Source organism: Ptychodera flava (assembly GCF_041260155.1).
Source record: "Ptychodera flava strain L36383 chromosome 3 unlocalized genomic scaffold, AS_Pfla_20210202 Scaffold_27__1_contigs__length_13241970_pilon, whole genome shotgun sequence".
Classification (NCBI taxonomy): domain Eukaryota; kingdom Metazoa; phylum Hemichordata; class Enteropneusta; family Ptychoderidae; genus Ptychodera; species Ptychodera flava.
Genome location: NW_027248281.1, coordinates 9,016,951 through 9,089,039, shown reverse-complemented (window position 1 = coordinate 9,089,039; position 72,089 = coordinate 9,016,951). Strand labels below are relative to the sequence as shown.

Genomic DNA, 72,089 nt, shown 5'->3' with positions numbered 1-72,089 from the left:
TCATCGACAACATGGTTATTGACCACTACCAGAAATCCGCTCAAAAATCACCAAACTATCGCCGTTTTCCAGCTTTTTCCGACATGACTACTCGCAGACCGTTCTTTTTCTGGCGTACAAGCGATTGACGAGGCTCAGTGCAGCCCGTCACTAAAGTCACGTCAGCGGTGACCTCGCAACATCGAAACACAAACTGACATCACCGATGATGTCGGCCACTACGTTAAGAAGCCTGTGAGAATTTTTAGCAGCACTGTGAATTTTTTAAACCAGTCACCGTAATTACACGTAATTACGTTCCATCATCAGCTGATCAGTGATAACCATACGTCGCGTACGTGTGAACATACGTTCGGAACGGCAAACAACACCTCTACACATACAAAATGTGGTCACAATTACGTGTAGTATTTTTTAGATATTCTTGATTATTTCCGCGAATTTAGACAAGAAACCTTGTAAACTATCATGGAAAACATCTTTGATATCATAATATTTCGTAGAGTTTGCACCAGCGTAAGAAGTACTTGCTATATGATTTCCTTACATGGACGAAATGTTGTTGTCTCATTCCACTTGTTATCTGACGCCGCCCCAAAGAGTTCTCCAAACCATATAAAAAACTGTATCAAAGAAAATCGGCTGATTTAATTCGAGGATACGAGCTAGAATATTCCTCATATAAAAATTAATGTTTCTTAAAACCATGTTAAAACTTAAACGAATTTCCAATGTTTGTGAGAAAAATACAGCAAAATTATTATTAAGGCAGACCACCGTCCCTCCACCCACGGACAGTGGGCAGACAAAACCTTAGCAACACCACCCGATTGAGAGAACCACGTACACGAACTTTGACCCTATTCAAAATCAGACTTGTCCCTGGGAAATATGTTTACAAGTTTGCCCACATATAAACAACGTAAAGGTCAAAGGTTTCAACTTCCGACTTCCTGCTTTACGGACGTCCTCATGCCATGAACTGCAGGCAAGGCACTGGCAGGGTTTGCACTGTTCGCGACCATTTAAACGTTTGAAATTAGAGTAGCTGACTCTCATCGGCCATCGAAATACATTGGCTGCAGTAGATTGTGAATAAATTGTCATGACTGGTCGCAATTTGGTAATTTCTGGACACATTTCAGGAGAGCTTCTTACCTTCCCGTTTTAGTAACCATTCCTATCTTTCGCGATGTTGACCAACCCGTAGATCCCTGATAAGTCCACGGATTAGCATAATTAGTTGTGTTGACTAATTAATTACAGCATGTGTGTATGAGAGATATATATCCTTGTAATGGAGTGTAAAATAAATAAAGAGTCACAGAGGCTAGGTTAGGTTATATAAACCATTTATTTTATTTATTCCGATCATTCAGAGCATGAAGAAAAAGAGAAAATGATAGAGAAAACAGTGTGAAAACTAGAACTTATGGGTCGCCTATGGTTGAACTTGATTTTACAGTGAGGTACGGCCATCTGTAAATTTAGTTCTATAGCCAAGTGGTCAAACTACAACATTTACCATCATACGTTTCATGAAAATAATAAGGGAAAATAGATACTTTGGTCTACTTTCCTCAGGTGTAAGAGTAAGCAACACTTAAGTATACTGCAGCGTTATCACAAGTAAAAATGTGTTCACAGTTGTCCGTTTCAGCATGTTCTACCACTACAGTAAAATGAAATAAATATTCAATGATATCAACACCTGGTCAAAGCTTGCCCAAAATATTTCACCATACTAAACCCACCCCGGCAAAGTGGGGCAAATTAGATATTTTTTACACAGTGGTGTAGCAGTGTATTTCACAGTCCTTTGATAACCTGCGCACACAAAGGAAAAAAATTCGTTGTTTATCACTTAGCTAAATAAACACATACGCACACATTTGCCCCCATTAAAAACCATGATATCATTAGGCTGTTATAACAAGGGAAATATCACCGCCTGTAACTTTACAATGTCATATTGTCAAGTATTAAAAATGATAGACTTATTGTGGCTCGTGAAAGTTCGGACTTGACTTTACTTTGCAGTAGTGAGAAAGAATGTGTAAATAGTCTACTTTGTACAATTGACACCCCACTGACTTTGTCCTTCTGCAAGGGGTGTGAATGTACTACAGTCTTTTCCAAAGGTAAAACATGGTCAAAGTTAATAGTTTTTGCATGTTATGTACCAGCTATAAAATGACAGAAATAGACAGTACTGTGTTTACCAGGTCAAAGTTTGCCCCCAATATTTTACCCTACTTTACCCACCCCGGCAAAGAGCGGCAAATTAGCCGCTTTCTACATAGTGATAATGCAGTGCATTTATCAATCCTTTGATAACCAGAATAAACAATGGGGATACGTTTATTGTTTGACACTACGATGTATGCTCAAATACGCACGCCTTTATCACCCGTATAACTATAACATAACAAGTCACCTTTAACAACGGAAAACAGAGCCGAATTTTACCCTGCAATACCTTACCGTTAAGGCTTTACAAATTAAAGCCTTTTTCGCCTAGGAAATTTTTAACTGAGCAATACTTTAAAGGGATGAGAAATTATGTGTAAAGTGACTGCTTTTACACTAGTGTCAAACTACTGCCTTTGTCATACTGTAAGGCTCATGAATAATAAAGTCAAAGGTGCTACTTTCCTTGCCTGCGACCCCGGGTCGAAAGCCAGGCAAAATTGCATGTACTACACTGTCATCACAAGGTAAAACATGGTCAAAGTTACTAGTTTTTGCATGTTATGTACCAGCTATAAAATGATAGAAATAGACAGTACTGTGTTTACCCGGTCAAAGTTTGCCCCCAATATTTTACCCTACTTTACCCACCCCGGCAAAGAGCGGCAAATTAGCCACTTTCTACATAGTGATAATGCAGTGCATTTATCAATCCTTTGATAACCAGAATAAACAATGGGGAAACTTTATTGTTTGACACTACGATGTATGATCAAATACGCACGCCTTTATCACCCGTATAAACTATAACATAACAAGTCACTTTTAACAACGGAAAACAGAGCCGAATTTTACTCTGCAATACCTTACCGTTAAAGGATTTACAAATTAAAGCCTTTTTTCGGCTAGGAAATTTTTAACTGAGCAATACTTTGAAGGGATGAGAAATTATGTGTAAACTGACTGCTTTTACACTAGTGTCAAACTACTGCCTTTGTCATACTGCATTGCCAATGAAGTATTTAGACAAAGGTGGTACTTTAGTTGCCTGTGCCCCCGGATCAAAAGCCAGGCAAAATTGCATGTATTACACTGTCAATACAAGGTAAAACATGGTTAATGATACTAGTTTTTTTCATGTTATGATACCGCAGTGAAATGATAGAAGTAGACAGTACTATGTTTACCCGGTCATAGTTTGCCCCCAATATTTCACCCTACTTTACCCACCCCGGCAAAGAGAGGCAAATTAGCTTTTTGGTACAGTGCATGTGTTTATAATAATGTACTTCACCTTTTTTCTTAAACAGAGCTTTGGTTCACAAAAGTAAACAACTACGAGCTGGGTATCAAAGACTGACCCATAACCTTGAAGCATTAAATGGTAAGTAAAATTCAACCTTAGGATTCCTAAATGAATAGTACTCTCAGTGAGTCTCTGCAACTCGAGCTTGGCTTAAAGAGGGAGTTTTCCAGGGTGATATTTACATATGTTCTCGCTTGAAGGTCAATTATTCCGGAAAAGTCATTTATAACTTGCGCAGATTTTTACAAATAAGATAAACTCTGTGGCAGAAGTTGCATTATAGGGCTTCATCATGGGAAAAGCTGCCAAGATTGGTGCTTTCATCAGGTCATATGGCAGGGACCATCTTCCAATGGGTGTGGCATTGTCAGTAACGTTTACACCAGGCTTTGTGTATTTACATAACTATTGTGTACTTTTTTATTTGAAATTGTGACTCACCCCACTATACGATTATTTTTAATTATTTGTTATTATTTGTATATTGGGGTGAGTCACAACTTTTAACCCCTAAAATTGCATTTCTCTGGCTGCATCATTTGTATGACTGATCCTCATTACCAAAAAGTCAATTCCTAAGTTGACGGCTTCTGTGCAAGTCCCTGCTGGGTCACTTTTCATTTCATTTACCACATTTACTATTCAAATACTCACAGCCTTGCATGAATGTGAGAGAGTGGACAATGCCATACCAATCAGAAGATGCACCCTGCCATATCATTTGATGAAAGCGCCAAGCTTGGTCTATTTTTCTCATCATTCAAAATAAATTTAGTTGATGAAGCCCAAAAATGCAACTTCTGCCACTATTTTTATCCATTTTTGTAAACATTATCAAGTTCTAAATGGCAAAAATGGCAATTCTTGAAATAGTGACCAAAACAAATATTAAAAATCTCTTTGGTGAACTCGCCTTTAATACAAAAACCTACCTTTTCCTATGCTGCGTTCCAATTTGACTTGAGAACGTTCATGTACATATGCAATGAAGTGTACTCAAACCAAATGAGTGGACGTTACATAGTAGACTGTATATATATTTTAATTGAATTATACCAATAAACATTTACTTCGCTTGAACCTTAAATTTGCAAATCATACAATATTGACTCATGAAGTTTAAATGAGGTAATAACATACTTGGATAAAATGTTCTGGCATATATACTTTAAGATCAAGTACAGATCAATTTTTATGGCAACGTTTCTGTCTTATTCTGTACATGAATAACTTTAAAGATTCATTGACTTAATAAAGAGGGACATTAACATTTTTCCCGCGGGATAAATCATCTGAAAAAATACATTTTGTTTTATGTCATTGATTCTACTGTCTATAGATATACTAGTTTGAAGGTATTTGCAATATGAACAGATTTATACTTGTACAACAAATCACATTGGATCATTCGCAAATTGAGGATATATAATAGTTTCTTTATTTTCTGACTACATGCAAATTTCATTCTTCAATGTTTAATAGCTGTTGAAAGAGTCAAAATTGTCAGCTTTTAGCAATTCTAACATTTTACATATTTTTGTTATAAACTTAATAAGCTTTATATCTTACTTGATGTTTTTTATTTTTTCCAGCTTATGCATAGGACAACCTCAAGATGACAGTCAAGCAATAACTGAAACCATAACAGACAATCACAGCTTACACTTTTAAACAGAGCTCATGGTCATGGCAATATGAAGTTCTTGACTTTATGGACACTTGAACATTTTTTCAACTTAACAGTTTGATGTTGATTATGTTGATCGGCTTTTAAAGTCTGGTGGATTAAATTTAATCCTACCAAATTTTTAGCTCTCGCATTATTTTTGTTTGTGCAGAAGAGTGTTCTGAAGTGGTAAGGTGATGGCAGTTTCTCAGCAGCAGTGATAAAAAAGTTTCAAGTTGTTGGGGTGACTATAGTTCAGAGTGCAGAAGGTAGGTTGATTTTATAAAGCACAGCATTAGGAAATCTACCCAGCAGAGAGGCAGCTAATTGCCAGGCCGAGTGGCAGCTTACCTGTTAATCTTTCCAGAAGAGATCCAGAAAATCTAATCCTGGGCTCTCCGGGAAAGATTTTCCAGGAGCTCTTGTGCCCTTGAGGGACCTTCATGGAAGAGGATAGATTGATTGCCAACATGTCAGAGAGGTGTTGGTTCATGTGACAAACATGTTGCATTGAACAGCACAGATTTTGGGTGTAGCTGCCTGGATTTCAAGCCATACATGCTTCTAACATGTATTGTTCATGTTGTCAATACATAACGAAAAGTTAAAATCAATATGGTCAGACACATGTTTTGAAACCTGTAGGTAGCATGTATATGACACATGTTTCTTACAAGTAAGAAACACAATGTAAATGGGTGTCATTTTGGTAAGGGAATTTTATAGTAAAAGAACATTCACAGGTACAGATTGTGTTACAGAATTTCTAAAGGATATTCGAAATTGTATTATTGGAAAATAAAACCGATGAATGATAGATCTAATTACAACGATCCAGACTGTATTGCATGTGGAGATCAAGCCGGATACCGAATAGTGAAGGATAAAGATACTTTTTATTGTGAAAAGTGCCGCCCGTCGAAAACCATTCCTATATACTTTCACAACCTCAAGGGATACGATGGTTCTTTTATTTTACAAAAAATACATGAAATCAGGGATGTTGACGAACCAGAGCCAAAAATCATAGCTAAGACGGGCAATGGAGGAATTATGTGTCTTATGAAAACATTTATTTTTAGTGCCTCAATTGTTGTTGATGGAGAGAGGGAGACAAAGAAACGTTTCTTTTCTATAAAGTTTATGGACAGTGCTCAGTTGATGTCTGGGTCGCTCGCGAAGTTGGCAAAGACTGTGCCAGAGGATGGATGGACGGCAGTACCACTTTCGTACCCGGACATTCAGCGGGCGAAAGGTTTCTTCCCGTACGAATATTTAGATTCTCCCGAGCGATTGGAAGAGGACCAGCTCCTGGAGAGACACAAATTTTATAGCGAATTAACGGAAGAAGGGATTTCTGAGTCTGATCAGGAACATGCATTGTGAGTATGGGACGAAGTTGGATGTAAACATGATGTAGACAATTCGTGATTATATGGAATTCTATTGTGAGACTGATGTTCTACTTCTTGCGAATATATTCGAAAATTTCCGCAACACATGTTTAGAAGCATATAAGCTGGATCCAGCCCACTATATGTCAGCGCCCGGCTTGACATGGGATGCTATGTTACTTTATACAGGTAATAAATTTAAACTCATTCAAGATGCTGAGCAGATGAATTTCATTCAGAGGGGAATTCGAGGTGGTATCAGTCAGTGTAATATTCATTACTTACAGACAAATCATCCAGCTTACGCGACAGAAGAGCCTGCGGAGCTGGCTGGAATTACGATCCATTGAAGCCGCTGTCCGAAATAAAATATCTTGATGCTAATAATCTGTACGGATGGGCAATGAGTCAACCAATGCCAATGGGCGGACTTCATTGGATGACGATGGAAGAATTGTTAGAATGGTCTGCTCAGAATGGTGGAGCAGGCTTGGATTTGGGACCCAGCACTAGATTTCCGCCAAGTTTTCTAGAAGTAGACTTAGAATACCCTACCGAATTACATGAAGAACATTCCGATCTACCTCTCGCGCCGCATCACTACGAATTTCCGAGGCAGGGAGCTACCGCCGGAGGGAGTCGACTGATTACAAGTCTAATGGACAGAGAGAGATACGTCTTACATTATAAGTTGCTTGAATTCTATCTTCGGATGGGAATGCGACTGAAAAAGATGCATCGGGCGCTTGCCTTCGAAGAGGCACCGTGTCTCGCGAAATTTTTGCCTTTAACACTAATATGAGGACAAAGGGAAAGACAGATTTTGAAAAGAATTTCTATAAGCTTATGAATAATGCAATGTTCGGCAAGACAATAGAAGACGTTCGAAAGTACAGAGACTTTAAATTTGTTTCGGGCAGTACCGATAGTGGTCGTAAAAAGATTCAGAAGTATAATCCAAAGATGAAACATATAACTCTCATAACTTCCAAAGAGGATGGTGATTCCTGCGACAGTGTCCTACTGGAACTGAAAAGGGATCAATATGAATATAAAAAGCCAGTTTTCATTGGCGCGGCAGTGCTTGAACTTTCTAAGCTGCTTATGTATGAGACGCATTACAATTACTTTCGAAAGCAGTTCAAAGGAATACGATTAGCCTACATAGATACTGACAGTTTTGTTTACAGTGTACCTCTTCCTTCCCTGGACGTAACTTTCAATGATATAGTTCGGGAAGATGTGGAAAAGAATGGTAAGGAAACGATATATGATACTAGTGGGATGAAAGACGGAGTTCCCAAGATTAATAAAAAGGTGATAGGTAAATTTAATGATGAGTTGAATGGTGAACCTATTCTTGATTTTGTCGGCATACGCTCGAAAGTGTATGCTTTTCGGACTCCAACTTCGGAGATGAAAAAAAATAAAGGGATAAAAGATGTTTGTGTTAGAAAACAGTTGAACTTTGAAGACTATAAGGATCTGTTTGAAAATGGGAAACCGAGCGGGCACAATTTGTACAGTTTGTACGGAAAAAACCTGGAGAAATCCATAGTGAAAAGCGTAGTAAAATCATGATGGCACCAAATGATATCAAACGTGTGCAGTTATACAATCCAGACACGGGCGAATGGTTGATAGAAACATGGCCGATAGGACGGAGTTCCCCTTCGGAATAGAAACGGAGTTCTCAACGGAGTTAACTTTCATATCCATTTAATCCATAATGTCGCATGTATCGTTCTAGCGGTGGACTAAATCCTTCTTGTTTTTGAATTTCTTGTGCCTGATGAAATATGGTCTGAATAAGTTCTGAGGCCACAGTTTCTTTTGTTGCGCCTTTTTCTTGTATTTGTGTAAGCAGCTGTTTATATTGAACGTAATAATGTTTATATTTCTCTCGCCTTTTTGATACTCCTGTTTTTCCTTGTATTACATCAATAATAACACCTGGTATAGGAGTTAAAGCTAAAAGAACTGGAACTGTCGGAATTGCTGCTATGACAGCTGAACTTACAAGAATTCCCTTAGTCACATTAAGAGCCATATCAATTCGACCCATTAATTAATAACTGCGGCGATATGCAGCGCTATTTCTTTCGATATAGTCGGCCAATTGTTCAACACTTTCAACAACTGAGACGTGCATTTTTCTACTGTATATGTAAGGGATGATAAAAAATAATTGTAGTAATATAGAGAGACAATATGGCAGAAGGAGGAGAAGATATACCACTCCAGGATTTCGATGATGCAAATTTAAATGACGATGATGCTACTGCTGAAACAAATTTTTTCTATGATGATACCTTTGCAAACCCCGACCCTTTAGTGGATAGCCCACAGGTGGATCGTTTAACTAAACAGAGAGTAGAACTTGTAAAGCAAATGGCTGAACAATTCTTAGACGAGAATAATATTACTGATGAAGCAGCCCGAATTGAATTGATTAATAATGCAGAGATTAGGGATGGAAGGCTGTATTATAAAAATCTCAGGCTATCAAAAACTACAGGACGTGGATTTAGATCGCTCGAGACAGTAAAAAGAGAAGAAGGAGGATATGAATTTGTAACTAAAGTATACAGTCGGAGGGGGGACAGCTATCGCTCTAGCGCAGAGCCTGACTATGTAAGTTCTACATTGTATTCTGAAGATGTGAAAAATGATAAAATACCGGCTGAGAAGATGACACCAGAAGACATGGGTATATACAAAGATGAACTGACATTCTTACAGCAAGATGCTAGCCGTAATGCAGATAAAATACAAGCTTTTGAAAATTAGATTGATGAATGGAATAATCTAAACCCAGAATATAGAGCTATTAATGATGAATTAAGGATTGCGAATATGCGTCTTGATGAGCTTAACAATGAAAAAAAGAAAATAACGCTAGAGAAAAAAGAAGTTGAAAAACAGTTAAAGGATCCTGAAACGGACACCAAGGAAAAGAAAAAGCCGAAAAACTACTAGCTGAACTCATAACAAGCGAAGCTAAAATTGACAATCGAATTAAATATGAACATGATAAGATCAGTGAGGCACATGAAAGTCTGGCTACTACTAAATCTCTTCGTGATGTAATTTCTGATCCAGATTTGTCACTCAGGGTGAAGCTGACAGAATTATTTAAACGAAATGGTATTACAATCGCTGCATTACTTACTGCCCTTGGAATGACAATATCAACAATTGCCTTGGCTGTGACTAAAGGAGGACGAGGAGCAGGGGGGGGGGGGCAGCAGGAACTGGAGCAAACAATGGTTCAGGCCGCCCAGTGAAAGAAATTGTAAAGCAATTTTGCGAATGGTTAAAAACATTAGCCGCAAAAAGTGCTGCTGCAATACCAGGTTTAATAGGCTCCCTTGTCAGTTTTCTATTAAAAACAGCAGGATCGGTGGTCGGATTTGTTGGAGAACAGCTATGGATATTTTTGACAGGTTTAACATTAGTCATAATAAATAAAATTATGTATTGATATATGGAAGCATGTTTGGTGAAAAGAATATTACAAAGTTTCTTTCTAAAAATAAAGACCTGTTTGGTTTCTCTGTCGAATTGGAATGGTGCAAACTCCGACGAGTAAATCGACATATCCTTCGAGCAAATCCAGGCGTCCTGACTCAAAGATGATAATCTATATCATAACATATAGCTTTCATTAAGGAATGTCAAAAGACTAACTTCTTTAAGCGACTAGAATTCATAAACGTATTCCAAGAGGTTGACAATGATGAAATGGAAGTCCAACATTTACAAGAATATTGGGTTCTTCGATTGATTCGCGACACAGAATCAACCACGGTTATCAATGAAAATATAAATGTACCACGACGTAGCATGAGAGGTATTGTTATACTCTTCACTAAAAATCAGAATCAGTCAGAACTTAATAGCGAACTTTTCTTTAATCCATCCATTGAATCTGTGTCTGTAATGATTGAGGGCATTGCAAATAAAATATACGCTCAGAAGATGTTACTAAGAACATTTTGGAAAGAAACATGACGGTATTTTGCTGAAGATAAAGATTGGTGTGAAATTGATATAGATGAAGTCGATTATTTGAAGAATAAATTCTGTCTGTTTATCGATCTGCGTAGTTTTAAAGATATTGAATTTCATGGAAATGGACTAAGAGTAATGAACACAAAAGATGGTATACAACTTGAAATCCTGAAAAAAGATACTTCAGTTAAGGGTGTCAACACTCGCGATGATAATAAAATCGACGCTCGCAATGATAATATATTTGCTCATGTTTATGTTATCAGTGATGCAATGGTCTCTGTTGAAAATAGTAGATTAAAGTCTATACTATTTTAATGGACTCTTGAGTTCAGAAAAAACTACCGGAACCTTACCGATAGGGATTCTGTAGAATTTTTTTCATGAAAACTGTAGAATGTCACATCTCAGTTATGATATCACAGGCTGCTAAGCAACACTCGAAGCCTATCGGAAAGTCCTACTGGAAAGCCCCTTTATATAGACTAGTTGATGGTGAATTTCCCACGGAATTCCCCGTACATGTCTATACATGTCGTGTCAATTACAATACGTTGTTTGGAAACAGAACCATTCCGGCAGGGAGTTTCTACATGTCACGGAATTTTTAGATCACTACCCGCATCAGTGGCCGTTGCTATGGTTACTGTACTGACACCTATCGGAATGTGTAGCGACATGTTCTGTGTCATCTGTAAAAGGAGTGACGTCAGTGCCAGCTGTCGCAGTGTCCTGTATATGAACTCACATATGTCATTTAAACTACCAAGGATTTCCCTCATGTAGCTAAAATGATAAAATGGTCAAATATATATTACTGCTTATGTATATATATATATATATATATATATATATATATATATATATATACAATATATATATATATATATTATATATATACTCAGAAAAGAAGATAAAAAACTTGTCTTTTGTTACAATACCGCTAAGTGTCATTGATCACAACGCTGTGCCATCAACATTCTAATCAACCTTTATCAAAATTGATGAAGAATGCTAAAGCAATTAGAGCTCAACAGTTGTACCAAGTTTCATGAAATATGATGGACCATTTTTTGACATATCGCCCTAATTACGATAATTCATTGGATTGTAGAGCAAACAAATCAACGGCCATACGAACGACATAAGGAGCACTCCACATACCAAATTTAGATGAAATCGTTCAGGGCATCTCAAAGAAATTTGCCTGAATTGACACGCACATAGACTGACGCACAGACATGACCGATCCTATAATTCCCATGGACACTGTCCGTGGGGACTACAACGCCCAAAGAGTATCTGTCAACATGCTAACACTCACACTCAAAGTCAACAAATTAGAGTTCGACAAGAAGTTCTGTCAACATATTTTCAATGTTTTTTGGCTTTCCATTATCCCCGGAAACTGCCAACACTACATTCTACGACAAAATACGAAAATTATCCAACTCAATAGACACGAATAACTCTCTGGTTATGATTCAGAAATGTCATATTTAGTGTCTTCATTGAAACAAAACATGAAGTCAATGATTTGCTAAAATCAGCTAGCTAGCTGCAACTAACATTCGAATTTTCATCTCGAAGTTCGCCGCAAGAAGTAAATTTTTCATTATCATGAAGTTCAAAACATTTATAAAATTTTGCATTTAACTCTGTAATTCTAAGAGTATATGATATTTCATTTCAGTGAGTAATTATGATGAGAATATAAAATTTACCTTTAGGTCTGTTATTTCCTTACCAGTCATCTTGGCATTCTTTATCGCAGCTGTGCAATGTCCTGAACTTTTCAATTGCAACATCATACGCTTTTTTGTGCTTTGCTTGAAGTTCTATTTCATTGCAAGGTAGATTGACTTCTTCCTCCATCAACTTTTTGTATGCATCTTCTGCATCTTTAATTTCGTTCACAATCTGCGCTTCTAGACACAGAAAAATTACGAAAATGTCAAGTATTTCTATTAGTTTACCTAAAAATGGAAAAGTTGCTGATTATTATTGCTTGTTTTGGATACATTATCTCATAAATTCAGAATTCTGAAATTCTGATGTAATTTGGATTTTTTCTTTAGATTGGACGATATTGCCACATTTAAAGTGAAAGCTAAATTGTATACTTTACAGAAAATTCAATTTTTGGCGATTTACATAAATGTACATGTTTACAGTCATGAAAATATAGTAAACACCTGACCCATTGTTATGTAGGTCTTTTCCCCACACTCATGAACTGTGTTTAGTTAGTCTAGAATATTCACAAGGTCACTGTCCTTCACGACCTCACAACCTTGAATTCACTCAGTCATGTTTTGAATGTTCTGAAAATGCAATCAGTTGTGTAAGAGAGACAATTTAAAAGCATTAATTAGCATGTCAATAACGGTTCTACATTGTTCTTATATGCTCTTATATAACCACATGAGTAAATATAGCGGAATGACTCAGCTTGCGGTCAGACATTTTGGATCATGTCTCTTGCGTGTTTCTTCAAGTCTTTGGAAACTCTGGCAGATTAATTTAAAGATTTTTCAAGACCTTCACTGCTACGCTGGATTTATACTGAGAACTTTGTGCAACTTCAAGCCTGCAAGCATTATATCCCTGACTAAGCAATAAGTTTTATTTTTCGTAATAGATTTCGTTTTGTACGGAAACTGCTGCATTCACCCTTCTGTTCGTTTCTTTCATGTAACAAAATTGGGAGCTCGTCCAGGAGACGAACATTTTGAAGCCCTTGAAAACATTCTTCCTAATTATTACATATGGACCACAGATTACTTGCATCGAAGAGCGCGGTACTACCGGTATTTGCACTGCAGTGCAATACCAAAAACATTATGCCATACCTTTATGTTAATGAGTATTTACAAACTTTGACCCGGAACTATTTTTGTTTGTAAACACAAAAAATGCCGTCTACAAGATTTCATTTCACTTTGGTTCGATGCTAGTTATAGTAAAGTGCATGGCATTACCGATCAAAAACTACAACAAAGAAAATTGTCTGTACTTATTATAGTGTGAGGATGATTTTTATTATCCGGAAGAGCAGTTTGTTTGTCAGCGAAGCAAAAACATGGACAACTGGCGACGTCCGTTTCTAGTTCCATGGATACACGGTGGCCGCCGTACCACGGGGGCCATCATACATCGAAACACATAACTGCGGACGCAGCGGAGCCAATTTAACAAACAGTTAACATTTTCAGAGAAGTTTTTGCCAGTAGTTTTCTCACCGGACATTCCCTGTTTACAATATCACTTTTGCATGCAGTTACTCTGTGCTTTTGTGTCCTACACACTAATGATAACAGTGATCTCTGTGCAAGGTAGCCTAAACACTGAAATTTGATCGTTCGACAAGTTACGTTTGCCGTATCTTAAATTTCCCGTAAAAGTCTTCGACTGTTATTTGTATCGATCATTTAGAAGAATTTCAAGCTCAAAATGTGAAAAAATCAAAAGCGTTCCATATTCAAAGTTCTCTTCGTTTGGCTATCTGTGGCTACATATGTATGTGTGAGCGATCGCAAGCAGAGTTACGAGCCCTCCAACGTTCCTCTTACGTCATCCTTGATAAACAAGTAAACAATAGTTTAGCCAATCAAAATAGAGGGTGTGGCGGCGCTGACCAATGAAAATTGAAAGCTGATTCGATGCCTCATTACAGTGATGTCAATGTTATATAACTCCGCAGGGTCGCCCTGAAGCTTTGACAGACAAGTAGTACGCACGACTAATCGTCGATTTTCTCGATAAATGATGCAAATAAAAGATAGAACATATGTAATAATAACAGAACCCCATGGCCGGTGAGTGCAAGCGCGCCGTACTAGCGGTATTTGCACTCGTGCTGCGGTGTATTCGGCTGTCCTTTTACTCGCTTCGCTCGTGAAAGGACTGCCGCCGAATACACCGCAGCACTCATGCAAATACCGCTAGTACGGCGCGCTTGCACTCACAGGCCATGGGGTTCTGTCATACTATTGTATATTGTGAACTCAGCGAAATTAATCATGGCTGAATTAAAATCAGACAAATTTATTCAGGACCTTGATCAGGACGCATTTGAATCCCTCAGAAAAGACCACCTCATTGCACTGGCCAATTTCCTTTAAGTAGAAGTTAAAAGGATCTATGAGCAAGAGAGAAATACAGAACAGGATTGCAAGGGCATTACGTTTATTCAGGCCAATTCATGGACTCCGTCTTGAAAAATTAGGAGCCTGAGTCTTCCTTCGAACTCAGAAAATAAGAATTAGAAATACGGCAGAATTGGCATGTAAATATAAGAATGGAGAAAAAGAGAGAGAAAGAATTACAAATGGAAGAGAGGCAAAGAGAGAAGAAAGATAAAAGAAAGAAAAGGAACGAAAATTAGAAGAACATCGACTACAGGTAGAAATGAAACGTTGGGAGTTTGGACAATCAGGAAAACCTTCCCTTCAGGCAATTTTGACATCACTAAGCATTTATAGGTAGTTCTTCCCCTTCCAAGAAAAGGATGTTGACAAATGTCTCCTACATTTTTGAGAAAATTGCTTAGAATCTGAATTGTCCTAGGGAGTCCAGGTCTATGATTTTGCGGAGTGCTTTGGTGGGTGGAGCCAGAAAATTTACATTCAGTTATTTGTAGAGCAGCTTCAGATTATGATTCTAGTGAAGGATTGGTGCCTGAAGCTTATCGTCAGAAATTTAAGCGAAGGCGAAGGCAAAGGATAAAAGTTATGTTGAATTTGCTCGAACAAAATAACAACTATTTGATCGCTGGTTTTCTTCTGAAAATTGTCAGGGTCGATGAGAAATAACGTCAACTTATTTGGTTCAGGAATTTAAAAGTTGCATTCCGAGCGACATCAAGACATTTATCAATTAACAAAAGGCAAATACATTAGAGGTGGCTCCACGTTTGGCGGATGACTATTGATTGACCCATAAAACTTCATTTCTCAGCAAACCAACCCAGTCCTTTTCATATCGAAATAATGCAGGGAAAATCAACTCTGCCTTTCATCCAGGAATTTCTCAAAGGAGAATAGAAAATAAAATGACAACAGTTTGCAGAGATCAAGGAACACTTCCAAATTATTAGATCTCAGTCTCAATCTCCTTCTGCGAACAGTTTGGTATGCTTTCTTGTATAGTTAAGGTCATTAATGTCAGATTGTTTCAAATTGAAAAAAAAAACGTGAAGGCCAAAGTGGTCAAAGTGGATCCAAGCCCACAAGCTTTATTTCTTCATGATATCAATTAGAGTCTAATAATGTGTGTAACACATTTTCTAAGGTTAAATCCCTCTTTCCCCAATTAATGAGGTCAAGGTCAATTCTTCTCAAGATAGCATTATGGGTATTTTCGAACCATTTATTCATGATGGTTTTATATCACTTTCTAGTGATTTTTCTTCCGCTACCCCTGTCAAAATTTTAAGAGATACCGGGGCTTCCCAGTCTCTTTTGTTGGCAGATACCCTGCCGTTTTCTGAAAAGTCATTTTCAGGTTCTAAAGTTCTTTTTAAAGGGATAGATTGTAAACCTATATTCTGTTCCTCTCCATAATGTTTATTTGTCTTCGACTTTGTTTTTCGACCCGTGACTTTAGGTATTAGGCCTTTTTGCCTTTTGGAGGGATTCACCTTTCCTTGGAAACGACCTTGCTGGGGACAAGGTCGTCTACTAATCCACTTGTGACTGATAACCTAGTGTAGATCAGGATCCAGAGCAAATAGAGGGAGAAGTTCCTGTTTATATCCCTCATGAGCTATTACTCGAGCCATGTCAAAGAAAACTTCGAGAATCAAAATACTCTCAAAAATGATGTCACAGATGTTGACTTAAATGACGCCTTTCTCAGTCAGGTGTATACAGATCTTCCATTATACCTCGTGGATTTGAAACTTTCAGTAAATTTCTGCTGACCAAGGTCAAACATTTTCCTGATCAAAATTATTGCAGAACAACACAAAGACCCAGATATTTTGTATTTGTTTGACGTGGTAGATGTGAAGTTGAAACTTCAATAGCTGTTTGTGTTATTATACAAATCTGTTATTCTCATGCGTAAATGGAGACCTCCAGATGTCATGGTTGATGACGATTGGGCAATAAAACATCAAATTGTGGTTCCGAACTCCCTATCGTGCTGAAATATTGCACCTGGCCTATGGAACCCCCCCCCTGGGCTGGTCATTTAGGTGTAAGGAAAACTTATCATAAATTCTAAGGCATTCTTATTGACCTAATCTAGGGCAGGATGTAGCACATTTCTGTAAAACTTGTCACACATGCCAAATGGTAGGAAAGCCATATCAAACCATCTAAAGGCCCCTTTACAGCCAATTCCTGCACTTAAGAACCATTTAGTAGGATACTTATGGACTGTTGGGCCCCTACCAAAACAAGATCAGGAAATGAGTACATGTTGACAATTACGTGTACATCAACTTGGTTCCCAGAAGCAATACCACTGAGAAATATAAAGACAAAGACTGTAGTAAAGCTTAAGTCAAATTTTTCACTTTAGTTGGCCTCCCTAAATGTGTCTCTCCGATCAAGGCTCAACTTTATGTCTTGTATTTTTCAACAAGTAATGGATCAGCTAGGCATTAAACAGTAAAGGTCATCCGCCTACCACCCAGAAAGTCCGGGTGCTCTCAAGCAATTTCACTCAAACTTTTAAAATATGATTAGGACCTACTGTTTTGACACAGAGAAGCAGTGAGATGAAGACATTCATTTTCTGCTCTTTGCTATTAAAGAGTCAATTCAAGAGTCTTTTGCTTTCAGTACATTTGAGCTTGTATTTGGACATACAGTCCGTGGCCCACTTAAACTCTTTAAAGGGAAATTCCTAACAGACAGTAATGCACGGCCTTAATAATAGGTCGTATGGAGAATATGGTTGGAGGAATGAAACGCGTAACAAACAATTTACTTCCGGGTATATCGCGGACGCCATCTTTGATTTTGTTTGTGCCACTGTGACTCCCGAAGTTGATATCACTGTATAGTTCAATCGAAATCTACCATATTAGGAAGTATACCTTCCATATATGACCTCTCTACGGGTTCGGGTAACTTCGGAGATACCCTGGATTGCATGTTTTACCGATGTAGACATGGAGCTATCGAGCGAAGCCTCGGATTGCGTGGTCGAAGCGGCGATCAGGTTAGCGATTTTCAGGCAAGATAACGTTGAAATTTTACCTCTCACTGTACTTTGACATCGTATATCTTGATAAATTAAAATTCACAAGTCTCAAAAATAATTATGAAGAGTCTTCCAAATGTTGTTTTCTGATTGCTATATGTTATTTGCCGTCGCACCCATAGTTTTCCGTCGCAATTGTGTAAACTCTGACCCGCGTCGTGCCATAGCAACCGGACTGTTTACGCTTTTGTTTACATCTAAGGGCGCCAAATTCTAAACTTGCCTGAAGTCTTACGACTACACCTTGGCATTTTGCGCAATCACAGCCGAATTTGTGCAGGTAAATTAGTCGGAACAAGGTATAGCTGTTCTCAGTTTTCCAAACCATTGAGCGAATTTTGCAATGTATCAATCGAGAAAGACGAGAATGATGTGCATCCATCTAATTTTTGCAAAAACTGTAAGCGGACTCTTGACAGAGATATGAAGGCGGCGGCAAATAACACAAGGCACTGTGTGAGAGAGGTGGATGTTGAATGGAAAAGGCACGGTAGAACATTTTGTCCAACATGCGAACATTTTAGCAAGAGGGGAAAGAAAGTTAGCCTTGCAAAGTATAGGAAGATAGAGACTTTCAGCACCAGTGATGTTCCAGCAGCTGATAAAGTGGTAAATACCTCCGAAACAAGATCAGAGGTAACAGTACAACTTTGGAGCTGACCACCAGAAAAGCTGGGCCGGTGTACAGAACTGCTGTTCCCCTCCACCCAGATAGATTTATTTCTCCTTGTGAAGAGTACATATGCCAGATATGTAAGGAGGTATTGAGTGAGTCAGTACAATTGCTGTCACTGCATAAAAACCCTATAATACTTACTGTATTAACATGGATTATTGCCTGTATTTTAGCTGGAGAGTGCATATACAGATGAATACAGTCATGAATCCATTTTTGTATTCAGCAAGCCTGTATTCATGTGGATTCATGTGAATTCACGTGTATTATACTATAATACAGGCAACTCATTTAGTGAATTTATCTGAATTATTGGGTTTTCATGCAGTGTGTGTGAGGGAAACCACTTGTTCTGCTCAGGTTGTTTGAAGGAATGGCTTAGGACATCAAAATCTTGTCCTCTCTGCAGAGTTGAAGTCACAGAAATGTCTGTCACAAAAGTTCCAGTAACCCTAAATAACATCATGGGTGAATTACAATTAACTTGTGATTTTCACTGGAAAGGTTGCAGAGAAGTCTGCACTTTGAACAACCTGGCAGTTCATGTGGTTTCATGTACATATGGAGATATCCCCCCGCCGGTTCTTGTCGAACATAACTATGCTTTGCCAGCAAACATGGAGGCTTCACTTGTCAGTTCCCCCACTGTATCCACACTACCAACTTCACGGCAAAAACCTGTTACACCAGTCCAGGCAGTTGGTGTTCTGCTTGATCATGAAGAGATAGAACACGTGCCAGGATTTGAAGACCTTGCAACCAAAGTTGTGAAACGAAAGATACAGTTAAGCAATGAAAACAGAGAGGATTTAATCAGGTTCAAAACAAAAGGCCAGGTGAGTTAATGTAAATTGTTTTTTTAATATATTTTTTGTGAAAAAGACTCAGTTTGAATCAGTGAACACAGAGTATACAATTATTAAGTTGATGAATTTATTTTGACTTATTTAGTGTATTTTGTTGAGTATATTTTCTTAAATAATTACATAATGCTGTTTTAGAGTGAGTTATTGTGATGTATATTTTATTGACTTCTCTTTGCTCTTTTATTTGACAATATGGTCACAAGTTGCACGTAATGATAATAACAAAAATTAATCTATTTATTTCATTTCCTTTTTAGCCCTTTCACATGAAGACTATAAGGGCTCCTAGAAAAGACAACACTGAGGTGTCACAGAAAACACTGCAACTGAGGGCACATATAATGAACAAGACACGTTCCCAAGTAGTTGGCTCCAGCACCATGGTGGCACCACAGTTGCAAGCAGAGCTGAAGTCTTTGGAAAGGAAAAGAGAAAATCTGTGTTGGCGCCATACCTACCTGAAATTCCAGAGGATGCTGGTCTCTGTCTGAAAACTGAAATTGGTTTGTCTTGGAGCAGTTTAAGAAAATTGAGGAGGTACTTTTTCAAGTGCAGACTAACCATTTATCTTTATTTTTTAACAGGACAACTGAAACTGATTTCAAGTTTTTATCTCCAGTTTTTATAGGAACATTGTTGCTCAACTCATGTTCCCTAATTGACTGGATATAACAGCTATATTTATTTCACAGATGGTTCAAAGAATGGAAAATCAGGCTGCAGAGTGAAGCCAAGGATAGAGAGAAAGCAAAGGGAAGGCAGTACAACTTGGTAGCACAGAATTTACCATTTCATTTTGCAGTCAAGGGCCCTGATGGCAAACACTGTTCAGAGATTAGGCTAGCTCCTTGTGTTGCTATTGATGATGTTGCTGCTGCTGTCCTAGATAGACTCAACCATCTTGAAAGGTAATTTATGGTTAAAAGGCTGCATGGCATAGTTTGTTCAAAGGCCATCATTGTAATTCAATGTATCCTTTGATTTCCCCACAAGTATAAAAGTTACACTTTCCTTGCATGATAAGACCTCTTCTTCACCTGATGATGATGCTTTTCGGGAGTGGAGATTTAGCCGACTGGTTCTGTCTCTGGCCTCTCAGCTAGGCGACTGATGCTGTATGTTGTGGGTTCGAATCCGATTGAAAACTATCCGTATTTTCTATCCTGGGTTGGTAACACTGCTGGTGGACAGAATTGTCCCCGAGGTTATCGTTCGCCCAGTTAAAGCGATGAAATTCGTTTTCTTCGCTTCGATGTAGTGTGTATGTGCGATGTATGATAGTGAGCATGCGTGCGTGAGTGCTTCACGAACTCTACAACGTGTTGAGCGGTCTCAGTCAGAAAAATGTAACAACTTAGCCGGCTATTGAACCACTCTTTTTTGGGAGTGGAGATTTAGCCGACTGGTTCTGTCTCTGGCCTCTCAGCTAGGCGACTGATGCTGTATGTTGTGGGTTCGAATCCGATTGAAAACTATCCGTATTTTCTATCCTGGGTTGGTAACACTGCTGGTGGACAGAATTGTCCCCGAGGTTATCGTTCGCCCAGTTAAAGCGATGAAATTCGTTTCTTCGCTTCGATGTAGTGTGTATGTGCGATGTATGATAGTGAGCATGCGTGCGTGAGTGCTTCATGAACTCTACAACGTGTTGAGCGGTCTCAGTCAGAAAAATGTAACACATAGCCGGCTATTGAACCCACTCTTTTTTGGGAGTGGAGATTTAGCCGACTGGTTCTGTCTCTGGCCTCTCAGCTAGGCGACTGATGCCGTATGTTATGGGTTCGAATCCGATTGAAAACTATCCGTATATACTGTTGTTGTTCTTATTTATCAAATATTTCTATTTTTATTTCTGTTAATTGAGAATAATCTTTTTATCTCAAGGAAAGAGAAATTGAATTTTGTTCTTGCTAACAAGTATGTTGTTTTCAGACTAGACAAACTAGTGTTCTATCCAGCCTTGCCACAAGATCAAATACTGGTAAAATTTGGTGGGGATAAAGGGGGAGGAACCATGAAGTCAGTATTTCAGGTGTGTAACGTGGCTCACCCCAACTCAGTGGATAACACTGTTGTGTGGAACATTTTCTGTGCTGGTGACTCTGATACAAACACAAGATTAGCCTACAGAATCAATGGAGACCAGGTTAATGCACTAGATGGTTATGTGTGGAAGTAAGTTGACATAATTTCATTTCTGTTTGCAGATATGATGTACCCATGCAATGATGTTTACTACAAGTGTGTCTCTAAGAATTGTATGCATTTCTTTGAGTTGTCCTATAGGTTTACATGTAATAGGGCTATGACCTTTAGTCACCATAGATGAACTTTGGTTGATGGTGTGTCATATTGGCTTACAAGAACACTGAATGAAATACTGTTTCTTTATTTTTATGTGCAAATGCATTCATATTTTCACCTGTATTCTTTCTATCATGTTTATAGGGGCAAACAAATAGTGCTCAGTCTAGCTGGAGACTATGCCTTATCTCACCATGATGTATGGTTTGTCAGGTGCATCTGGTAAGACATATGCATAATTACATTTCAAAACTTACTAAGACACTGATTCTTAACACAATAATGTAGAAAAACATTACATTTCAGGAAATGACATAATTCACTAAAGCACCTTTATTTTTGTAGGAAAGTATTTCTGTTTATGGTGTTTGACCACCAAGAGTACAGCTTTATTGCCACCTGAAGAACAAGATGTACAACCAAGGACCTTAGACCAAATCAAGAAAGATCATAGTGACTATGTACAAGCTGGAAGCAGAAATCTACAGCATCACTGTACCATAATTGTATAGCCAAGCCATACATTAAAATGCTCCAGGTAACTAATTGTATCTATGAGTAGTTAATATGTCCTTACTTCTCTCCATAGGTAGCAATGCATCCCTCCTTAATATTACCTGTATACATGAGTTTGTGGCCTGAGTTCAGGAAGTCATTGCCTACATGAGAGGGCAAATCTGTCTCCTTTCACAGAAGCCCATAGACTCACATATACACAATGATATGTTTATTACATGGTTTGATATCCACAACTAGTAACTTTGACAAATAGTCCATATGATATGTTCACTGGCCCACTACATTCCTTGGTATTACCCATTCAAAACCAATGCACTAATTCTGCATTAACATCAAGGAATGTAATTAATGGCATTCAGTGATTTTTTTCCATTTCCAAAAACTATGTATACACTTTCCAAGTAGTTGTGTTTCTCTTTGATATCAATCATACTGGTGTCTTCTAAAGATTAATGTGAAGTTAAACAATTTAACTTGATGATGGATGGATGGATGATGGTGGATGGATGAATGGATGGATGGATGGATACTTTTTGAAATTTCACTCTACATACTGTAGGATTCTCAAAAGCTTGAAGCAGAGGCAGAAAGTATTGAAGAGAAAGCCAAAGTAAAAGAACAAGAGATACAGAGTGTATGCTCTGTTAGTGTTAACGACTCAGATGATTCAGATGATGATGATGTCCCTCTTTCCATGCTGCACTCTTTGGAGAAGGACAAACAACAGCTACTGGAGCTTGCAGATTCCAAGGTTTCATAGCTATTTCTTAAATCATCAGTCTTTCTCAATATGTTTGCTTACATAAGTAATTAATAGAAACATTCCTTCACAGGCCATTTCAAAATTCAGTGAAAACAGTCTAAAGTGTGGTGAACAGCAACTAGACAACATGTTTTTATTTGTATTTGATTCTGGGAACTATTTTTTAACAGTGTTTCAGGACTTTTGTTCAGAATACTTCAGCTTAGACCAATTTCACTGTGTAGAATTTAATAATCTATCATATTTGTATCAAATTCAGAAAGCAGAGGCTGCAAACTTGAGGAAGAATTTACCCATAAAAGCTAGACACACTGTCAGAGAACTAGACAAGACATTGAATAAAATTCATGTTTGCCGACAGCAATATCATGGAAAGTCTTTCGTAGGGAATCATGTTGACAAGTGTTGTCAGGTTCATACAAGTCAGCTTTCAATCAGTTGTTGTTGTTGCTGTTGTTGTTGTTGTTAAAACTAAGTTATCTTCCTTTGTGTTCATCAGTTTACAGGAAGTGTATCATTCTGATGGTTTGTTGATTATCATTATTCTGATGTCATGTTTGCTGAAGACATTATCAGTATTTTTTTCACACTAACCTCAGTTACAATTAATTTGTCTTTTTTTTTACTTCACCAGTATTCACTAAAAGTTACTCAGAATCAAGACTTCCAGGGTCTATCAAAACAACATGATGTGCATGCGTTTATCCAGCTGTATTGAGTAGCTAAGTATTGATAGTGATACAAAGCAAGCTAAACTATTGGCTTTTCAAACATTATTATTTCTCTAAATCATTTGCATGAGTTTTTTCTGTGCAAAGCAACAAAAAGGAATGGTCTGTTTGAGGTGTGTCTGAAGTGTGATAAAATTTACTACAATATGTTTCATAGATGAGAATCATTTCCTTTTTATAATTTGAGCAAATTTTGTGGTACCTCCATAGCAAGAATAGACTTCTTGAACAGGCTATGCTTATTGTGTGTTTTATTATCAATTACTGTACTGTGAAAGCATTTGTGTTTCACTGGGATTTAATTTCTCTATTTTCGCCCATGGATAAAATTGGCTAAATTAAAACCGTGCAACTATTAAATACAATAGAGCTCATTGTTTCACATCCAAATCCGTGAATGTAACAAGCAGTGAATGTGTCCCAAACATCAGAATAGCGAAATCAAGTCCCAGTGAATGTTAATGCTTTTATAGTATTGCAGCCCAGCATTCAGTTCTGTAAGTTAAATGCAGGTGAATATCGTGGGAAGTTAATATCATGTTTGATTACAAGAAAAGAATAAACAGCTGTTACGAAATAGCATAGGAAAGTGTATACAACACATGTGTCCTGACTTGAAGAAAGATGCAGAAGATGTGAGAGACCTGTATGAGCCTCTGCTGTCATTGTTTGCGGGTTGTCATAACCTATATTCAGTGTCACGGCAACTCACAGATGATGAGATTAAAATCCTTGGTGATTATATATTAAAATAATTTATAGGCATGCGTTGTAAAAATAGTCTGCAACAAATTATCCCTTATGAAAGGCAAGTTTTAAAATTGTATTTTACAACCAGTATTTTTATATTTTTTTAAAATGCCTGAATATGTTTGTATGGTTATTGACCTATTTTTGCCACAGTATATTTTTATATATTTTCATTAAGTAACATAACAGTAAAGCAGTCAAGACATACTGTGTCAAAAATACACACTGACACATCATTCACATAATATTTGTTATTTTGTTTGAACTAATACTTATTAAGTTTTTCTTCAATGTGTTAGGAAGCATGCAGTTCCACTTTTGTTGGGAAAAGTAAGTTATTATATTTCCTCAGGTTTTTCTTTTTTTTATTGTGCATGTATCAGTCCATTAGGTGTATGTTAGACTCTCACTGGATATACTATCTTCTCTTTCTTTTTCAGGGATAAAGATCAAAGGCTTATTAGAGTATTATAGATCCAATTTCCCAACAGCACCTGTCTTTCCAAAATTACACATTTTGGAATACCATGTAATGTCACAAGTCGCACGATGTAAGAGGGGTTTGGGGTTCTTTGAGGAGAATGGGATTGAAGCGATACATCACAAGTTGAACGTCAGGGGAAAAATTCTGTGGTATTCCTAACGAGCTTCAAAGATTACACTACATAGTGAAGGACCAACATCTGTGGTCACATCCAGAAAAGTAAATCAAAATGTAATTGTAAATAAGATGAGTATCATGTCATGTCAAAATTTGATAAATGATTTTAATAACAAATTGAACTGCATTAAATGGTCAAGTATCTTTTTTTTCTTTCCTGTCTGTACTACTTGGTCATCTATAACCTCAATTCTGTCATACCAAATCAGTTGTGTTATCTGGAAAACAAAGACTGATATGTGATACTCTTGATTGTAAAATGATTCTATTATGAGTTAATTTTTTGCAAAAATGAATCAAATCGGTCTGATGAAACCTTGTAATGCATTAACAATTGAAATTTACTTCCACTGGAAAAAATTTTGACAGAGTTGGTTATGATGGTTCAAGTGTTGTATATGTATTGTGTAATGTTTTTTAAAAGGACTGTCTTTTTATCACATTTACACTACAGAAATATGTAACTTTATAACATGACTTCTGTTGTACCTTTTAACTAAAAAAGTTAGTAATGTGTATTGAAGTAACAAACTCTGAAAAAAATCATATGATTTTGGTGCAAAGTATATCCATACTTATATATGCTTATAAAATTTCCATTATTCATATTTAATCCCTTTCACCCCTTCAAAATAATAGAATCGTCCTGGCAACCTAATCCCCCCCAAATTGTAGTTATATATCCCAAAGCAAACTGCCTGCAAAAAGCAACTCTGACCAATGCATTGATTCTTAAAAAGCGCCCTCTAGTGCCAGGTTCTGAAAATGCTAAAGATGTTTAGGGGTTAGTTGTTTCTCTACTCCAACCTTTCTTCTCCAAGCGTACAGTCGTGAATGATTGTCTGAATATTTTACAATATGTTTCAGATTTGCGTACAAAACTCTCTAAGGCGTGTGAATTAGCCAGAGAAAACCTTGAGTCATCTCAGCAGTCGATGAACACCAAATTACGGTGGCCCAAAACTACTGTTCTCCGCATTCAAGTCTGCGTCGCAATCAAATGTCTTTCTCTCACATATGTCTCTGCATTCAAAGTCTGCGTCGCAATCAAATGTTTTTTCTCTCACATATGTCTCCGCATTCAAAGTCTGCGTCGCAATCAATTGTTTTTCTCTCACATATGTCTCCGCATTCAAAGTCTGCGTCGCAATCAAATGTTTTTCTCTCACATACTTATGTCTCCGCATTCAAAGTCTGCGTCGCAATCAATTGTTTTTCTCTCACATATGTCTCCGCATTCAAAGTCTGCGTCGCAATCAAATGTTTTTTCTCTCACATAAGCTTATGTCTCCGCATTCAAAGTCTGCGTCGCAATCAAATGTTTTTCTCTCACATATGTCTCCGCATTCAAAGTCTGCGTCGCAATCAAATGTTTTTCTCTCACATATGTCTCCGCATTCCAAGTCTGCGTCGCATTCAATTGTTTTTCTCTCACATATGTCTCCGAGGTATGCCTCAGTGTACGTTATTCCGCGAAGCATAATTTCTATCGAACAGCGCTCTCAGACGCGTATTGACAACGACGAACATTGTATCAAGTTATTTTCAATAGATTATCGATCGAAAATTTGTTTGGACGGGCCGGGCGCTCGTGTGTTGAGGTCACGTCATAAACATTTCCACATAACCCATATATTGACTTATACACTTAAATATCAACATTGAAGGTATCCGTTGGTTTCCTGTACTGAAATTAAATCGACGACAATTTTTTAGTTTTGGTGATACTTTTACGTACGTTTCGGCACATTTTGGCGCACCTCGGCGTAGTTTGGCGCCATTGTGAACGGGGGGGGGGGGGGACTACACGCGAGTGAGCGAGACAACAATGTATCAATTTCGGACAAAAGGATATCGATCGATAACGTTCACTGCACGATTACAGTGGAGACTCTACGCCCGTTCGCCTCTGTTCTGTGTTATTCTTGCAGTTTACTGGGATTTTCATAGTTAATATTCGCCAAAATTTGTATAAATTACAACAACCTGACTGGTATTTGGTCTGTATAATTTAAGAGACGCTAACCGATTAAAATGGGTCAATATTAGACCCTGATTCTGCATATGCAAACGCTGTAAGATCGCCATTTTATTGAGGGCAGGAGCAAAAATTCAGCGATCGGAAAAATAAAATGCAACTAAAACAAGTTTCGTCGAGAAATTCAAAAAACTAAAACGACAGCAATTTTGTATATATATCAAGGAAACACCGTGCCACTTTTCACTATAATTGGTTCAGAATTGAGAAATTTGAACGAGCGATAGTTGTACGGTCTGTTCAGTACTTAAACGCAATTGTTTTCTATGGGAAATCGAGCAGAGTAGACACATCGTAAAATGAAAAATACATCTGAAAAAAACCGTTGGTTTAACTTTTTCATTTCGCTGTTATTTTTTATAATATTTGGTATGACACATATCATGAAGGGTAACTAAAACTCTATGGTTTTATTTTTTTTAGTTTCCCTCTTTTTTTATGAAATGACGAGTTGAAGATCGTTTTGCTGTTGACTGTGTTTTTACTTGATTTTGCATATGTCTCTTATCGCTTACGTATTTTGGAATTCCTTGTGAAATTCTTCCCAAAATATTATAATTGTAAGGGCAGCATATACGGGAAATAGGACCTGTTGCTCTTTCATTAATATTTAGATGTGCAGCAAGGAAATACGGCGAAATTTTCAACATGACGCGGGAGGTGAAATTGACTCTCCGAACGCGCACTCCACGTAGTGCTAGGCCCAAAGGCGCCCCATTTCGGGACGTATATACCGTACAAAATGGAGTCAGGTTGTTGTAATTTATACCAAATTTTGGCGAATATTAACTATGAAAATCCCAGTAAACTGCAAGAATAACACAGAACAGAGGCGAACGGGCGTAGAGTCTCCACTGTAATCGTGCAGTGAACGTTATCGATCGATATCCTTTTGTCCGAAATTGATACATTGTTGTCTCGCTCACTCGCGTGTAGTCACCCCCCCCCCCCGTTCACAATGGCGCCAAACTACGCCGAGGTGCGCCAAAATGTGCCGAAACGTACGTAAAAGTATCACCAAAACTAAAAAAATTGTCGTCGATTTAATTTCAGTACAGGAAACCAACGGATACCTTCAATGTTGATATTTAAGTGTATAAGTCAATATATGGGTTATTGTGGAAATGTTTATGACGTGACCTCAACACACGAGCGCCGTCCAAACAAATTTTCGATCGATAATCTATTGAAAATAACTTGATACAATGTTCGTCGTTGTCAATAGCGCTGTTCGATAGAAATTATGCTTCGCGGAATAACGTACACTGAGGCATACCTCGGAGACATATGTGAGAGAAAAACAATTGAATGCGACGCAGACTTGGAATGCGGAGACATATGTGAGAGAAAACATTTGATTGCGACGCAGACTTTGAATGCGGAGACATATGTGAGAGAAAAACATTTGATTGCGACGCAGACTTTGAATGCGGAGACATAAGCTTATGTGAGAGAAAAACATTTGATTGCGACGCAGACTTTGAATGCGGAGACATATGTGAGAGAAAAACAATTGAATGCGACGCAGACTTTGAATGCGGAGACATATGTGAGAGAAAAACATTTGATTGCGACGCAGACTTTGAATGCGGAGACATATGTGAGAGAAAAACATTTGATTGCGACGCAGACTTTGAATGCGGAGACATATGTGAGAGAAAAACAATTGATTGCGACGCAGACTTTGAATGCGGAGACATAAGCTTATGTGAGAGAAAAACATTTGATTGCGACGCAGACTTTGAATGCGGAGACATATGTGAGAGAAAAACAATTGATTGCGACGCAGACTTTGAATGCAGAGACATATGTGAGAAAAACATTTGATTGCGACGCAGACTTTGAATGCAGAGACATATGTGAGAGAAAAACATTTGATTGCGACGCAGACTTTGAATGCGGAGAACAGGTAGTTTTGGGCCACCATACCAAATGCAATGAAAACACCTCAAAACGGAAGTTCAAACCATGGCAAAAATTTTTTGTTCTTCTTCCGTTTCTTGACAAAGCACTACATGCTTGCTACTTTGGGCCATATCTAATCGATAAGAATTTGAGCTATTTAAATTACATAAAATAACACCTGACATGCAAAAACAAAAAACAGTTATGCCATATAAATATGTTTATGCAATATTTGGATAGGAATAATCCTACTGTAGCACAACCTGTCAGTGCAGTCAGTTCTAAACATTGTGAAGATAGTGATACTGAAACTGACTAGAGTGAAAATACTCTAAATCCAAAGCTTGGCTTGGTCAAACTTCAGAATTCAGAAACCCAGTAGAATCTTGAGTCAACAAAGTTGGCACACCTCCAGCCTTCACAACAGCAACAGGTCAAAGAACTGATCCAAGAATACAAACACCTGTTCCAAGATATTCCAACGAAGACATCTATCACAACGTTGATGTTTTCGACAGCAAGCCTGTGAAACAACATCCATACAGACTGAATCCAATGAAAGCAAATTATCTCAAGGAAGAAGTCAAATAATTGCTGGATAATACTTTATTGAACCCAGTAAAAGTAACCGATGTTCGCCATGCATAGTCAAGCCAAAATCAGATAATAATTATCGTATGTTCATGGACTATAGGAAAGTGAACGCTCTAACAAACACTTCCCAGACACTTTCCCAATCCCGAGGATTGATGATTTCATCGATCGAGTTGGAAAAGCCAAATATGTTACGAAATTTAATCTACTGAAGGGATTTTGGCAAGTCCCTCTGACAGATCGTTCTCGTGAAATATCTGCCTTTGTTTCAACAGACAGATTGTTCCAGTACAAGTTGATGCCATTCAGATGAAGAACTCTCTGGTTACAAAATAATCTAAAATGGAGGGAAGATATCCCTGAACTACTACACAACTATGATATGGCCAACGAAGACTGTGGAGATTACAGAAAAGAAGTTGTTGAAGAACGAGGACATTGGCAAACCATATGTCCAAAATATCAGACAATATGTGACCAAAGGATATGTTCACAAATACCAGAAGCTGAAGAGAACCAAAGCAAATGGTACCTCCCACACTTCGCAGTAGTACGCTGTTCCAATATCTTCTATTGTAAATTGATGCAGTTAGTGTATCTTTTCTTTTGCGTAACCAGGTGCACATTGTTTCGTATAATGAGTGTGTTTGAACCACCTTTAAGAGTATTTTATCAATACTGTCAGATTTTTCTCAATGGTTTACAGTCCGTTTTATCATCATTACAAGTTCGTTATGGGAGGATGTGGGTCGCACGCAAGTAGAAATCAGATATAATCGATAACTATTGTTATGCAAATAACGTACACGAACAGAGTACGCGCAAAATTAGAATGTTTTATCGGTGACTGACCCGAGGACTGCCATTTCCATAGCTCAATAAACAACGTTATTTCCGCTGAAACAACTAGAATCATAGAAGAATATTCCAGGTAAGTAACTAAATTTTGACTTCGGCTTTATTTTAATAGTTTTATGATCGAACTTTTACTAATTTCAACGAAAAATCCACATAGTACGATTGGATACGCGCTATGATTTCCCGCCGCTCGCATTTTATTGCGGTCATTATGCAGAACTTTCAGAAGGACCGCGATTTTTTACTCAAACGTTAATTAAACTTTTAATACATTCTTCAACAAACGAATTGTATCACCATTGGGAGGTTTTCTGCCGTCTTCTGATTGAAAAGTAATGGGTTTCGTTATTGACATGGTGGCATTACGGCGAGAGGCTAGAGGACCATAATCATGTTCGGCGGATTGTCAACCCCGACCTTCTCAAAGATTATGTCGGGAGCAAAGCAAACCTATCTGATAATTAAGCACTTTATAACACCGAATTAACCAAGGTTTTCCCCGAAGTTTTGACGGCACTGCGATTCCTGAATGATTTGACCTGTTGTTTGTTTACGGGTCAGTACAATGACCTCAACTCATGACCTCAATATGGCGTCGATCACAATGGACCTTGTTCACGTTCGTTGCCTACAGAAATGGAAAATCTGGACCCTTCAACTAGTCTGGCGTCGTCACAGACATCCAGTCCAGATCCAGAGTATGTTCCTGAGGAGTGTGACTCCCCTGATCGCGTTGGTACCTATTTCCAAGGAGTTTCTCGTTCGAGTTACACCCTTCGTCCTGACCTTCCCTTACAAAAATGTCTTTTAGTACTGCTTTAAGATTACTATAAGACCTTTAGCCAGCCTAAAGGACTGCTTTAGGACAAAATTGTCCTAAAAGACTGTCCTTTAGTAATACTAAAGGATAACATTTTCCTATAGGACATTTCTTTAGTAACATGAAAATAAAACTCTTGTCATATAATGTTATTGTTTTTTATTTGTAGCTGTTTTTTGAGAATTCTTAATTTATTTTCCCAAATTTATATTCCAAATTTTTTTCTTTGAAAGTTGTATTATGTTACGTACTCCCAGACAAGGATATTTAATATAAACTCATATAATCACCTAATTTCTAGTCACACATACATGCATTTAGTATTACTATAGAAATGTTTCATACAGGTATAAAGTATTCTTTAAGGAATACTAAAGAAAGAAATCAGAACTTCTATCCTTTACAAAAAAGTATAGAAAGTAGTCAGTGGACATACACTTCTCTTTTAATCTACACACAAAAAAATAGTTTAATATTTATTCGTTCTTTCCTGTTTCTCCACCATCTTTGCCATGAAGCTGTATTCTACACTTTTTAAGTCCTCTATAGGATGCTCTTTAAGCCCAGAATGCATTTGGGGCTCCAATGCATTATGGGTAGGCATCATCAAAACAATATGGCCGCCACTGAAAAGACACAAGGCAGTTGCAGCTCTAAAAATGACTGTGTAGCGACATAACCAGGTGTTTGACAGCTTTTATTCTCTGCATTATGGCAAGGTTAGGTAGGACAGATTATTATATGTCAATGTTTTGGTTTTGAAGACTGAAAAGTTACAGATACAGTCAGGTTCACAATGTTCCTTTGTCTACATGCCTGTTCAGTGTATAGCCACAGTGTAAATTGTAGCTTGTTGACCATGGCATAAACAGGAGTGCAGTTTAAAGCAAGGCAGTTATGTAGTTAGGGGTTTGATTGTATATACAAATTATCCACAATGCATTGACATTGAAGTGAGACCATTGAGGTAAACGAAAGACCTTTATGGTGAGACAAAGGAGCTATGAAACAAAGGGTTTCAACCATGTTACATAACAAAATAGGAAGTGGATATCTAATTAATTTTCTGCTCACATATTGCCCTCATGAAGCCTGAATTCTTTTTATGCTGGTCACTAAGACCTTGTTTGGCTATTGAATTGTAAAAAATCATGGTACTGAAAATTGAATGTTTTGTGTCATCAGTTTGGATACTTGATAATGCAGCATCTACTGAATTGATCACCCCTAACAAAGGTCAAGATATCAGTTTTACACAATTATAGCATGTGGTAGCAAGTCAAAAACATCCTGAAAGGTAGATCTTCATTTCAATGCATAGAATGCTTGTGCAGTTCCAGCTATAAGAGTCAATTTGAATTGTTACATACAGCTTTGCATAATATTTTGTATATCTCAGCAACTTGTCATTTTTTTGACTTCAGAAATAAAGTTTCTTTGTATAAAAATACTAGCTGAATGTATAAATATGACTTTTGTGTCCTTGAATGTTACAGAAAAAGTACATTAATGTATTCAGTGTTCTTTTAAGAAATTTTCAGGGTTGTAAATAGTATTCCTTAAAGAATACTTAAAAAATTCTAAAGTATTTTTTCAGGATACTATTTATTGTCTTTTAAGAAAACTTTTAAAGCCATAAGTATTCTTTAAAGAATTTTGTTGCCATTTAAATAGTATTCTTTAAAGAATACCTTAAGATTCAAAAATAATCTTTTAGTAATACTTTTCATATTCCTTAAAGATTCTTTTAGGAAGGGGCCAAAAAACTGAAGATTCTTATAAGAATATTCCTTTAAGATTACTTTAGATCCTAAAAGACATTTTGTTATTAAGCGTTCTAAAAGACATTTTTGTAAGGGTTACCCGTCAGTTGACCCGACGTGACTGCGATTTCGATGGTGAGTAGTGAGTTTGTGCAAGGTATCACACGGCATTGGCCATTATTTCATTATTGAGTCACATATATTGCGAACAAAATTGCATTTATTTATTATTAGAGTTTTATGCATGATTCAATTTTGCTTAAATTGTACTTTTGGTGGTAGGTTTTGCATGATTATGTTTATCAAGCGCGGACAAGCATTACTTCCGCGTTACAGTGTTTTGAACAATCACCTTTGTATGTGGGTGTTTTACGTTGAATTCTTGCTCCGTCTCCCCTTTCCTCTTTTTCTCGTGTAGTACTCTATAAAATATATTAACACTTGAATAATACAAATCATGAATTTCCTGAACCGGTGGCATTGTTCAGTATTAACTTGAAGCCCCAGTCAATTGTCAGATTTATGTAATCAAAATATTTATTCGATATGAATTTAAATGGAAAACAATAGAATGACAAACTGTTAATGGGCAGTTCACACATCCAGGACCAGGGATTGAGGCACTTTTAACTCAATAAATGGCCCCAGATTGATAAGATTACTGGTACAGAATAATATCTAATTTTTTTCCTTGTGTTCTCTTTTACAGATAATCGTAAGAGTAAGCGTCACACCTCTGATGTGTGTTCCATATGTGAACCTGTTCTAACACAGGCAGCTGTCAGTTTTTTTACCATCCAACACTGGGGTAATGTGTTAAAGAAACGACAGAGTGCTCATCAGGAACCTGTAAAGTGTTCGAATAGGCAGTGGAGGAACATTGTCGAAGAAAATAGATGGATCCGGGGAAACCTGTTTGACCCAGCGGGTAATTATTTATTTTGCCAGCAGTGTATCATTGCTGTTTTGGATGTGTCTCGTCAGCGGCTGGCCAGTCAGAGAGACATCAAACGACAAGAATTCCTGAATCCTGTAGTACTGTTAACCAAAAGACATGTGACAAACGAGAAACTGGAAAAATATGTCCTCATTCCAGACAATTCCCTGCAGTGGGATGAATGGTGGGCTAGTCTTTCCAGTGATGATGAAGTGGAAGTGAGGCAATTTGCAGCTCGTCATGGTCTGGAAGGAAAAGTCTCCAACAATAGCAAAAACGATGTAAAGGAACAGTTCCTTGAATTTGTTGATGCAAATACCTACCCAACAGGACGTTCAGAATACAGTGCCAGTGGTGGACCGTTATATTATTTTCTTCCTGTTTTTACACGTGTGTCTATCCCCAAAGTGTCAGAAAATAATTACAACACAAAACTGATACAGTCTGTTGTGGGCGTATTTAACCAAACTCAACAACAGTTAGGAAGAGAGACAGTGAGCAGCAGAGCAGCAGAGGGCTGGTTATCACAACACAGACCACGCCATTCAATTCAACCACACAAGTCTGACTATTGTAACACCTGCAAAGAGGTCAGTAAAGAAATCTTAACAAAATCCACAACAGTACAAAGAATGAGAGAATCTGGAGGTGCGGAAGACAGTGAACTGGAAAGAGTGAAACTAGTTGTGGAAAGTCTAAAGAAACATTTGGCAGAACACAAAAAAGAAGCATCAGCAGCACAGCACTTCTACAAGAAATCATGTCAGCATGCCTTTGATCACCAAAAGAAAATACAAGAATGTGAAGAGACAATGGGAACGCATGAAGAAGAAATTCAGCTGTTAGAGATGAAGACAGACTATATTGCTTGCTATAGCTTTGATTACAAAATGGTGATCACACTTCCACAGTGGCATTTAACACCCAACCAGCCATGTCAACTATAAAATGAAATTGTGTGTAGATGAAGCTGCTGTCATCCAGCATAACTCTGGCAAGGCCTACACATACATCTTTGATGAAAGATTTGGACCAAAGAACAGCAGTCATACTCTGTCAATTTTAAGTCACCACATCAACAACCTAGACACTTCCTGGATTCCAAAGTCATGGTATTCATGGACAATGCTCCAAGTACCAACAAGAACACATGGCTTGTGTTTGGATTAAAGAAATGATGCTCAAGTAAGTTACATGTACACATATTGAATTCACTGTTCATTGGTAAAACTCATTTTACAGGAGAGATTGACAAAAAAGTTAGATGACATTTGTGCGAAAACACCCACATTTAATAATCTAGATAATGCAGATGACTGTGATCATACTCACAAAGTAAAGGATAATAAAATACAGAATGTTTTGCTGAATGATAAAAAATACGCCAATATTTTTTTGAAACTTGAAGTTTTGTTCATTAGACTGAATATGTAAATTGCAATTGCGAAATTGCACCAAACTTTTCTTGTACATGAAATCTACCTTGGATACAAATTATTAGGAAATGTCTTGCTGATAAAGTTTACAGTCATGTTAAAGCTTTACCTCAAGATAGTTAAGTTTAATCATCAGTATAATCAATTAACCCATGGACTTTTTGGTTTCAGACATGAAACACTTCAGTATCTTCGGATTTGTTTCCTGCAAGCTGGACATTCTAAATCAATGCCAGATTAGGTGTTTGCCAGCATATCATCAACAATGAAGAAACAAGACATGTTCACCGTCAGAGATGTGCAAGATATATCTTCACCATATAGTGAAGCTAAGGTAACTTTGTCTGTATTACTGCATACATGCATATCTACCATGAGAAGCCTGGTCACTAATGATTTTAATCTTACTTGACAAATATACAAATTACAACTTAATCTTAATTCATGGCAGAGTAACTACATTGACCATTTTGGTCTACTTTTCCTTTCTGCTCCCATACCTCCAAGTCAAAGAGCATCAAAAGTCAAATACTGATTAAATTCCAAAATAAATGGTCTTCATAGCTGTTCTAGTGTGCTTTACTATAAATTTGTAAGATGCATCTAAATGAGCTTGCGATAACTCAACATATTATGAAGCCATTGTCTGACACACACAACTGGTGCATGATGATTTATTGTATGCAGAAAAGATGACGCACTTCCTCAAATCAGTCCCCAGCAGGCAATATTACTTTCAATGTCAATATTTCCACTATACTGTTTGGCACAATCTCAGCCAATCACAAGTTCAGAATTATTCGCGAGTTGTAATAAAATGATATCACTCACCTTGTATCAGGTCATCAAGTTCTTTCATTTTAATGACAACAGATTGTTTGTTTATTTTATTTCAATAATAGATTCTGTGTGATACTGATTTTAATGATTGGAGAAAGTTCCTGCGTGACAAGTATGGAAATGTGGTTGTACATGGTATTGGTACATACCATGACATCAGAGGAGAGAGACAGCATGGCCAAATAGTTGTCATGGCAAGGGAGGAGTTAGACAGTGGCACATGGCAGGATATCACACCAGAGGTATCAAAGCTTATGCATCTTAATTTCTCTTACGATGTCACAGTAACTCTGCCTTTATTAGACACTGTCTGTAACTTTGGCAAGTTGAACAAGAAAATTTTATGAAGGTGCAGAACAAAACTATTGAACAAATAGACAAAAGTTACAGGTAGTGCAGTTTTAAAGGAACAAAGTCACTCACTTATTACAATATTTGAGTCATTTTAGATGTTTTATAGATTATGTATGGTGTGCTCATTGAAATACTCTAAATCACCAGTTTTACTCAACATATATTGCCTGGTCATGAGGGCTATAGCCCCCATTTTTGTGAGTTACCTTAATCACATGCTATTTCCGGAGGCCGTAGGCCAAGGGAAATAGAATGTGATTTTGGTAACTCGAGAGCATGAAGGAGTAATGAATGGGTTCTTTAGCCAAAATATTGGCCAGGTAATATGTGTATTATGATAAACCTCATGCTTATGCTGTTGCAGTGTTGAAAAAGTTCCATATTCAGTTCATGCGAAGTTGACATCCATTGCATTGGCGACGGCATCATTGAGGCTAGCAATGACTGTGGCCTGGTATCTGTTCATTTGTTGATGAACTCCCTGGAAAGTGTACGGCTCATTTCTCTCGCCTTGTCTAACCAACTCCTCTCGCCTTGTCTAACCAACTCTACTAGAACTTCTCTTGCGGTTGGAAATGACAATGACAGAAGCTGCCATTTTGTCAGACGACACTGCAACAACATGACCTGCTGTGAACTCACGTTGGTCACATGACAAGGTATTAGTTGATGTGACTATTTCCCTAGGGAAATAGTCATTCTATTTTCCTATCATGTGACTGATTCTTGTAAACAGAGCATGAGCATGAGGTATATTATAAATTCAACTCTCGCTCTACACATGGCCATAGCATGTGAACGCTACCATTATACGGTCTTTTGGTACATATCAAAATTTAAATGATTGATGTAAACATGCATGCTTTATAGCCATGTACAGAGATTGATCCCTTTTCAGTAAGTGTGAATATTTCATAAGAAACTAAAATAACTGAAATAATATCAAACATAAACTAATTTGTCGAGGTTTGTTATTGCCTTTGCTGCTTGGGTTAGACAGAAAAACGTCCGACAAATAGGTGTATGATTCATAAGTTGTACATTGTGTTATGTCGTATCAGTGTTACTGCTCTGTCTTTTATTATCATGATAGCAGGTCACAACTTGCTAACGTGACAACCACGGTATGACTTGTGTAGGCTGGAAAGTGATCAGAAGTAATAATTGTTCATGTTACAGTGATCTCCCCAGAGCATTAGCATAGTGGCAGCCACCGCTCTGTAATTTTTGGTAAACAATAGAAACTCATTACCATAACAGTTATGTCTATTGTTATGCAAATTAGCAACTGCTCTACCAAAAAAAAAAATCCTGGGGAGAACACTGTAATATATTTCAATAGTTTTAATACACAAAGTGTCATCAAACCAGTTGCCAATATCTGTAGGACATTGTGCACATAATGTTTTGTCTAAGTTTGTATTTTTAAAAGAAATATTTTGTTTTTATCAATATGTAGGTAGTGTTTGAGCGAGCAGCTATTCAGAACATCACTCCAAGACTGATCAGTGCAGATAAGATGAAGCAGCTCAGAGAAATGTGTGATCGGTTTGTACCAAATGAACACTGCATTGACTTTCTTCCAACCTTACCAGAGAATACAGAGTGTGATATTTCACCAGCCATTACTGATCAGCATGGATCATCATCTGCTGCCATTGGAAAGCAACACATGAAGTCACTGAAAAAATCTCGGAGACATTAATCTGGACTCTTGTTTGACGAACAGAAAAATACATGTATATCTGTGAAATATGTACAAGCTTTAAATTTGAAAAATTATACTGTTTTTTTACCAGACAAATATTTTCGCTTTATTTTTTGGACTTTACAAGTGTGTTGTCCAAAAGCAAAAAGTTAAGTTGGTGTTTTCATATTTGAGCTAGTGTAATATGTACCTTCTTTGGTTCATAGTGCTTGTATGGACAAATATCACAAGGTAAATAAGATTGCTGGTGAATGTTTTGTGGCTTTTCATGTTTCGAAATCTTTAGGAATTATGCAGGTATTGTTTTTCATACTAGTGACATTTTCAGCAACTAAGCAAATTTCCTGTTCATTGTTATTTATTAGCTAACAAATCCAAATATAGGTAATACTTTCTGTAATGTATCTTTCCACGAAAAATAACACCAGTGAACCACCAATTTTCATAAGAATTTTAAAGGGCAAAGGTCATTGAAAAAGTGTCAGAATTTGTACAATTTTGTACAGCTAATGAAAATTTACATAATGATATGGAGATGTAATTAGTATGGTGTTTATCTCTCCCATATATTTTACATTCATCTTCATTTGTCCTATTGGTCTTACAAACGTTTGAACAATACTTGAATGCTGGTCTACAAAATGAGCACTTCACTTCACAAAGTATCATTTTCAACATCTGTGGTAAGATTTGATGTCCAAAATATACTTTGATTCAGATTTAAAAAGGTTTGTTAAGGGAATGGAGACTGTATACAGTGCAAGATCTGAGGTAAATGAATATTCACCATTGATAATGACTCATTATTATCAGATTTTAATATTTTAACAATGCTCATTAAAGGGGAAGTTCACCAGGATGATTTTACATATATGCTAGCTTTGTGGTCACTTACCCCGGAAAAGCTATTTTCGCCATTTATAACTTGCACGATTTTTACAAAAACCTATAGAAATAGTACAGGAAGTTGTCCATGTAATTTGAATCATGGGAAAAAAGCGCCAAGCTTGGAGCTTGCATCATGTGATATGGAAGGCACCATTTTCCCATGGGTATGGCATTGTCCACTCACTCATGCTTAAACCAGGCTGTGCGTATTTACATAACTTTTGTTTATACTGAGTATCCTTGCATAAACGGTGAATCACTTATAATAACTGTCCACTGTCAGATTTTGTGTTGCTGTTTACTACTGTATTACTGTGAGTGGACAATGTGGGGGCCATACCCATCCGAAGATGGTCCCTTCCATATCACATTATGCAAGCTCCAAGCTTGGGGCTTTTTCCCATGATTCAAATTACATGGGCAACTTCCTGTACTATTTTTATCATTTTCGTAGAAAATCGGGCGAGTTATAAATGGTGAAATAGCTTTTCTGGGTAAATGACCACTGAGCTACAACATATGTAAAAATCATCCTTGGTGAACTTCCCCTTTAATATCATTTGCATAAAAAATACTAATCTCCTTCACATCTTGCATTAGATGGGAGACTGATATGAGATTTTTACTCATTATATGTACTCCAAAGTGATATCTTTGTAATAGTTTATTAAATGAATACTGACAAAGTGACAAAGCTACAACTCACTTTTTGCTGTGTTTCAAGTTGTCTTTCAACACAAAGTGGAAATCTCTCGATGTTACAGGAGCAGTTAATTAAATTTATGCATTTTGATAGTCTTTTTATTTTTAAATATTGTGTCAAGAGTATTTTAAATATATTTGAATAAAAAGAAATCAATGTGCACCCAATTTAGTGTTCATTTTGTCAATGCTAAAGTGATGGTAATTCTCAATAAGAATTGCCTTTCAGGGCAGCCTTAGGCAATACATGCGTATGTAAGTTTGTGAACACTTTTCTCCAATTTCCAGCTGGAATTCAGTTGTGAAATTTCACAAGGATAAAATTCGCCCCCCTTCAAAAACTGAAATGTGATTTTTCAACCTAATATCTGATTTCTGCTTGCTTGTGATCCATGTGTTTATGAAACTGCTGCCATGTTATGTTTTGATTGGCATGAAGCATTGTTTCTGCCCTGGGAGCACACGAAGCAAGTTTTGTTCCATGCAAAGGGCAGCACGATGCCATCTTGTCCAACATTTTGCATAAGCTCATGCAATTATCACCAAGAACAAAGTCTTCAAAAGTCTAACAAATGTGAAGCTCATTTTATCATGAAAAGGCCATAGTTTCTCGAGACGACCATGAATCAAACGCAGTGCTGAATTGCTAGTCTGTCTTTCTATTTGCATGTGGGTAAGTAGAACTTATGATAATCTCTTTCCCCAAGTTGGCTGCTTAGATTATCAATAAATTATGTATACTTGTGCCCGAAGAGCATGCCAAAAATGGAAATGGCATAAAATGAAAGTGCCAAAGGCATTTGTAAAGGATTTGAACGGATATTCAATACATTTTCAAGTCCCCCTTTGCAATGTCAATTTTTATCAATTTTTTTCAATTTTGTATGTCTTGCTACATTCAATGTCATTTTTTTCAGACCTCCCTGGCATGTTAAAATTTTTCTTAAAGGGGAAGTTCACCAAGGATGATTTTTTACATATGTGGCAACTCTGTGGTCATTTACCCAGGAAAAACTTTTCACCATTTATAACTCGCAAGATGTTTGACAAAACGATAAAAATAGTACAGGAAGTTGCCCATGTAATTCGAATCATGGGAAAAAAACTCCAAGCTTGGAGCTTGCATAAAGTGATATGGAAGGGACCATCTCCTGATCGGTATGGCCCCCACATTGTCCACTCACAGTAACACAGTAGTAAACAGCAACACAAAATCTGACAGTGGACAGTTTATTATAAGTGAATCATCGTTTATGCAAGGATACTCAGTATAAACAAAAGTTATGTAAATACGCACAGACTGGTTTAAGCATGGGTGAGTGGACAATGCCATACCCATGGGAAAATGGTCCCTTCCATATCACATTATGCAAGCTCCAAGCTTGGCGCTTTTTCCCATGATTCAAATTACATGGGCAACTTCCTGTACTATTTCTATCGATTTTTGTAAAAAATCTTGCTAGTTATAAATGGCGAAAATAGCTTTTCGGGGTAAGTGACCACAAAGCTAGCACACATGTAAAAATCATCCTTGGTGAACTTCCCCTTTAAGTCCCCCATAAATCCCCCTTGAAAGGTGTTTGTGAATGCAGCCTTATTCTGTAGTCATACAAAATGAATGAGTTGGTTATTACATGTATGTACTAATGTACAGTACATGATTTACAGATTTAAACGTCCTGTTCTCTTTCAATACTTTAAAGTTGGGTGCATGTACTTATCACTTAATCATTGCAGCCGGAAATTCTGGTTTATGGTGATAATGTGACTAAAGTTCTATCTGGTATATAGCAAAGACCTTGTAGGCAGTCTATGTTAACACTTGTGGACCAGTAACTATTGTATACTGTCTAAAGATGGAGCTGCATGTTGCCAACTCAACTGTTTTCAAAGGCAGAGTTTTCAGCTAAACTAACAAGGAAATCAGAGAATCAATAGTTTTATATGATAGCAATAGTTTACTCGAAGGATGAATTATGTGTATATTCGGGGTAACAAAACTTAATTTTGGTATTAATGATAAAAATTGATTTAAGTTAAAACTTTGGCGCTATTTTCTGAAACGTAATAATTCACTTCAAAGAAGAGTATTTGTAGAAAAAAGACTATTTTATTTTGCATTATCTATCCTCATTCTAAATACATGGGGTGAAAGAACTGTATGTAATCGGGCGTTAACGATTTTATAAGCTAACGTAAACGCGCCTTCACGTCGATTAAGCCGGCTTAATTTCCTAGGGGTGTGACCGGCAGAAACTTACACATCATAAATCGCTCTCTTACGGTGTTATAGAGCGTTTTCGTTGAATCGACAACTACGGCCTAATGCACGTTTCAAGGGGATGATTTGTTGCAATTTTCAACTATAGTACTTACATCGTGAGCTACGTTGTCTTTAACATGCACTTTTGTGGTTTACGGAGCTGAAGCTTGAGAGAAAATATGCTATATGGGTTTCGAGCAGGTTCACTTAACTATGTCGAAGTTGCTAGCGAGTGGCGTCACTTGACAGACGGTACAATTGTCATCACTGTCCGTTGTCAAGCAACACGCTCGGGTAACACAGGAAGTATGAATCGCTTCGGTTACGTGCCTACTATGATAACACTCTTTTAGTTCTGGTCGTATGCCCATCATATATAAAGGAACATTGATAGCGGAGCAGCCTCGGTCAATTTTAACACAGAATGTCTCCCAGTAAATATGTAGTCTTCCCAGTAACTAAAGGCTGACGGTAGCCAGCTTTACTTGGACACATTGACCATTTCGACAGGAGTTATTCGACCTCTAGTTTTGCCGCGGCTACATTGATTCCCCTTTTTAATCACTTGCAACAGGGAAATTCCCATTTCACTCCTTTTCTTCATGTTAACGCACGTCTTAAGCGAGGCTAATTATACAACTCCGAGGCACGGCAGCGACGCTTTCATTAGTGTCTACCAACACGCATTATCGCCTAGCGCCTTCTTTACCTCATAACTACATGTATTTAACTTTGAATCATTTCAACCCACTCTGATTTGATTTGTAATTCTTCGCAAACGCCGATCACGCCTGTTCTGAATGTGAAATACAATAGAGCATAGAGGTATATCTGGTACTTATTTGTAAATTTATAGTTCTCACCTCTTGACACCTCATGTTTCGGAATCTGCAATTGCATGATCTGAAATTTTATTCCCACCGTGAGCAAACCAGCACTATAATGACTATATCGCTGGGAACTATGATATACTTGCAAAATACTGCAACCTTAAAGACATACGTAGAGATGCAATAAGCAATTATCATAAAAGGCATGATGGTCTTTCATCAATTTATAATGACGCTTCAGTGAAAACAGGGAAATTCCTGAAAAAAACCCACTGGCTGGAAACGCCATGATACTGGCCACGGTCCCTTCTAGCACGTATTTTAGCATGTATTTCCGGGTAAAATTTCTAGATGTTTCGGCATCAAGTCGTGAAGGCCTCTCAAGTTCCGAGCGCAAGCCGTTTCGTGTCGGCCTCTAAGTCGTTTCGGCACGGCGACATCTATTTATCACAGGCTATCTCGATGAACTGCCTACAAAGCCTAAGATTAAATTGTTACAAGTAAAGCTCTAAAAAGCATAGTGTCAACATTGGCATGTTCTATCTTGCAGGAACATGGTAAAACAGTAATATCTTCACATTATTTTCAATTCTGTGACACAGGTTTATCGATAGCACTAGCCGTTGTTAAATCAAAAAATTGAAGGCGGTTCCATTGGAGAAACGGCGCAGCAAAAGTCACACAAAATCAAAATGCACGTAAAAGTAGAGGTAAGAAGGCAAAGGTCAATCAAGCTTACGAATATGACTAGTCAGTCAATGACTGATAAGTTTGAAACCCCCCCAAAAAAACAACAACAAACAAACAAACAAACAAACAACAACAACATGAAAACAAAACAACAAATCGAAACAGGGATGCTGAAACGTCTCGGGAATGACAGTTGTTCAAAAAACTTCCGAGGAAAATAAAATAAATCGTGGAAAACTACCGATTTTTTGAGCCTTCGTTTTGGCACGTCGCCACAGCGAATGGCTTCACCGGGCAAAAACAATGACGCCAGCAGTCATTATTGATATCGGGCGTGTCCTAAATTCATAATGTAAATAAGCTTATCTGCGTTCCCCAGATACATTGGACTACAGCAAAAAACAGGATGGATGAATAGTCTCATATACATGACGTTTACTTTATTTTTAAAACGTTTTTGTAGATAACATTGGAGATAAAAAGAACCCAATCATTTTAGTGTCTGGATAAACCATACAAGGGACTGCTAAATTACTTGTCGTGTTGATAGAATAGACCGAATTAATTATCAAAGCACTCTGGTTAACCATAAGACGTACTGATGCCAATCTGTTTTTATAGACACACAAGAATAAACAGTGGATTGGAGTGTCACTTAGATGTCTGTCAAGTTTTACTTCCTAGAAAATGCATGCCCTTCAACTTTTAAAATACATAAACCTCGAACCTTGGACATAGAACTTCCTTGCAGGACAATCCAGGCATTGTGATAGTTTTACCTGAAACGCTGTACTTACCCTATATACCTGTTACTTCAGCTACTGTATTCACCACTCACTACTTGTTCTAGTTTATTTGACAATCTACAATATTGTTATTACATATTTTAATCACATTGTCAGAGTGCATGGATAAGTTTTTTACAGTTCAAATATATTATAGCTACACCATCGCATTTGGATAACTAGAATTGTTGACACCGTCAACACCTTAGTTCTAGCTTCCTGTACACACAGAGCAGGCTAAGCAGCGAGATGTTTAATTTTCAGTGCAAATTTTATACTGTATACATGAAAGCCAATATGTTGTGTGGTATCCATGGCTCGGTGTTTTAAAAGTCTTTTTATTAAAACTTGCATATGACAGAATAAAAAACAGTATTCAAAAGACATTCTGCTTCATTCATTCCTCTCAGAGTCTCACTGTTTATCCATGTGTCTTCCAAAAAAATCCTAATCAGCCTCTGTCTACATTCATCGAGTTAATGTTTCGTCTACCTAGAGTGTTGACATAGACCGACAGCAAGCTGTTTAGATATCATCAACATGATAAGTACTTCGGCACCTCCGTATCCAAACACTCAAATGAGTCGGTTCTTTTTATCTACAATGTTATCTACAGAACTTGTGTGGGAAGTACAAAAAAGCAAATGTAATGTATATTAGACTGTTCATCCATCCTTTCTTTGCTGTAATTATTTATTGTTCACACTTTGTGAGAAGTAATATAATAAATGACTAAAAAGACGTCAGGCACTGCAAAACGGCTAGTTTCATCCTCCAAACAACTATGGGTATTTCCGAGATATAGCCTAAACTTCTATTGTATAAGTAGTAAGTAATTATTGGATTTTCGGACGAAACTTTTAACCCATTTTATTCGAAATAACTACAAGGGAACTCCCTCTTACGCACATGCGCGTAAAGAGGGAGTTCCTGAGTAAGGTCACTCAGCGCTAGCTATGACTGCACCTAACATCAATATATACTATACTAAAAAGAAAAAATAATTCCCAGAACTGCTCCAATATGCGGTAACCCCCGGAGCCGGAACGGGCTTTGTTATTGATATGGCTACTTATCGGTACGAACTTGTTCACACGATAGATAAAATTTTAGAATTTTCCTCTGAACTTAAAATATGTCGGAAAACCATTACTTCAAACAATATGAGACGTTTTAGATAAATGGTACTGATATCTAAAGTGTAAGTAGTTGTATCTTTTTTAACAAATGAAATGTTGTTGGAACTACTTTCTTCCCCTGTCGGAACGGTATGAGTAAAAATATCTAAATCTTTTCGATTTTTATCAATAGTTATGAAAATAGTGCAACTCGTTCTTGAATCTGTTTTTAAAGCAATATTTCCTACTAAATCATCAATCATCATCTCCTGTACCTAATTTTATACATTTGATAACAACTGTACCATGCTCAATTATTTTCATATTATCAGTCATCTGTTGATTGGCTGTCTGTAAAGTTAATTCAGCTGTCTCCTCCCCCACACTTTTCAGACCCAGTTTCTTTAAAGTGGTGTCCCAAAATAATCTTACTGGAACCCTGCTAGCTGTATATGAACAATAATTCTCCCCATTATTTATCCACCTTCGCAGTGTATTATCTGTCTTCATTATTGTATTAAGAGGACTAATTTTAAGGTGAACCGGTATACCGAGTAGTGTAATGTATGGGTTATTAGGCTTAAGATAAAGGCGAAAATTGGATAATATATATTTGTTTACATTGCTATCAAAATAAATCACATTCGGAGTCCCAGGCAATTCATCAACCTCACCTACAATTTCACTATCCAATATATCTAAGATGTTATGCGGTACATTATAAGGCATGAATTTCTGACTATCCCCATCCCATGTCAGAGCAAAAGGAGTAGGATCATTTGAAGCCTTTGTAGCGTCTATTATGGACTCATCAATGTCTTTAAGTTCGGAAAATTCTACAGCATGTTCATGTTTCTGTGCTGTCGCTGGCGATAACACGAATTGTTTCTCGCGGTCCTTATAACAAAGGACGTAATCCTTATTATGATTACCTGCTATCTTAGTATTATTGTTAACTTTAACATCACTCAGATCTTCAAGCTCAAGATTTTGTACGTGAATTGCACCTAGACCGAAGTTACTTGGACCAGACATACTCCGTAGGGACCTATATACAGTGAAAATTAAATAATACCTTGTAATAATATACAACCATGGCTTCAGCTATAGGAATGACAGTTCTCGGTGCTGTATTAAATGCAACGGCATTCACAGGAGGAAATATTATCGGACAAAAGCTTTCTGGTAATGGTGACGCTCTTATTGAAGAAAAGGTCCGACATGATAAAGCATTAGAAAAATTTGAACATGATCGCAACGTCTGGTCAGAAAAAAGATTACTACAGGCTGACTGGGAAAGAGAAAATCAGGCAAAGGACGCGCATGCTGCGGCAGAATTAAGAGATACAGATGCAGAAATCCTGGAAGAAGCAGAAGCGGTGCAAAGTAACTCTACGTCAGACCCCTTTAGGAACGGTTTCCGAAGGGCCAGTTCAATTCTCAGATTATTATCAGCCCAGACCTGAGCAAAAGAAATATGAAATGATTTATATTGCTGGAGGATTGGTCGTGGGATGGTTTATCTTCCGATAGGGTTAGCTACAATAATTCAATACAAAAGCTAGTTGGCCAGTTATTGAAATTGATCATGTTTTCCATCCTGATCTGTTATCCAAATACGCATTGAACTCATATGGTCTGAACCTTTTCTCAATGGCATGGAAAGAGGAACGCCCCCGTTTTTAAAATCATAGGTGACCTTTTCACTTATTTCTTTTTTAAAATCATAGGTGACCTTTTCACTTATTTCTTTTGTATCCTTGACGGGAAGTATTTGTAAACAGTCCGATAATTTTCCCTGTATGTATTCACCAGAGCCAAATGAAACATAATTTCCAGTAACATCAACGACATCTGAATGAACTATGTATTTAGTAACTGTTAAGAATCTGCTCGACCTGAACTCATAGTACTTTTTATAACTGGGTTGTCCTCTGGCTTATCTGAAAAGCCGACGACGTTGGCGAAGCTACCTGTGGCATTGAAATAGACTTTAATATCTTTAGCCAAAGTTAGAAGAACGTGGTTTGTCGGCAGATGTTTTTCAAAATTAATTTTTTGCTTCAACCCGATTGCTTTGTTTAACGTATCAATATTGTAGTTACCCGGACGTATTGATTTTGTTGTCTTATTTTTTGGGTCGTTTCCTTCTTGATATTTTAGTACATTATTCGCCCTCGTTATGTTATGCCATGAATTATATAGTCCACACTCTAGCAGTCTTATCTTCGTAAACTGTGTCATGTCAATACTAGGGTTAAAATTAACAGTAACCGGTTTGCCTGTTTTGCTTACAATCCAAATGATCATCGTTGTGCGTTGTATGTATATATTACTAAGTATAAGTGTTCGATGAATATTATTACAAAGTATAAGGTTCAGCAGGAATAATATTTTTCTGTTCAAGGAAATCTTGGTCGCAACCGCGGCAGCAGTCGCACCGCCTAATTTTGCCAATCGAATTAAATTTGGTCGACTTGGATCACCCACCTCTATTTTCAGAAATTTGCTGGAGATCATTAGATATCCTATCGCAAGTCCTGCGATTACAATACCATCGTACATTGTGTTTACAACTGTTTTAGTATCCATCATTGCTGACTAGTATATAAAATAGAAAAATAAAAATAAAAATATGGGGAGTTGGAGAACAGCTTTGGATATTTTTAACAGGTTTAACATTAGTCATAATAAATAAAATTATGTATTGCTCCATCTCATGCAATGTATAGGACTTAACGGGACAATTATGCCGAGCACGCCTAAAATATAGCCCTAATGCAGTCAATGAAACTCCTATAATTCCTAAAACAAGATAACATTTATTATACCAGCTATCACCCTGTTCTTTCGTTGTAGGCGGTACCCTATCGGAACCGTTCTGAGAGGGGTCCCGAAAGGGGCTCGCTACCGCATCGTTCCCCTCCATTGCTTGACGCTTCTTCTCCTTGTTTTGCCTGTTCCATTCCGCTAATCGCCTGCCCGCAGCAACCCTCCCTGGATGCTTCGTCGGTAACGTAATTTTCTCTATGTTGCGCTGTGTCGGAGGTGTCGGAGGGGCTTGTGGTGGTAGGGTCGTCTCTGGTAAGGTCGTCCCTGGCGTAGCCGTTTGCTGAGTCGGTGCTTGCGAAGTTGAATCCATTTATTTCGGGTATTATATTAAGCCCGATTTTTTAAAAATTTAAATGTTTACCCGTAATTAAACCGGTGGAAACTAGAGCAAGTATGGGCCCCCATGTGTAGGCTATCCGTCCTGATAATCGTTTTATTTCACTGTTTAGAATAAAATCCTTTTTAAGATCAGTGGCATAGTTATCTCGATCATCGATTGGAACTACCTGACTTATTGCACGGGCTCCTAGATCTATGAAACTTTGAGTGATGGTATCACTTATAAGAGAACTGTATTTCGCTTCATAGACTTTAAATGCTTTATTCACCGTTTCATCTTCCCATTTTTCTACGCCAGCAACTGAAATCTCCTTATCAAAAAATAACTTACTTTGGCCACTTGCGATGACCCAGAGTATTTTTTCACGTTTAGTCTCTATTATGGATCGAGCATCCGAAGGCGCCGAAGGTAGTGCCCCTTCGGAACGTGTATTTGCCGCTGCCGATGACTTTATTAAATTCTCCATTGTTTGCAGTCATAGTCTGGAATGTAGTATGATTCCGACAGGGATTCCGGGAAAATTCTCCTCCATTTAAATCTATCTGTATATAGAAACACAATAATGAGTACAGACCTATTCCCAGTTGCTTTTCAATTGAATAAGACGAGCATACCGACAGTACAGCATGCTGATATTCCTTCCAAACCGAATGGGGGAATAAAACCTATTCTCATGGACTTAGAAATATATGTAACGCCGACAGATAAATTTACTTTTCATCCACGGGATATATTTAAAGATAATGTAATCACTCATCGATCAGCTAAAGAAAGTAATGTCTGGCTGGGCGGTCCGCACATGAAATACTGGGACCAGCAATTAAATTTCGCCGTATGGTGCAGCACTACTGGTTGTGGTATATCATTCGCCCATCTCGTCGATAAGAAATTTCCACCACAAATACGATCATTCTGCCGTTTCCATGTATATTTTACAATACGTCGTATTCTTCATGAAATGGGCGTTGCACTTCCAGACGATACCCCCACCTTCAAAGCCGGCGACAATCCATACAATCTCGTCCAATATGAACTTCTATGTACAGAATTTGGAAGCCCAACGAAGTCCGACTTTCGTTATCGAAAAGGTCAAAACTCAGGTCTTGGTTATGGTTATGAATATTACACTAATCGTGGCCCCGTTCGACAGCCAAAAGCGATATACAACGGTCATGACTTTTTCCTCTCCTCCGACGGAGGCGTTTTCTATACACATACAATTTTTGGAAAGAAAAAACATGTACTGTCCGACAAAGACCGACCACACTACTATTTCTTCCGAAGTGATGGATCGGAGGGACAATATAATAGTTTCATTCCTCTGAAGGGAGACTTGGGACTAACAAAGGCCAGTCTCGCTCGCCTCAATGAAAGCCTTGAAGCCTACGTATATTGCATACTCGCGCACAAGCAAATATTCGCAGTACCATAGTAGGTGATACTGGCAGTGCAGTGCAAGTAAGAAAAGAATTCGGCGTTCTCCTCGAAGATGAAATTCGTAATACCGACAAAGTAATCAGTTATCGGCGATACCAAGACACAATAATGAATACTGGTGTCAAACTTGATATGGCAGTCTCACCCAATTTACTTCTCTTACCGTCTGAGATGGTCATTCTTTCGGGCCCGGCAATCTCGGGTTATAATAATGAATTGCAATATGCAACAGAATCTATGACCTTCGGGTGAACGGTGATATAAACACGAAGGTCGAGAAAGTGCTATACATGAGATGGAAGGGGGAGGATCCCGTGAAGTGGCAGGACGAGCCGGAGGGTCACCTCGGATTCCTTATCGTCCCTTCGGAACGCTTCGGAACGGAAGGCAGCAGCCGTGACCGGCGCAGACACTATTCACGAATATGGTAAAATTGGTTTGTTATCTTTAGCCATATTCATTACTATTGTAGGTGGAATATTCTAACTCGAGCCAGTACCTTAAAAGAACTAGAAGAGATTCATAATCAGTTCATTCATGTACAGTATATAGATCCGATGTATGCGACCCCACCATTCAACATGATTGTAACTGGACCGACAAATTCTGGCAAAACAGAATATGTAATGGATCTCCTCACCGGTCCGTACCTAGGAAAATTCGAATATATAGTTTTCATTTGTCCGACATTCATGAACAATAAAACGTACAATAAAAGATTCATTTTCACCGATGACAACGTGTTTGTGTTTCCGGTCGGACTCGATGCTGTGGATGATACACTAGCCTTCGTGCATAAGGAATGGGCCGGCACGAACACTTTAATAATCCTCGACGACTGCGCCTCGTCCAAAGATATGAAGAAGCGCAGTGATGTTTTAGTCAAACTTGGTTTCAGCGCAAGACACGACGGATTATCTGTCTGGGTTCTGACTCAGCAATATACTAGTATTAGTAAACCATTTAGGGAAAACATACAGATGTTAGTACTATTTTACACACCGAGCAAGACAGACAACAAAACTATTATTAAAGAATATGGAATGGAGGTGTCAGAACGGGAGGCCACGGACCTGGTCAGACAATTGAAAAGTATACCATTCAGTAAACTAGTATTTCATTTACGGCATCCGTACGACATTCAATTTTTCGTTTAATATAGCTAATCATGGAAGGCGACACCGAAGGCACTCTTAGAGAATTATATTACAACCCGAAAACTGGTTTTGGAGGTGTACAAAAATTATATGACGCAGCACGCTCCAGCGGGTTAAAAATTACTAAGAAAGAGGTACAGGACTGGTTAAAAACTCAGCTAACTTATAATCTACATAAACCGGTACCTCGTACTCGTGGCGGGAGGCGCGTTTTCGTAACATCGGTGGACGAGTTTTGGCAGGCTGATCTTGTGGAATTCCCTGCAGCATTCGCAAAAGAGAATCGAAACATTCGATACATGCTAACAGTAATCGATGTGCTCAGTAAATACGCATGGGCCAGGCCGATACAGTCAAAAACGGCTGAACACACGTTACAGGCGCTACAAGACATAATTAAGAAATCCGGGAGGCAACCCGACAAACTTCAGACAGATGAGGGGCGGGAATTTACAAACCGAAAAATGCAGGGGTGGTTGGAGGAGTCAGGCATTCACTGGTTCCACACCTACAGTGACAAAAAAGCTAGTGTTGTTGAACGTTTTAATCGGACCCTCAAGACGATGATGTGGAAATACTTTACATATAAACAGACACGTTCCTGGCTCCCCATTCTACCAGAACTTCTTGAGAATTACAATAACACCGTACACGGAAGTATCAAAATGAAACCCGTCGACGTAACAGAGGAGAACGATTGGCAGGCATTTTATACACTTTACCCTGAGTTGGCAGCCCTGGGAGCTGACCCTGAATTCAAGCCGGGAGAACGGGTCCGAATTACAAAATACAAGACCACTTTTAAGAAGGGATATTTACCAAATTGGACAGAGGAGATTTTCGTAGTTTCAAAAGTGGTGTACGCAGCTGGACTAGGAACACCACCAGTTTACAAAATAAAAGATCTGAATGGAGAGGAAATACTCGGCACTTTCTATTCTGATGAACTTCAGAGTGCCCTTTCGGAACGTCTCGACGAGCTGTACAGAGTAGAACGAATTTTGAAGACGAAAAAAATTAGAGGAAAGAAATATTATCTGATAAAATGGAAAGGTTATCCAGAAAGTTTCAATAGTTGGGAGCCAGAGGAAAATGTTATTAGAACTTCGTAAGTTCCTGTGCTGGTACTTGTCAAGTACTAACGTAAGTACTAACGCAAGTATTTACGAAAGTTATTCAATAAGTACCATGGAAAAAGTCTTAATTTCTTGAAAGCCGAAAGTGTCAGTTTACCACCCCGCTTCCAACCACCTGGCCAAGTATTTATCATGTACTGTCGTAAGTAATGTTCACTTACTGCATCTTTTTCGGCAGTATGTGGATGAGGTGGTACAGGGGAGGGGGAGGATCCGGATCCGGAGCCACATATTAAGTTTGCAAGATCTTCAAAGCGACTGTGCATGTTGCCATTGTCCGTTCTTTCGAGTCCCCCTTTTTCAGCTTTATCTATAAGTTCTGGTTGAAGTATAATGTACACAACTGACATGAGCCATAGACAAGTAACTTCAAAGTCCCTTACAGAACCGTAAGGTTTCATCATATCAAGTGCCCGTAAGTCAAACGGAGCATTATAAGCGTGCACAGATTCACAAGCATTAAGAAGTTTGTGTAGGTTCTTGAGTGAGACTCGAGGTTGTTCTAGTTGTTCTTGTCCAGGTGGATAATAAGCTTTTTCAAGTTCCTCCTTGCTGAAACCGTCTATTAAAAATCCTTGGCTGCCGCCGCTCCATGCAATTCCAAAGTCAAAAGCTCGTGGAAAATCTACTGGTCCGACTGTCTCGGTATCATTGTTGGATTAAGTATATTCTTGAGAAGGGCAGGCGTAAGAGATTGATGAATTACCAAACATGGAAGTCTGTAGTCATTACAAATTTCTAAGAAAGTCTGTTTGAACTTGTTGTGAATCTCTTCTAGTTCTTCTAAGGCAGCAATTTCATATTGTCTGGCTCGAGTCAACACATTCTGCCTCAATAATCCCAAGGCATATCTTTGAATATGATAATGAAACTATGTAAATGATCAAATGCTCTAGAAACAATCTTTTTTCTTCCGCTGCCACGGAAACGCCTCGGATTCGAGAAAAAGTTAGATTTTGAATTATGGAAGAGTCACAAATAATGTAGCGTTTCGAAGGGGAACCCTCCCAGCGGGGGCCCTCCCAGCCTGACATTGTAAACTAAGAGTATGTTCTATAAACTGATTCTGAAAATGGCAATCGAAACGACACACCCATTATAAAAGTCGGCAATGTTGCTGGAAAAACTAGTGTCAAATTCTGGTACGTGAGTCACCGTAGCAACTCCCTCCGCCAAATTTACTGCATCGTAACTCTTACCACTTCCAGTTGGTCCATTTATGAATATGTATGACATTTTGGGGATACTATATCATAGAAAAAATTTTTTTAAAATTATTTCGTAAAGATATATTACTATAAGACAATGGCAATCCTTTCTATTTCAAATGCAATAAAAATACTTGAAACTGGAGAAGACGTCCAAATCAGTGACGGCAAACTCATATTTGGTGAATCTTTGGTAGATCCTTTCATATACGTAGACAGTGAGCTAGAAGTGGTTTTCAACATCGGGCCTAAATATGGTTCTAAAGACCCAGCTACATGCGATGAAATGTGTGTCCGTTGGCAACCGAGTCTTCAAAAGTTTACCGATTTAATAGTATTCCGTACCTTAGGTGAAAGTTTCGATGCAAGCACTGCTAAAAGTTATGCTGCAAGCCTGGCCGCTCACTCCAAGAATCCTATCGGAACGAATTCCTGCGGATTTTACAATCCATCTAAAGTGTATCAGAAGCGAGGGAGCGAGGCACAGGGCGTGGCGTATTTTAAATTTCGGTTTAAAAGAGGAGCTCACGATTTCGCTACATGTATTGATATGGTTCAAGAAATTGACTGCGGTTTTAAAGCAGTGAGTCCATTGCCAGTCCGAGAAAATCCTGCTATTGTACCTCGTAATATCAGGAAAGGTAGTAAGATAGAATTCTTAGCATTTAAACCGCGCTTAAATAAACGTGCTCTTTCTTTCACTGTTGAGAGGTTATTTTGTGCTGCGCCTAATAAACCAGAAATTCAAGATGCGGAAGAACTAGTCGACTTAGAAAGATTAGGCGAGATATATAAACAAATAAATGCTGCCAAAAATATTATAGTGGATTTTGATGACACATCGTAGAATATTTTCTTTTAAGAAAATTTTAGTATAGTATATAAGGACCAGTACAATGGAGCCAGTCGTGAATGAATATAAGATAAGTCAATTATCCGATATACTTAAACTCGATTTAAATAGAGGGCTAGATACTCAGAATTACCTATACACTATGTATCGATCAGAGATAACAGATTCGGCGGGAAACATTTTCCTTATGGAAGATCCCTTTGATGGAGAACAGAGGATAGATTTCAATGGTATCAGAGGCATATTAATAAAGAAATGGAAGGCCGAAGGGGACCATTCCGATTTTCTTCGGAAGCTTACAACTTATTATCATAAAAAGCAGCACCGCTTACGTGTAGCATTCGGCAGGGGAGATTTAGAAAAAGATTTTCCTGAAGTCGAGCGAGTCAAGGACATCGCTAAGATTGATATCGAAGGTATGGCCGAGAAGGGAAAGATGTATAAAGTTTTAACAATGATGGAAGTCAGTTTATTAGATCCCAAAGACGAGAAAAGTAAGCCACAAATTCGTAAATTGTATAAACAATTGAAAGGTATATACACAAAATACGGCGGACAGGAGACTAAGATGAAAAAAGACTTAATAATTAAATACGAAGATGCGCTTGAATATATTGAACTTGAAGGTTCTGGTCTAGTTTTCGATAAGATCCTTAATTTTAGAGTAATTCTGTTAAAACTTCGACTGGGCGCGGGCATCCCTTCGACACGCGATAGCCCGATTCAACTGCCTGAATGGTTAAAAAATAAGCATTGTGTTAGTAATCTGATTCTTCGCCCAAGGCCCTGATGGTAGTGACACCGGTCGCTGCTTCCAATACTCAGTTGTAGCGAGTATAAAGTCAAGTGACAAGGAGTTTTGCAAGAAGAAGGGAGGTCAGGTAAGAAATAACTGGAATACGTACACCAAGTTTATTACTGATTACTGTTGGGATGGTATTCCATTTCCTACACCTATAGAAGATGTGACCATATTCGAGAAGTTCGAGCGGCAAAATCCGAGAGTTAAGTTACAAGTATGGTCGATTCACGAAAATGATACTGAATCGCGCGACATACCAATCATATATCATGGTAACAATGATGCATGTTCCGTAGCCAATATCTTACTAATAGTAAGTGAAGCGGGCGGAGACGGTCACTTCGTGCCAATTACTTCATTAAATCGTCTTCTTAATTCTCGTAATGATCGTAAGAATGAGCACAGACGGAAGTGTTGTTGTTTAAGTTGTGGGAAAGGGTTTGCAGAGAAAGAAGAATTGGAAATACATCAGGAGTATTGTGGAACAGACATGGCTAAGGCAGTTTTTCCTAAGAGAGTGTGTCAATTCGAAGGACATAAGAAGAAGGTTCCTTGCCCCTACGTCGTGTATGCAGATACTGAGGCAATTATTGAGAAGGATACCGGCCTGCACATTCCAATTTGTCTTTCGTATGTTATTATTGAACGATGGGGCCCCGAAGGCGAGCCGGAAATTTTTGATAAAAAAACATTCACAGGTACAGATTGTGTTACAGAATTTCTCAAGGAAATGAAGGAAATGGCTGAGTATTATTCGGGAATATATTATTGTAAAATAAAACCGATGAAAGAGGCGAAGCACCAGACTTGCATTGCATGTGCGGCGCCCGCCGGATACCGAGTAGTGAAGGATCCTACGACTTTTTATTGTGAAGGGTGCCGCCCGTCGAGAACCATTCCTATCTACTTTCACAACTTCAAGGGGTATGATAGCAGTTTTATTATAAAAAAGTTACACGAATTCGATACCGGTCGCCCAGAGCCGAAAATAATAGCTAAAAATACCAATGGAATCATGGGTCTTATGAAAACATTTATCTTCAGTGCTTCAATCATTGTCGGTGGAGAGTGGCCGAACCGAAAGAGGAAGGTGGTGAAACGTTTCTTTTCGATAAAGTTTATGGATAGTTTACAACTAATGAAAGATCCGTTGGATAAGTTGGCAAAGACTGTGCCAGAGGATGGATGGATGGTGTCACTTACGTACCCGGACAATTCAAGGGGGAAAGGTTTTCTTCCCCTACGAATATTTAGATTCGGTTCCCTTACCGAACTGACACCCATTTACATTGTGTTTCTTACTTGTAAGAAACATGTGTCATATACATGTTACCTACAGGTTTCAAAACATGTGTCTGACCATATTGATTTTAACTTTTCGTTATGTATTGACAACATGAACAATACATGTTAGAAGCATGTATGGCTTGAAATCCAGGCAGCTACACCCAAAATCTGTGCTGTTCAATGCAACATGTTTGTCACATGAACACAACACATCTCTGACATGTTGGCAATCAAGAATCTATCCTCTTCCATGAAGGTCCCTCAAGGGCACAAGAGCTCCTGGAAAATCTTTCCCGGAGAGCCCAGGATTAGATTTTCTGGATCTCTTCTGGAAAGATTAACAGGTAAGCTGCCACTCTGCCTGGCAATTAGCTGCCTGGGCAGATTTCCTAATGCTGTGCTTTATAAAATCAACCTACCTTCTGCACTCTGAATTATAGTCACCCCAACAACTTGAAACTTTTTTATCACTGCTGCTGAGAAACTGCCATCACCTTACCACTTCAGAACACTCTTCTGCACAAACAAAAATAATGCGAGAGCTAAAAAATTTGGTAGGAACAAAATTTAATCCACCAGACTTTGAAAGCCGATCAACATAATCAACATCAAACTGTTAAGTTGAAAAAATGTTCAAGTGTCCATAAAGTCAAGAACTTCATATTGCCATGACCATGAGCTCTGTTTAAAAGTGTAAGCTGTGATTGTCTGTTATGGTTTCAGTTATTGCTTGACCTGTCATCTTGAGGTTGTCCTATGCATAAGCTGGAAAAAATAAAAAACATCAAGTAAGATATAAAGCTTATTAAGTTTATAACAAAAATATGTAATATGTTAGAATTGCTAAAAGCTGACAATTTTGACTCTTTCAACAGCTATCAAACATTGAAGAATGAAATTTGCATGTAGTCAGAAAATAAAGAAACTATTATATACCCTCAATTTGCGAATGATCCAATGTGATTTGTTGTACAAGTATAAATCTGTTCATATTGCAAATACCTTCAAACTAGTATATCCATAGACAGTAGAATCAATGGCATTAAACAAAATTTGTTTTTTTCAGATGATTTATCCCGCAGGAAAAAATGTTGATTTCCCTCTTTATTAAGTCAATGAATCTTTAAAGTTATTCATGTACGGAATAAGACAGAAACGTTGCCATAAAAATTGATCTGTACTTGATCTTAATGTATATATGCCAGAACATTTTATCCAAGTATGTTATTACCTCAATTTAAACTTCATGAGTCAATATTGTATGATTTGCTAAGGATCAAGCAAAGTAAATGTTTATTGGTATAATTCAATTAAAATTATACACAGTCTACTATGTAATGTCCACTCATTTGGTTTGAGTACACTTCATTGCATATGTACATGAACGTTCTCAAGTCAAATTGGAACGCAGCATAGGAAAAAGGTAGTTTTGTATTAAAGGCGAGTTCACCAAAGAAGATTTTTAATATTTGTTTTTGGTCACTTATTCAAGAATTGCCATTTTTGCCATTTATAACTTGATAATTTTTACAAAATGGATAAAAATGGTGGCAGAAGTTGCATTTTTGGGCTTCATAAATTAAATGTATTTTGAATGATGAGAAAAATAGACCAAGCTTGCCGCTTTCATCAAATGATATGGCAGGGTGCATCTTCTGATTGGTAATGGCATTGTCCACTCTCTCACATTCATGCAAGGCTGTGAGTATTTGCATAGTAAATGTGGTAAATGAAATGAAAAGTGACCCAGCAGGGACTTGCACAGAAGCCGCCAACTTACGAATTGACTTTTTGGTAATGAGGATCAGTCATACAAATGATGCAGCCAGAGAAATGCAATTTTGGGGGTTAGAAGTTGTGACTCACCCCAATATACAAATAATAAACAAAATAATTAAAAATAATCGTATAGCGTGGTGAGTCACAATTTCAAATAAAAAAATACACAATAGTTATGTAAATACACAAAGCCTGGTGTAAACGTGAATGACAATGCCATACCCATTGGAAGATGGTCCCTGCCATATGACCTGATGAAGCACCAATCTTGGCAGCTTTTCCCATGATGAAGCCCGATAATGCAACTTCTGCCACAGAGTTTATCTTATTTGTAAAAATCTGCGCAAGTTATAAATGCCTTTTCCGGTATAATTGACCTTCAAGCGAGAACATATGTAAATATCATCCTTGGAAAACTCCCTCTTTAAGCCAAGCTCGAGTTGCACAGACTCACTGAGAGTACTATTCATTTAGGAATCCTAAGGTTGAATTTTACTTACCATTTAATGCTTCAAGGTTATGGGTCAGTCTTTGATACCCAGCTCGTAGTTGTTTACTTTTGTGAAACAAAGCTCTGTTTGAGAAAAAAGGTGAAGTAAAAACACATGATTAGCAATAGTGCCATTTTTGTTTATATTCTGCTCCCCACAGAATCCTTAAAAAGTACAGTGCATTGTTTGAAAACATGTCCTTCACACGTGTAATCACTATTGTTACTGTTGATAAATGAAATCTGTCCAGTTATACATTAGTATACTGAAATAATCTGCTTGATCTAATGAAATATTTCGTCTATAAAAAAAACCCCTATCATCTGTGCTCTCGCTGTCGCTCATAATGTTCATAAATTGAGAACAAATATAAAAATTAAATGCATGATTGGCCATTTACAATTTTGTTATTTTTGTAGCCTGATTTATTGTTAAGTTTATGAATTCTCAGGAAATATTCTGTCATATCTTGTCTTTCAAAAACTACTTTGCCCCTATCATCAGCCTTTGATCGACACACATGGTGATAGACAGCCCCTCTACTGTGGTGATAGCCAGCTTTGGAATTTGACTTGTGCCTACATGAGCAGTGAAGTCACACCAAGTGAATAATTATCAAATTTCAAAGCAATCGGATTTACGGTTTCAGAGGAGAAGGCAATTGTTGACGGACGACAGATGGACAGATGACAACTGAGAAAGTAGCCTGTTTGATAAGCTCTGAATCCTAGACAGCAGAGCAAAAAAAATAAGAGAAATTGCCAAAAACACAGATAAATAAATATCACCACAATTTTAATAAATCTGACAGAGGTCAACCCAAGGATCGTGAATATAAATTTTCAAAACAAAATGATTTTTTGACCAAAAACGCTAAAAATTGCCCCCAAGTTACAACCATAGAAAAATTAACCACAATTCTTGGCTTGGCTGTCTGATTGAATTCAATTTTGCCAATGCATTTTATAACAACACAGAAATACAAATGATTTAGCAACAGTAGCCCTGCGTACAGGTCTGTGTGTTCTCGGCGTTATACGGCTTCCACCACAGCCTTGCAACGGTCTATGGAGATAACTGGGGCTGATCCGGACTGCAACGAAAACACGGTCTTTTTTGCCGAAATTCTGCTCTATCGGGGCAAAATCCTTTCCCTGCCTACCTTTACCTCCTAACCGACCCAAGAAAAGATGCGATGAACTTCTCCTAACGTCCAAAGCCGTTCGTTTTCTGAAACATAACGTACTCGACAGGTTGTTTACCACTTTGCCCATGGAGGTCGCCATTTTGAATCTCGCTGCAAGAACACAGTTATCTCCATAGACCGTTGCAGGGCTGTGGCTGTGGCCGTACAATGCCAGGAAAACACAGACCTGTCCGCAGGGCTAAAGCTACACTTACCCTGAGTAATGTAGATGGCATCAAGGGTGGTTTTGTCATCATTCTGCTGCCATTACATGGCAACATTTGAATTCGTGTCAACCACTGGTGGTACAATACTACAAACTCATGCAGTGATGCCGTCGAGTTCGCCAGTGTTCCAGGACATGCAGAAGAATCCGCTACAATGGTATTTTACAGACTCAACTCATTTTGTGACGTCTGAATCGTTCTCACAACACACCAAAGTCATGATTTCTTGTGTAAAAATGACAGCGATTTCACAGCAACGGAGCTAACACCGGCAGCTAGCTGCTACCTGTCGACGTGGCAGTTCAAATTGACGTTCAAACTGATCAAGCCTCGTTCTGGTTCATAACGGAAGTCAAGCGTCGACCCCGTTTTACTTGCGATCAGAAGATTCGATTCGCTGGGATTTTTTGGCAACTAATTGAAATTTCTGTGCACACAATTTATACGACAATTACGGTTACGATTCTTTGTTTAGAACAAAAACAAGCGTTTTAAGGTGTTCATTTAATAACCTCTGACATCACATGACTTACCTTTGACATAGAGTCAGCTGTGTACCATTGATAGACTCATTCAATCGCGTAGAGCTGTACTATGAGCATAGCGTAAGTACAAATCTAATGTATTTCGTGTGTCCATCCTTGAAATATTCGTGAAAGTTACTCAAGATGCTTTTAAAGACTACTAGAAACTAATTCTTCGTTAAGGGAATATAATTTAAGCAAACTTAATTTTGCAGAGAGGCATTCTTGTAAACCCGGAAGTAAGCCCCCTCTTTCTACCTCCATGCTATAACGTAGAGTGACCGTGGCTCTATCGACGACTGAATATCACTACTGAAACTCAATTTGTTTGTGTCGTAGGGCTGACAATTAACCACATGGTATTTTCGACTCTGACAGTAACTGCTTTCAAGTCACTCGATGTTGAAAACAAAACCAAATCTACATGAAGATCTTATTAGTCCAGTGCTCGTAAATATGTGTCGTAAATTTAAACAATGAATGTTTACAAACAAAGATGACATTTTTTGTTACCACTCAAAATTATCAATGTTATGCGATTTAATTTTGGTCAATTAACTATTGTTTTCGCCAAAACTACTTGCCTTATAGCTTTGATATTTGGTATGCGGGTTAATGGGGATAATAAAAATGTGATGAGTCTTTCAAACGATGACGAAATCTACAATTTTGTAATTTGGGGAATTTTTTACAATTTTTTGGTCGAAAAAGGGTTTCTCAAAAATTACAAGTCTATGATATTTGGTATGCAGGTTTTTACAGATAAGATGTGCTTTATTTTATAAAACTGCCCTTCAGAAAAAAAAAACTAAGTCAGCAATACACATATTAAACATATTTATCTCATGTAAACAGTGCATGGCCTGAAATCCGCTCTCAGACTTACCCGTTTCAAACATGAATGCAAAAAAAATAACATGTATGGTATATGTATACACAGCACGAACAGAAGTGTCCCTGGGCTTAAACACTTCAGTAGCTATTTGTAAACACCTTTTAGGCATATTGATTTCCAACTATCATGAACTGTTTATCAATCTGGCATGCTAGAAGCTAGTTTTCACTTTGTCATTTCGGTAAGGGTTGACAGACTAGAGGAGGGGTAGCTCCCGGAGAGGGACAAATTTTATAGCAAACTAAAGGAAGAGGATATCTCAGAGTCCGATTACGAACACGCATTGAAGGTGTGGGACGAAGTTGGATGTCGGACAATTAAAGATTATATGGAATTCTATTGTGAGACCGACGTTCTCCTTCTTGCAAATATATTCGAAAATTTCCGAAACACATGTTTAGACATATATAAGCTGGATCCAGCCCACTATATGTCGGCGCCCGGCTTGACATGGGATGCTATGTTACTTTACACAGGTAATAAATTTGGGCTCATTCAAGATGCCGAGCAGATGAATTTCGTACAGAAGGGAATTAGAGGCGGTATCAGCCAGTGTGATATTCATTACTTACAGACAAATCATCCTGCTTATGCGACAGAAGAGCTTGGCGGGAATTACGATCCGGATAAGCCGTTAACCGAAATAAAATATCTCGATGCAAACAATCTCTACGGCTGGGCAATGAGTCAACCAATGCCATCGGGCGGACTTCATTGGATGACGATGGAAGAATTGTTAGAATGGTCTGCTCAGAATGGCGGAGCAGGCTTGGATTGGGGACCTGGCGCTAGATTTCCTCCAAGTTTTCTAGAAGTAGATCTAGAATATCCGGTCGAATTACATGAAGAACACAGCGATTTGCCATTAGCGCCGCATCACTATGAATTTCCGAGGCAGGGCACTCGACTGATTACAAGAGTGTTGGACAGAGAGCGGTACGTCTTACACTACAAGTTGCTGAATTCTATCTTCGATGGGAATGAGGTTGAAAAAGATTTATCGGTGCTTGCTTTCGATGAGGCTCCGTGTCTCGCGGAATATATTGACTTAACACTAAAATGAGGGCAAAGGGGAAGACAGATTTTGAAAAGAATTTCTATAAGCTGATGAATAATGCAATGTTTGGCTAAGACAATAGAAGACGTTCGAAAGTACAGAGACTTTAAATTTGTTTCGGGGCACGTTCTGATAAATATCAAAAGTATATACCAAATATGAAGTATAGAACTTTATATCTACGAAAGAGGATGGCGATTCCTGCGACAGTGTCCTACTGGAACTGAAAAGGATCAATATGAATATAAAAAGCCAGTTTTCATTGGTGCGGTGGTGCTTGAACTTTCTAAACTGCTTATGTATGAGACACATTACAATTACTTTCGAAAACAGTTCCCTGGAATACGATTAGCCTACATAGATACTGACAGTTTTATGTACAGTGTACCGATCCTCCCCGGACGTAACTTTAATGATATAGTCCGAGAAGATGTGGAAAAGAATGGTGAGAAGTCTATATATGATACTAGTGGGATGAGTGAGGGGAGTTCCGAAGATAAAAAAGATGGCAACTTTCCGAAGATTAATAAAAAAGTGATAGGTAAATTTAAAGATGAGTTGAATGGAGAACCTATTCTTGAATTTGTCGGCATACGCTCAAAAGTGTACGCTTTTCGGACTCCAACTTCGGAGACGAAAAAAAATAAGGGGATAAAAGATGTCTGTGTTTGTAAACAATTAAACTTTGAAAACTATAAGAATCTGTTTGACACTGGGGAGGAACCGGAGCAGGCACATTTTGTGCAATTTGTGCGGAAAGCCGGTGAGATTAGGAGCGAAGACTGTAATAAAATCATGATGGCAGTCAATGATATCAAGCGTGTGCAGTTATACAATCCAGACACGGGCGAATGGCTGGCAGAAACATGGCCGATAGGACGGACGGGTCACGGTTAAAAAATTAAAGAATCTAATTTACTATTCTTAACGTTGACCTGGGCATCACTGATAACATAAACGTGGGCAAATATATTATCATCGCGAGCGTCGTCGCCAACTTTTACTGAAGTGTCCATTTTTATTATCTCAAGTTGAATTCCATCCTTTGTGTTCATTACTCTAAGACCATTTCCATGAAACTCAATATCTTTAAAACTACGCAGATCGATAAACAGACAGAATTTATTCTTCAAATAATCGACCTCATCTATATCAATTTCACACCAATCTTTATCTTCAGCAAAATACCGTCGCGCCTCTCGCCAAAATTGTCTTGGTATCATCTTCTGAGCGTACACTTTATTTGCAATGCCTTCGATTGATACAGACACAGATTCAATGGATGGGTTAAAGAAAAGTTCACTGTTCAGTTCTGACTGATTCTGATTTTTAGTGAAGAGTATCGCAATACCTCTAATGCTACGTCGTGGTACATTTATATTTTCATTGATAACCGTGGTTGATTCTTTGAATGGGATTGTTCTAAAATAATGTATATGCTCGTAGAGAAAACTTTTCCCACTGTTGTAATAACCAGCAGTATCTCTCGCGAGTACGGAATCAGAAATTGTTTCGTATTCCATTTGAATGTTTTTTAATTTATAATTGGGTGTAACAACATTATTACTGACAAGTAATTTGGAGGCTGGTGCCAACGTGATTTCCCATTCGATATGACTCCCTAACGCTTTTGGATATGCAACCCCATGGCCTGTTATGAGGGGATGAGTGAGACGAATAGCATATTTTGTTTTATATGTGTCGAAAAGTAAAAGATCGTCCCATTTTGAAAGCCTGTCGGCATTTGCATCGGCTGCGCCACTTCTCAATTTTCTTAGATTTTCGTTCTGAATTCCGTACAGTGTCATGTTCGTTCTCTCCTTTTTATGTTTGAAGAGATCACGATAACATTCAATAAGGTTATATTTATTCAAATTGAAAAGTGCCTGACCCTCAAATGTGAGAACCATACGCTCCACCAAATTTTTTGCAACATTTTGTACTACTCGGTTATCTTCATGTCCCATTACTTCGAGATCAAAAACCAGGTCGAAAGTGTTAGGAACTAGTACTACTCCGCTTTCTAACTTCGGACATCGTATGATAAGTGTCTGGCCTGGATCTGCCTCACTTGGATTATGGGCAATCACATGATGAGTTCTTTCCGACTTCGTTCCCTTCAATATTTGGTTGGTGAAATTCGGTGATAATGTTCTATCGTACCCCATTTTTCGTGTAATGTATATAGTAGTGAAGAAAAAAATTACAGTTAAACGAAAATAAATCACATCTTTACATAAATATTTCCGTCTGCCTGAAATATAAATCGATTACCTGTGTCGCGAATCAATCGAAGAACCCAATATTCTTGGAGATGATGAGCCTCTTGGTCATCCTCAGTATCCTGGAATAGAGCTATGAATTCTAGTCGCTTAAAGAAGTTAGTCTTTGACGTTCCTTCACGAAAGCTAAAATGTTATGATACAGATTATCATCTTTGAGTCGGACACCTGGATTTGCCCGAAGGATATGTCGATTTACCCGTCGGAGTTTACACCATTCCAATTTGACAGAGAAACCAAACAGGTCTTTATTTTTAGAAAGAAACTTTGTAATATTCTTTTCACCAAACATGTCGATGCCGTAGGGGGGGTGATATATTAATACATAATTTTATTTATAATGACTAATGTTAATCCAGTTAAAAATATCCATAGCTGTTCTCCAACAAATCCGACCACCGATCCTGCTGTTTTTAATAGAAAACTGACAAGTGAACCGATTAAACCTGGTATTGCAGCAGCACTTTTTGCGGCCAATGTTTTTAACCATTCGCCAAATTGCTTTACAATTTCTTTCGCTTTTGTGTAGCTATCGCTTGAGCCTTTGGGCGGACCTGAACCACCTGTGTTTGCTCCAGTTCCTCCTCCCCCTCCTCCTCCTTTAGTCACAGCCAGGGCAATTGTTGATATTGTCATTCCAAGGGCAGTAAGTAATGCCGCTATTGTAATACCGTTCCGCTTAAATAACTCTGTCAGCTTCAGCCTGAGTGACAATTCTGGATCGGAAATTACATCACGAAGAGACCTAGTCGTAGCCAGACTTTCACGTGCCTCACTGATCTTATCATGTTCGTATTCAATTCGATTGTCAATTTTAGCTTCGCTTGTTATGAGTTCAGCTAGTAGTTTTTTAGCTTTTTCTTTTGCTTGGGTGTGTTCTTCAGGAATTTCCTTTAACTGTTTTTCAACGTCTCTTTTCTCTAGCGTTATTTTATCTTTTTCATTGTTAAGCTCGCCAAGACGCATATTCGCAATCCTTAATTCATCATTAATAGCTCTATATTCAGGGTTTAGATTGTTCCATTCATCGATTTTATTTTCAAAAGCTTGTATTTTATCTGCATTACCGGAAGCATCTTGTCGTAAGAATGTCAGTTCATCTTTGTATATACCCATGTCTTCTGGCGTCATCTTCTCAGCCGGTATTTTATCATTTTTCACATCTTCAGAATACAATGTACGACTCACATATTCGGGCTCTGCGCTGTCCCCCGTCTTACTGTATACTTTAGTTACAAATTCATATCCTCCCGTTTCTTTTTTTACTGTCTTGAGCGATCTAAATCCACGTCCTGTATTTTTTGATAGCCTGAGGTTTTTATAATACAGCCTTCCATTCCTAATCTCAGCATTAGTAATCAATTCAATTCGTGCTGCTTCATCAGTAATATTATTCTCATCTAAGAATTGTTCAGCCATTTGTATTCTAAGTTCTACTCCAAGTTCAGTCAAACGACCCACCTGCGGGCTAGCCTGGAAAGGATCGGCTTCTGCAAGGGCATTATCGTCTATAAAGTATGTTTCAGCAGTAGCATCATCATCATTCAAATTTGCATCATCGAAATCCTGGAGTGGTATATCTTCTCCTCCTTCTGCCATATTGTATTTCTATATTACTACAATTATTTTTTATCATCCCTTACATATACAGTAAAAATGCACATCTCAGTTGTTGAAAGCGTTGAACAATTGGCCGACTATATCGAAAGAACTAGCGCCGCATATCGACGAAGTTATAAATTAATGGGTCGAATTGATATGGCTCTTAATGTGACTAAGGGAATTCTTGTAAGTTCAGCTGTAATAGCAGCAATTCCGACAGTTCCAGTTCTTTTAGCTTTAACTCCTATACCAGGTGTTATTATTGATGTAATACAAGGAAAAACGGGTGTAGCAAAGAGACGAGAGAAGTATAAACATTATTATGTGCAATATAAGCAGTTGTTTACTCAAATACAAGAAAAAGGTGCAACAACAGAAAACGAGTCAGAACTTATTCAGGACATTTTCAAACAGGCACTAGAAATACAAAAACAAGAAGGATTTAGTCCGCCGCTGGAACGATACCTACGACATTATGGATTAAATGGATATGAAAGTTAGTTAACGAGATCGTTCAGAAAAAATTCTGTAGAAACCTATCGGAACGATTTTTCATGAAAACTGTAGAATGTTACATCTCACTCATGACATCACAAGTTGCTAAGCAAACGGAATGGTATTGCGAAAGTCATCTGCTGGAAAAGGTATTGTGCAACATCCCTACGGTTCCGGTAGGGTATGTAGCTGCGCATAAATTACATGTACACTGTAGAGGATGGGTCCACTGGTCATCAAATATAACAACCATTCAAATTCTACCGGTTCTTTCAGTGTTGGTTCCAATAACTATATCACACACGCCTAATTCGCTCATTCAGAGCTGCTGGACTCCGTCTGTAGAGCTTGAAAGTGCCAGTCTGTGTTGAAGAGTCTCCGTCCATTATTGAAATGTGGCTATTTCTTTCTGTACAGATGTTGAAATACCAGGAAAAACACTGACGTCAGTTTCCTGTTTCCTGTAGGCTGAGTAATATGTGGTGACGGAACCCTGCTAGCTGTTGCAGAGGTCACCCTCACTTCATGTAGGGGACCTACCAGCAGCTTTTCATGTCTATACATATCACACTGGATTATTTTTAGATAACCATCTGTTAGCCATATCAATAACAAAACCCGTTCCAGCTCCGGGGGTTACCAGCAACGAGTAGTTCTGGGAATTATTTTTTCTTTTTAGTATAGTATATATTGTTATGTAGGTCATTCCCCCCACACTCATCATGACCTGAGTTCAATTAGTCTAGAACATTCTCAAGGTCACTGCCCTTGATGACCTCACAACCTTGAATTCAATTAGTCATGTTTGGAATGTTCTGGAAAGTTGATTAGTTGTGTAAGGGAGATAATTTTAGAACAGTAATTAGCATGTCAATAAAAGTTCTAGATTGTTCTTATATGCCTTTATAAAAGGGACGTGCACAGCTTCCAGTCAGACTTTTGGGATCGTGTCTCTTGTGTGTACTAAACTCCAGCAGTAGTCATTCTCAAGACTTTTCAAGACCTTCACTGTCAACGCTGGATTTATACTGTGGACTTTGTGCAGCTTCAAGCCTGCAAGCCAAAGGACTGTTCATTCATCCGACTGACTGTTACAACTCTGAGACTGGAGCTTTGCCGTCCCAGCTGAGTTAAGTAGTCTGTACACTTTTAAAGCTTGTACTCTGTCCCTGACTTAGCAATTAGTTTTATTTTCGTAATAAATTTTGTTTAACGTTAACTGCTGAGTTCACCCTTTTGTTCGTTTTCTCTGCACGTAACAAAATTGGGGGCTCGTCCGGGATACGAATATTTTGAGCCGTTTGACAACATTTTGCCTACCTTTTCAAAACTACTTTACACTGTGAACTCAGCGAAATTCAATCATGGCGGAATTCAAGCCAGACGAATTTATGGATGACCTTGATCAGGACACATTTAATTCCCTCAGAAAAGACAACCTCATAGCACTGGCCAATTTCCTTAAAGTAGATGTCAAAAGATCTATGCGCAAGCGAGAAATACAGTTCAAGATTGCAAAACATTTAGTTAATTCTGGCCATTTTGAGGAGTCTGCCTTAAAAGATTATGAGCCTGAGTCTTCCTTCGAACTCAAAAAATTGGAATTAGAAATACAGGCAGATTTCGAGCTAAAAAAATTGGCATTAGAAAAAGAAAAAGAATTACAAATGAAAGAAAAAGAATTACAAATGGAAAAGGAGAGACAGGCATTAGAAAAAGAAAAAATACAAATGCAGTTAGAAATGGAAGAAAGACAGAAAGAGAGGGAATTGGAAATGAAAGAAAAGAATTAGAAATGGAAGAAAGACAAAGAGAGAAAGATAGAGGGGAAAAAGAAAAGGAAAGACAATTAGCAGAACATCGACTACAGTTAGAAATGAAACGTTTAGAGCTTGGGCAGTCAGGAAAATTCTTCCCTTCAGACAATTTTGACATCACTAAGCATTTCAGGTTAGTCCCCCTTTCAAGAAAAGGATGTTGATAAATATTTCCTTCATTTTGAGAAAATTGCTCAGAGTCTGAATTGGCCTAGGGAGTCCTGGTCTATGCTTTTGCAGAGTGCTTTGGTGGGTAAAGCCAGAGAAATTTACATTCAGTTGTCAGTAGAGCAGGCTTCAAATTATGATTCTGTGAAGGAATTAATTCTCAAGGGCTATGAGTTGGTGCCTGAAGCTTACCGTCAGAAATTTAGGGATTGTGAGAAGGTGAAAGATCAAACTTATGTTGAATTTGCTCGAACAAAAGAACAACTGTTTGATCGTTGGTGTTCTTCTGAAAGGTAAGTCAGAATTATGACAAATTACGACAGCTTGTTTTGATTGAGGAATTTAAAAGGTGCATCCGCAGTGACATCAAGACGTTTATCAATGAACAAAAGGCAGATACATTGGAGGTTGCTGCACGTTTGGCCGATGATTATTCATTGACCCACAAATCTTCATTTCTCAGCAAACCATCCCAGTCCTTTTCATACAGAAACAATGCAGGTAAATTTAACTCCTCCTTTTCATCCAAGAATTTCTCAAAGGACAGTAGGAAATCAAATGACAACAGTTCACAGAGTTCAAGTAACACTCCCACATCATCAGATCCCAAGTCTCAATCTCCTTCTGACAAACGTATGGTACACACTTTCTTGTAATTATTGTAAGAAAGACGGCCATTTAATGTCAGATTGTTTCAAATTGAAAAGAAAACGTGAAGGTCAAAGTGGTCAAAGTGGATCTAAGCCAACCGGCTTTATTTCTTCATCAACTCAATTAGAGTCTAATAATGTGTGTAACACATTGTCTGAGGTTAAACCCCTCTTATCCCCAATTAATGAGGTCAAGGTCAATTCTTCTCAAGATAGCATTATGGGTATTTTCGAACCATTTATTCATAATGGTTTTATATCACTTTCTAGTGATTTTTCTTCCGCTACCCCTGTCAAAATTTAAGAGATACCGGGCTTCCCAGTCTCTTTTGTTGGCAGATACCCTGCCGTTTTCTGAAAAGTCATTTTCAGGTTCTAAAGTTCTTATTAAGGGGTAGATTGTAATGACTACATTCCTGTTCCTCTCCATAATGTCTATTTGTCTTCGGACTTTATTTCTGGACCTGTGGCTTTAGGTATTAGGCCTTTTTTTGCCTTTTGAAGGGATTCACCTTCTTCTTGGAAACAACCTTGCTGGGGACAAGGTCATTACTAATCCACTTGTGACTGATAATCCTAGTTTAGATCAGGATCCAGAGCCAATTGAACAAGAGATACCCGATTTATTTCCTTCATGTGCCATTACTCGAGCCATGTCAAAGAAAACTTCCGAGAATCAAAATACTCTCAAAAATAATGTCACAGATGTTGACTTAAATGACACCTTTCTCAGTCAGGTGTTTGACACGGATCATTCCGTTATCCCTCGTGGATTTGCAACTTCCAGTAAAACTGCTGACCAAAGTCAGACATTTTCTAGATCAAATCTCATTGCAGAACAACACAAAGACCCAGATATTTTGTCTTTGTTTGACAGGGTAGATGATGAAGGTAAAACTTCAGATAGCTCTGTTTCCTATTATACAAAATCTGGTATTCTCATGCGTAAATGGAGACCTCCAGATGTTTTGGTTGATGACGATTGGGCTATAAAACATCAAATTGTGATTCCAAAGCCCTATCGTGCTGAAATATTGCGCCTGGCCCATGAAACGCCCTGGGCTGGTCACTTAGGAGTCAGGAAAACTTATCATAAAATTCTCAGTCACTTTTATTCCTAATCTCAGGCAGGACGTAGCACATTTCTGTAAAACTTGTCACACATGTCAATGGTAGGAAAGCCGAATCAGACCATTCCAAAGGCCCCTTTACAGCCAATTCCTGCATTTCAAGAACCATTTAGTAGGATTCTAATAGACTGTGTTGGGCCCCTACCAAAAACAAGATCAGGAAATGAGTACATGCTGACAATAATGTGTACATCAACTCGGTTCCCAGAAGCCATACCACTGAGAAATATAAAGACAAAGACTATAGTGAGAGCTTTAGTCAAATTTTTCACTTTATTTGGCCTCCCTAAATGTGTCCAGTCCGATCAAGGCTCCAACTTTATGTCTGGTATTTTTCAACAAGTAATGGATCAGCTAGGCATTAAACAGTATAGGTCATCCGCCTATCATCCAGAAAGTCAGGGTGCTCTTGAGAGATTTCATCAAACTTTGAAAAACATGATTAGGACCTACTGTTTTGACACAGAGAAGCAGTGGGATGAAGGAATCATTTTTTGCTCTTTGCTGTTAGAGAGTCAATTCAGGAGTCTCTTGGTTTTAGCCCATTTGAGCTTGTATTTGGACATACAGTCCGTGGCCCACTTAAGCTCGTTAAAGAGAAATTCCTATCAGACGATGATGATTGTCTGAATATTTTGCAATATGTGTCAGATTTTCGTACGAAACTCTCTAAAGCATGTGAATTAGCCAGAGAAAATCTTGAGTCATCTCAGCAGTCAATGAAAACCAAATATGATAAAAGCACCTCAAAACGGAAGTTTGAACCAGGTCAAAAAGTTCTTGTTCTACTTCCATTCCTGGCAAACCACTCCATGCTCGTTACTTTGGGCCATACCTAATTGATAAGAAATGAGTGATTTAAATTACATCATAATAACACCTGACAGGCAAAACAAAAACAGCTATGTCACATAAATATGCTTAAGCCATATTTTGATAGGGATAATCCTACTATAACTCAGCCTGTCAGTGCAGTCAGTTCAAACCATTATGAAGATAGTGATACTGAAACTGACTTGAGTGAAAATACTCTAAACTCAAAGCTGGGCTCGGTCAAGCTTCAGAACTCAGAAATCCTGGAGAAGCTGGAGTCTACAAAGTTGGCACACCTCCAGCCAGAACAACAACAACAGGTGAAAGAACTGCTCCA

At 38.0% G+C, this 72,089-nt stretch overlaps 2 protein-coding genes and 1 long non-coding RNA gene across 3 annotated transcripts; 2 read left to right on the top strand and 1 right to left on the bottom strand.

Annotated features, from left to right (window-relative positions):
- Positions 1 to 18,805: 18,805 nt before the first annotated feature.
- Positions 18,806 to 20,308, top strand: LOC139126448 (uncharacterized). The gene is made up of 2 exons (XM_070692502.1): positions 18,806 to 19,297; positions 19,585 to 20,308. The coding sequence occupies exons 1-2, from the start codon at positions 18,887 to 18,889 to the stop codon at positions 19,816 to 19,818; spliced, it is 645 nt and encodes a 214-aa protein (XP_070548603.1). The 5' UTR covers positions 18,806 to 18,886; the 3' UTR covers positions 19,819 to 20,308.
- Positions 20,309 to 35,579: 15,271 nt separating this feature from the next.
- LOC139126475 (uncharacterized) lies at positions 35,580 to 38,658 on the top strand. Its single transcript, XM_070692533.1, has 3 exons — positions 35,580 to 35,740; positions 36,309 to 36,488; positions 38,060 to 38,658. Exons 1-3 carry the CDS (start codon positions 35,672 to 35,674, stop codon positions 38,303 to 38,305), a joined length of 495 nt encoding a protein of 164 aa, XP_070548634.1. The 5' UTR covers positions 35,580 to 35,671; the 3' UTR covers positions 38,306 to 38,658.
- Positions 38,659 to 57,186: 18,528 nt separating this feature from the next.
- Positions 57,187 to 60,629, bottom strand: LOC139126338 (uncharacterized). Its single transcript, XR_011550540.1, has 3 exons — positions 60,308 to 60,629; positions 58,916 to 58,989; positions 57,187 to 57,401 (listed from the first exon to the last, which is right to left on the bottom strand). It is a non-coding gene; the product is annotated as an uncharacterized lncRNA (long non-coding RNA).
- Between the last annotated feature and the right edge of the window lie 11,460 nt (positions 60,630 to 72,089).

Coding starts and splice junctions, on each gene's coding strand:
- LOC139126475 (XM_070692533.1), top strand. CDS start 35,672: ATGAAGAAACAAGACATGTTCACCGTCAGAGATGTGCAAGATATATCT. Junction 35,741..36,308: donor CACCATATAGTGAAGCTAAG/GTAACTTTGTCT, acceptor TTTCAATAATAG/ATTCTGTGTGATACTGATTT. Junction 36,489..38,059: donor GGCAGGATATCACACCAGAG/GTATCAAAGCTT, acceptor ATCAATATGTAG/GTAGTGTTTGAGCGAGCAGC.
- LOC139126448 (XM_070692502.1), top strand. CDS start 18,887: ATGTCTGTCACAAAAGTTCCAGTAACCCTAAATAACATCATGGGTGAA. Junction 19,298..19,584: donor GGTTCAAAACAAAAGGCCAG/GTGAGTTAATGT, acceptor TTTCCTTTTTAG/CCCTTTCACATGAAGACTAT.